This window comes from Meles meles, chromosome 13, assembly GCF_922984935.1.
Source record: "Meles meles chromosome 13, mMelMel3.1 paternal haplotype, whole genome shotgun sequence".
NCBI classification, from domain to species: Eukaryota; Metazoa; Chordata; class Mammalia; order Carnivora; family Mustelidae; genus Meles; species Meles meles.
In genome coordinates, this window is record NC_060078.1 from 75,056,892 (window position 1) to 75,128,980 (window position 72,089).

A 72,089-nucleotide genomic window follows, 5' to 3' on the forward strand; every position below is an offset into this window, starting at 1 on the left:
GGAATTTGTTAACTTGAACAAAATTACAAAGCTCACCGCTGACTCGGTCAGGGTCAGCATTCACTTTTTCAGATGCTCCAACTGTCTTGATCAGTCTCCTTTCTCAAATGTTGGAAACTTGGAGGAGGAATACCCAGAGTCAAGAGAAGAAGGCAGTGCCGATACCACCTGGCTACCTGTACTTTGTGTCTCGTGCTAATTTGTTGGAGTATTTAAGGTTAAATCTATACTGTAGATAGCATGTTCTAGCCTGAAGCATGACTGTCCCTTGGTTCCCACACTTTTCCTGTTTTCATTTCTCTTCTCTGTAGATTTTCATACTATAATCACTATCCTAATAATCTGACCCATTGGCCAGATCACAGCTCAGATCTGGGAAATCCAGGTTAGAAATTATCCATGGCTTCTTTCCTTGCTTGGGTTTCATGATTTATCCATGACTTATTTCCATACCCAGTATGAAAATCATTAAATTGGCCTCAACTGTTTAAGATTTATTTGCTTTTGGCATTATTTGGGAGGTCTCAGGGATTCAGGAGAATGATAGGAAAGGTTTTGGCATTAAGTTTCAAAGTGTGAAAATTAAAAGGTCAAACAAGGGCGAGAAGGGGTGGGAGGGCCCCCAGGAAGAAGCAATGGAAACTTTCTCGCCACACAGGCTACCAGCAAGTGGGAACATGAACCCAGACAGGCCCCAGCTAGATAAAACGGATGCTGATGGTTAAGAACACGTACCGGGGCACCCATGTTGGGAACCTGCGTCTGGAAAGGATGGGGCAGTCTCAACTGGGCCTTCCTGGTTTGGGAAATGGCCAACAGCAATTTACATCACAGCTATGAATGGGACACCTGGGGATGCCCCAGCCCCAGCGAAGGGGAAGGGAGGGCAGGAAAGGCCAGTGATGCTGACAAGAAATTCATGACAGCCCCAGAGGGGAAAAAGGAAAAAAAAGAAAAACCATCCGAAGAGGCCCAGGAAGGAAGACTTTGCCAGGTGACACCACTTCAGTTTAATTAGACAAAGGCTTAAGGGGTGGCGTGAGGTCTGAAAGCAGAGACACCTGGGAGTGAGACAGAAGGGGGGCTGGTCAGGGCAAAGGGTGAGAAAAACAGCCACCTGGGCCCCTGATGGAAACACTCCCTCCGGGAGTTGTAAGGAGGCAGGTTCAGGAGGCTGGCCGGAATGGAGGCCGCAGAGAGGGCACGTGCTGCCCATGAGTTGGCCTGCTGCTAGTCAAAAGAGGTCAGATGGACCGGGAAGAACGGACCTGACCAAGAGAATGTCCTGCCCTCAGAGGAACCGGGGTATCTGTCGAAGCAGGAGACAGAAAGTAAAGGAGTCTAACCTAAAAACTCTTTGTTCTTTTTTTAAATTTTATTTTCATTACTATTTGCTACTACTAGAATGCTAGGATTGCTATTTAATGCCACTTAATACTTCTAAAATAGTAATTTTATTACAATTTAACTACCATAATATTATTATTTTTGCTGTATTTGTGTATTAACAGTATGATTTTATGAGTCAAATCAGATTTTTTTTTCCTCTCCATGCTTTGATTTGAAAATTTTAAACTTTCTTGAAAGAGTTGAAAGAAATATACGCTCTCCGCCCATCTACCCTCCCCCTCCATTTACAAATTGTTGCCGTTTTGTTACATTTGCTTTAGCTTTCTAACTGTACGCTTTTGCCCGAGCCATTTTTAAATAAGTTGCAAACAGCGAAATGCTTCCATCCTAAACACTTTAGCAAGCCCCTTCCCTCATAAGAAGGTCATTCTATTACATAACCATCCCCATACCTGAGAAAATTAATATTAAGTTTACCTAACAAGAGTTCAGAGGGGTGCCTGTGTGGCTCAGTCGGTTAAGCCACTGCCTTCAGATCGCAGAGTTCTGGGATCGAGTCCCACATTGGGATCCTTGCTCAGCAGGGAGCCTGCTTCTCTCTTTGCCTTTGGCTGCTTGTGCTTGCACTCTGTCTCTTTCTGACTAAATAAATAAAATCTTAAAAAAAATTCTCTAAAAAAAAAAGAGTTCATATTCAATTTTCTCAATTGCCCCCCCCCCCAAATTTCTTCTTTCCTTTTTTGTTTCTTATCCGGATCCATTATTTGAGCAATACATTCGGTGATGTCTCGTTAAACTATTTTACTTTGGAGCAATCCATGTTTGTTTATTGTCTTTCATGACATTGAAGATTTAACAGACAACTGACTAGAATGTAGTACTTCTGGATGTATCTGATTAATTTCTCATAATTAAATTAAAATTAAATCTCTTTGGCAAGAATACTGCATAGGAGGCAACTGTTTTTTCCTAGGAGGAGATCATGCCTTAATTATACTCACCTGGAGGACAGAAAAGGTTCTCATCAGAGTGACATTAAGCCTGATCATTTCTTTACAGTTTACTCTGCTGGCCTGGTTCCCCCCATAAAAGATTCACAGTAAATGTCTTGGTCCCAGACCAGATCCGTAGTCATTAAGCATCCAGTTATGTACTGAACTCTGACTTTGGGGCTAGGATTCCATGCAAAAAAAAAAAAAAAAAAGGCAGCATTCTGGTAAAGAAACTGAATTTGAGAACTTCATGGTCCAACTCATACAGAAATTTTAAACAGAAATTCCTGGACTGATTTCTGCTGGAAATTTATCCTAAGAAACACAATGGGCAGCACCTTCCCTCTGGTTCTCCAGCAGAGAAGGATCAGTCCTCATGAAGGGCCTGGGTCCCAGGGATTCTGTGCTCTAATGAGAGGGGCCCCACGTGTTCTGGATGCCAGATGTGACAGTGGGAAAGCTGACAGTTTTGAAAATGGTGGAGCCTGACTCCTATTCTTGGCCAGATGGTGAACCCCTCACCTCAGCAGGCCAGTGGTTTAACTGAGGTTCTCTCTGTGTTATTTTCCAAATACCCCCAAATTAAATAAAGAGTGGCTTACATCTATCATCAGATAATAGTCAAATATTCCTGAAATGGCACAAAAGCTGTATCTTATTTCATTCTGAAAATAGCACATGGGTATGATGAAAAATTAAAACAGGACAAAAAGGGCCTATGAAAAATTAATCTGTCTCCTAGGCACGTACCCAGTCTTATGCTTCGTAAATCACCACCATCTCATATATTCTTCCGGGAATGTTCCTGCAAGTACACATAGCCGTACCACACATAGTTTAACAAAAAAATTATTGGGGCTTGGTATTTTTCTGTTGCCTTTTCCTTCTCCCTCTCCAATGTACCTTGGATATTTTGTGGTATCAGCTTATGTACAGATGTCCTGCTTTTTAATTGCTGCATAGTACTCCATTAGAGACAAAAATATTTGACTAGTGGCCCATTTCCAGTTTTCCATTTTCATCAACAATGTTACAGTCAGCATCCTGGCAAGCATGTGTTTGTATATGTTCCAGAATATTCGTAAGATAAATTCTTAGAAAAAAAAATCACTGGATCAGTAAGAGATGCATTGAAGATATAATGGGTCTTGTGAAATTGCCCTTAATGGGTCTCGTGAAATTGCCTTCCAAAGAGCCTGCCTCCAGTTACACTGCAAATGACCTGAGCACCCACATCCCCTTCTGGTCAGCCGGTGTGTTGATACGGCCAAGCAGTCTGCTAGGTGAAACATGGCATCTTCGTTTTTTCTATTTGTAGGTGTTTATAAGGATCTTGGGCTTTCTTCTGCCTGTTCATCTACTGAATATTTTCCTGCTGGTTTGCCTTTCTCTTACAGGTGTGTGGCGGCAAAAGTGAGACCACGTTTGTCATGTGTGGGGTAGTCTTTTGCCATTTTACCGTTTGCCTGTTGACTTTATGGTACTTTGTTGTTCAGATGTTTCAAAAGGTTTATGTAGTCAAATATATCTATGTTTTCCTTCATAGAATTCAGGTTTTGTGACTGAACAGAAAGGTCTTTTCTGCTCTCACATTATTAAGAAACAAGACAAAAGCAGAACAGAGATTCCCATGCTTTTTTGGTGCTTCTCATATTGTATGTTTAAATTTTTAAAACAGATAGAATTTATTTTGATACAAAGAGTGGGTTTTGATTTGAATTTCTATTTTTTCCAGATGGCATTCAGTTGCCATAAATCTATTTATTGATTGGCCCATCTTTTTCCCATTGCTTTGATGTTCGGTTTTCATCTTTTGAAGGTAATTATTCTCAATAAAAAGACTAAATCAGACATCATTAGATCCTGGGTATGAAAATTTTTCAGTTAGTTCATTCAGTTTAGAAGCTACTGAAAAAAATTCCTTCTATATACAACTCTTAATCCATTCAGCAGTTTCTTATTTTTTTCCAAACCAAAGAAATTATGTGTCCTAAATGTTGATGAAGTTTTTTTCTTTCCTTTTCTTTTCCTTTCTTCTTTCTTTCTTTTTTTAAGAGAGAGAGAGAGAGCAGGGGGTGGGAGACAGGGAGGGACAGAGTGAGACAGAGAGAGAATCTTAAGCAGGTTCCTCACCCAGTGCAGAGCCTGATGCAGGGCTGGATCTCACAACCCTGAGATCATGACCTGAGCCAAAATTGAGATTTGGACACTTAACCAACTGAGCCACTTAGGCAACCATTAATGAAGTTTTCTCAAATAAAATATACTTTCTTCATCTTTTATTTCTAAATGATAGGGTCTAGGAGAATGAGTTTTCTGCAGTGCAGAAAAGGATAACAATTGGGACGCCTTGGTAGCTTAGTTAGTTAAGGATCCGGGTCTTGATTTTGGCTCAGGTCATGGTCTCAGGGTGATGGATTGAGCCCCACATGGTGCTCTGCACTCAGTGGGGAGTCTACTTGTGGACTGTCTTTCTCCCTCTGCCCCTCTCACCCCCTCCCCTGCTCTCTCTCTCAAACAAATAAACAAATTTAAAAAAAATGAAAGAAAAGGCTCACAATAGTCCATTTACATCATTACCCTTAATCATTCAAGAATTGTCTCTATACTGGAGACATTTCAGTGTTTCCTTTTTTTTCTTCAATCTTGTTTGGAAACATCTCTCAGGTTTCAACTAAGTTTCGTCAAAATTAAACTTGAGAATTAACTAAGAGAGTCATGGAAGAATTGCACGTGAGCTCGTCATTACTTCTTTGTCAACCTGGATACATCTGTCATTAGCTGTTGGCTAGTCCCAGCATCACCAGATGACATAAATGTCTACGCTCATAAGAAGATAACACCTAACTGGTTACTCCAACTCGAGTAGACTTTAAAAGACTCAAAAAAAAAAAAAAAAAAAAAAGAATGTCTCTTAAAACAGGGTGGGGAAGAGAGATCATGAACTTCCTGAGCCCTTGGTAGACATCACTGATTCTTATGGCTCTATTTTTGTTTGTCCGTCTTGTTCAACTCTGTATCATTCATGTTTAAGACAGTACTTCACACACTAACTTGTTGGGGGGGGTGGGCTCTGGGGTTCAATCAGCGGATGGGTGGGAGGCTTTGCCCATGTCCACGACATAGCAGTAACTGTTTATTGATCAGTTAACACGGGAGGGGAAATCTATTTACCTTGTGGCACTGAGGTTTTATTCTCGACTCGTTTTCCCTGACTATGCAATGAAGATAGGTGCATTAAATAAAGCACTTCCGTCAGAAACGCCCACCTAGCTTAGTGTCCTCATCCAGTTGACATGTTTTTGCATCATGATGTGATTATAAATAAACTGTTTTTATATCTAGAATCTCCATAAGATTCCTAAGTATATGTGCTGCCGAAGCGAGCACAGTAAGATTCCTAAGTAAAAGTGGATCAGAGTACTCTCCGTTTCAGTTAGGGACCACTCAAGATTTCTTTCCTTCTCGTTAATTACAAATAGAAACCATATTAGAATGGGAGCTCCTCCCTTCATCAAGGACAAGGAGTGTCTTTCTAATAACCATGGTTGCAATATTTTAAAGTGCAGATAATTAAAATCTCAGCATGCTGCCATCCAAACCACGTTCGACACAAAAAGTCAGACCTTATATCGTATTTCAAAGAAGGAGCTACAGAACCCCTCCCTCCCTCTCCTTTCTGCAGCGCGCATCCAGTGAGGGCCTGGAGCGCGATGCGTGGCCCACGAGTGGTGGAGAAGCAAAGGTGAGCAGCTCCTCCGTTCTGTTGGGCTTGTGCACAGACGCGCAGGACATGCAGACAAGTGAACGAACACCTTGCAGCAGGACACGGCAGGCCCTCACTAAAATATGGAGTGAAGAAGTTGATTAAACGTGCTTATTAAATTTTTTTTTGTAAGATTTTATTTATTTATTTGACAGAGAGACCACAAGTAGACAGAGAGGCAGGCAGAGAGAGAGGAGGAAAGCAGGCTCCCCGCCGAGCAGAGAGCCCGATCCGGGACTCGATCCCAGGACCCTGAGATCATGACCTGGGCCGTAGGCAGCGGCTTAACCCACTGAGCCACCCAGGCGCCCTGCTTATTAAATTTTGATAGGCTGCCTATAATTTGAGATGAATTTATTTCTGCCTGCTTCCGGGTTCCCCTAAGCAATGTTTCGGTAGCTGTCATTCCTCCTCTAGACCCAATTCCAACCACCTATCCCACACCCTTACTCTCATTCATTTCAAAGAAGGCTGCCTTATAAGACAAAATCCCTCTTTATAATACATATTAGTAATAACAATATGGATCTTGGTAAAAAATAATTTGATCACTCGTTCCACAAATATTTATTGAGTTCCAGCCTATATACCAGGCACCGTGCTCGCTGTCAATGCCGGGGCTCCGATGACTAGAGGCTCAACTCCTCACCGGGAACTCTTGGTGTATTTTTATAATATTTAAAAAAATAACTATTAGGGGCGCCTGGGTGGCTCAGTGGGTTAAAGCCTCTGCCTTCAGCTCAAGTCATGATCCCAGAGTCCTGGGATCGAGCCCCACATCGGGCTCTCTGCTCAGCAGGAGGCCTGCTTCCTCCTCTCTCTCTGCCTGCCTCTCTGCCTGCTTGTGTTCTCTGTCAAATAAATAAATAAATCTTAAAAAAAAAACAGATTTTAAAAAAATAACTATTAGACTCAAAGACAAGGACAAATTAATGTGTAGGTTGGGGGTTTGCTGGAGGTCGGGAGAGATCAGATGTGGCCATTTGTGTGGAGTGAAACCAGCGGGATTGGAAGAAATGTACTTAACTGATGTAAATGTGTTCATGATAACTCATTCCACAGAAGAGCTGAGGGGATTGGCAAAGATACGTACGATTCAAAAATGATGAAACAAACTGAGTTGGGACAAAGAAATAAGGATATAAAAATAATAAAGATTGGAGTAAGTTTACCATTGAAAAATGCATACTGAAATTCATGTAGTTACTAGGATATGCCGAACTAGTGATTGCCAATCTGAAGGGTAAGTTTGGGGAAGTCTGTTCAACTTGAAAATTCCCTACAGATATAGGAAGAACTCAGTGGGGAGACAACGGAGAGGCCTGTATAAAGTGGCCCGTTTGTGGGAACCCACAGACAAGAGAATCCCAAACTATTTGAGGTGCCTAATAATAAATACCTAGGGAGTCTGTAAAAACATTGAGAGAGTAAGGATCAGACAAATTGTTGAAGCATTCTGCTGGTATCCTAAAACAGAGAACTATTTGCAACAGAGTATCGGAAATTGAGGTGTGGTTCATTGCTGTGGTCTTAGTCCGGCTTTTGACAGGAGACATGCTTTGGGAGTCTGAGGGACACCCGTGAGTGAGGTCACTCCTGTCGTTGTGAGGCCACTAAATAATAGGCACTAAAAATAGGTTTAATTCCAAGGGAGTCTGGTTTCGGCCACAAAACACAAGAGTCGAACGCAGTCAGAGAAGACACCGCTGGCAGGTGAATCCCAGGTTGAAGACTTACTAACATTACCTGGACATTCCCTAGGTCTGGTTGGGGCTAAATTTTGTCTCATGTATATTCTATTCTGGCACATTCTTAGGCACATTCTGGCACATTCCTGATAGGTGTGTCTGCCCTAGCTCCTCTAGTGGTGTGACCCCAAAGTCACGATGAGCCTCCCAGGAATGGGCAAGTCCCCTTCGGAATCCCTTCTGGCTAAAAGGAAAGGTGGGTGGTGTAAGAGACCAGGGGTCTCCATGCAGCTGCGTGACTTAGGACACCTCTGTTTTCAATCTTTCACACAAGGTCCCTTGCTCTGAGGGCCCCGTCCATGGTGCCAACCTGACCCTGCCCACCCCCACCCTCCGCCATCCAGAGAAAAGAAAGAGCCTCAACCTGCAACGGAACGAAAGGATCCTGCACGACCTAGGGCGCCACCCTGCCAGCCCCGTGTTTCCAAGCCCACCCAATTAAACCTAATGCTCCCCGCAAACCCTTCGTCAAGGCATTGGCCCCGCTCCTGGCCCCACTGCACAAAGCAGTGCGCTTAGCACGGATCCTCCTCTTTCTGCGAGCCCTCCTCGCGCCTAATGAAGAGCTCATATAAGCGCCATTCCAATTAGTACGAATTCCAATGTTTTCATTTAAAATCTATTCACTTAAAGTCAAAATGACATCTTAATGCCACTCAGCAGAGCAATTTGCCCAGAATAAGAAGTGAGCTGCATTTTTGGAAAGACTTACTGCTAGATTTCAGTCCACTTTTTTTTTTTTTAATTAAAATACACGGATTGTCTTCACAAACTCTTCCTGAATATTTCATGTGTTTTGTGCTTTACTAGCTGCACAGATCTTCACAGCACGCGTATTATTCAAATATTTCCAACAGATGGTCGCAAGTGCTACATATTATATAGCATTAAGTGAATAGCTTGGTAAACAAATGAGTCAAGGATTAAAATATTTTACAGCTTATAAATCATGAAAGATGTTCAATAACAGTACATTAATAAAAAAATCTTTAAATGTAAACATAAAAACATTAAATGCCGCTCTTGGATCAGTCAACTGTTTATGACAAATGAATTTTTTCTTAGAACAGGCGGTCGTCTTGTACGGTCTGAGATTAGAACCTAAATTAATCTGAGGCTGGCAGCCAGCTCACCTGCAGGCCTGGTCTCACCCCTCGCCTCCTGCACCCACCTTCCCTGGTTTCCTCTGCCACCTTCCCCTCATTAATACCTCCCTCATAACTAGGAAAGGAAAGGAAATGCATGAACCAATTCTGGTAGTCTTTGGACAAACTTGAGCAGAGTTATCCTGTAAGAGGTTCAAACTACAAGTTCAAGTTGAGGATTCTGAACTGGCTGTGACTTTCATGCCCTGAGCTCGTGGTTCCCCATCCACAATCGGCTAAGCAGGTGTTTGGCACTGATGTCTCCACGGAGAAAACAAACAAAAACGAACGAAAAAACCCTCCAGTCCTTCAACGTTTGCCATCTTTCAGATGGCTCTGAATCCATTTTACGTAATCATTCTTCTAGCCCTTATTCCACTGAGGAATTAAAAACCAATAAAATGCTCTCCTGCTGGATTCTCTCTGTCCTGCCTCCTTATTTTCAATGATGTTACGTAAACCTAAGGCATAACGGCCTTTTCTAACTCATTGGCATTTCTAATTTCTAATTTAGAAATTCGAAATTTCTCATTTCTAATCTGATGCAGGATTTTGTAAGACTTTTAAATTTCATTTTAGATTTCCCTGGAAATGAGAACTCAACCCAGTTTTGACTGTGAAAACAATACAAGCTTTCGTGACTATTGGTGCCCGTTAAATAGATCTTCTCACCTACAGTTATAAGCTGCCTGCATTTGTCCTATTAAGGCTCATTACCTGATTTCATATACAGAGTCAGACTTTATTCTACTACATTCCTAATGCTGCTGTATTCTCTAGTTCTTTATCTCTTATCTTCGACTTCAGATAAAGGCCTCTGTGAGGAGGAGAATGTTGTCCTCCTTAACCAAACATGGAATAGCCACGTCACCACAAAAGAAACACTCTGGTGTTTTTGCAGGGAGGCCTATAGTCTCAATCAGAATCCCAAATCTTACTGCACAAACCAAAATATGGCATCAATAAATCCATAGTATTTATTATGTATCTACTTTGCATAATGCAAAGTATTATGCTTATCTTACAACATTCTATTATATGACATTTCATTGTATTTGAAGTTTAAAATACAAAATGCTCATTTCACAAAAAAAAAAAACACAAAAAACCAAAAACCAAACAAAACTAAAACCAAACTAATAAAAACAAACGAACAAAGAAAAAACTCTCCCCGATTCATAAATTCAGGACTGGCAAGGAAAGTTACGTTAACTCAAAAAAAAAAAAAAGGATTCTCTATGATAAGTTACCCAAAAAAGGCCAGGGGCTTTAGTTCAATGGTTCTCAAATTTGAAAGCCCATTTGGAATACCTGGAGGGCTTATTAAAAGAACAGTGTGGGGGTGCCTGGGTGGCTCAGTGGGTTAAAGCCTCTGCCTTCGGCTCAGGTCATGATCTCAGGGTCCTGGGATCGAGCCCCGCATCAGGCTCTCTGCTCACCAGGGAGCCTGCTTCCCTTCCTCTCTCTCTGCCTGCCTCTCTGCCTACTTGTGATCACTGTCTGTCAAAAAAGTAAATAAAATCTTTAAAAAACAAAACAAAACAAAAAAACCCAGTCTGGGTCCTGCCCCCAGACTGGGATTTAGTCCCGTCTGGAAAAGGGCCTGAGGACATGCATTCTAACAAATTCCCAGGTGACAGTGACGTTGCAGATTTGGGGACAACACAAGAACCAACGATCTACACTATTCACCTTTTCTCATCTGGCTGGAGTCAAATACGGAAGAATTTTTTATTATTCTTTTTTATTATAGTAGAGATTTAAAAGACTAATGTATAAAATCAAGCAAACTACGGAATTGACAGCCCTTATATTTTCACTGAAATATACATGTATTTTAGATCCTAAAAAAACCACATGAAAACTCATCAACTCAATACAAATTAAGTACGACTGGCAATTGTCATACGCCTTATGACCTTCACATACGCCTTATGACCTTCACATAGCACAATATTAGGTGCGTAACTGATCTTTGGGACACTGAGCTTTTTGGTTTCTGGGTTTTGTTTGTTTTTCTGGGGGTTGTTGGTTGATTTTTGAAGATAATTTTAAATGCCATATAGTTTTGCTATTTTTTTTTTTAAGATTTTTGTTTCTCTCACACACACACACACAGAGTAGCACAGTGAGAGCAGCAGGTAGAGGGAGAAGCAGGCTCCCAGCTGAGCAAAGCCTAACACGAGGCTCGATCCCAGGACCCGGGGATCATGACCTGAGCTGAAGGCAGACGCCTAACCAACTGAGCCACCCAGGTGTCCCATGTTTTTGTTTTTTTTAAAAAGATTTTTAAAAATTTATTTGAAAGAGAGAGAGAGAGAGAGCACGAATAGGAAGAGGGGCAGAGGGAGAGAGAGGAGCAGACTTCCCATTGAGCAGGGTGCCTGACACAGCTTGATCCCAGGACCTTGAGTTCGGGACATGAGCCAAAGTCAGACATTTAAGTGATGAGCCACCCCGTTGCCCTGTTTTTTGGGGGACACTACGGGTTTTAATACAATTTTTGCCAAAAGCAAGACCATCATATATATTGAAAAATCTTAATTGCCACAAGAAGGGCATGTAGCAGATCCTGAGCTAGCATTCTAAAAGGCTTTGAACATAAGAGCAGAGGCCCTTCTACTGTAACTTGGATTTACCTGCACCATTTTCCTTCTTAAAAGCAATGGCAGGTGAGGCTCAGGGACAGGCTAATCAGGGGAAAGTCTTTGTTCTTTCGCGTAGTAAGAAAATGTAATGAGACCCAGCCTCTTAACCTTTTAAGTGTACAAAACAGTGCTGATGGCGACAGACACCAGTTTGTACAGCAGAGCTCTAGAATGTAGTCATCTACCAGAAGGGAAACTTCTTACCCATTCATTCTTTCTCAACCCCTGCCAGGGTCCTGAGCTGGGACTCTTACATCCCGCACATAGCCCACACACCCCTTGGCCAACGCAGTTTATAATTAAACTGGGATTCATTTGTGGGGGAACTAAAACATCCGTAGCTGAATTGCTCTGACGAAGGCTTAGATGGTACATTAGAAATAGTGACTCAAGATGTCGCACACTGGCAGCCCTTGGTTTTGTTTAAGAAAAGTGAATTAATCACCAACATTTGGAAATCGTATTTCATACAGAAATCTGTATTTCCATTTTCTTTGGGAAGATCAGGCTTAGCAACCCTGGACTTATCTTCATTTCCGTGTGGCCACATGAGCCTGAGCCGAACAGCTGCTGTCCCCTTTTAGAGGAAGAATTGGGCTGTCCAGATCGCCGGCCACACCCCCCCACCCCCACACCACCACTGCCCCGTTAAGTCCTGCTCTGCTATACCTGGCCTGCCTGGTTATCCATCGTACTTACCTGGCTCTGTTGACTCTGGAGTTTGCAATCCCTGCACTAAGGCTGTTGCACAAATAAGGAGGTTGGCTGGAAACTGCAAAGGACCTGTGGACTTGGTCTCCTGCACTCCCGCCCCTTGCCAGAGCCTAACAGGGTGCAAGTAATGCTCTAATGGCGAAATCTTGATTTTGTTCTAATTTGTTAGAAAAAAAAACTCGCTTGCAAATTTCGGTACTAATGTTAGTAACAAACCGGACCACAGCTTCCACTGGCCACAACACATTATCCCTGAAAACCTCTGATAGAGAAATTTGAGTCTGTGTTTCCCAGCATCAATTCTGGCTTTTGGGTATGCATACCAAATGATGAAATCGTTGAACGTCGAACAAATTTTAGGGTGTGAAGAGTAAAATAATAGAATCAAGACTTTCTAGTTCATGTAATTACGAATGTTTCTAAAAATGTTGCTTCTAGGGGCGCCTGGGTGGCTCAGTGGGTTTAAAGCCTCTGCCTTCGGCTCAGGTCACGATCCCACGGTCCTGGGATCGAGCCCCGCATCGGGCTCTCTGCTCACCGGGGAGCCTGCTTCCCTCTCTGCCTGCCTCTCTGCCTACTTGTGATCTCTGCCTGTCAAATAAATAAAATCTTAAAAAAAAATGTTGCTTCTAAGTAAAAATGTGAAAGCATGACATTTGCGTTACCATGTAAAATTATTTGGAGAAAAAAAATGCAGAATGCTAGGCAGCCAGGTCACAAGGCCATGACCTTGAAAAACTGACATTTCTGAGACAGGCATTGCGTTACAACAAATCCTACAGGGGAAATGGCCACTTTAATATGCCTCTATTCTCAAATTACCCCAAATATCTTTGTCTCGGTAGACTAAGGAATTACAAACCTAGGGAGAGGCAGAAAGGGGAACAATCTAGAGATACAATGGGGGAAGCGCAGGGTTGTGTTAAATGGGCCCCCCAAAACAGACAGCAGTTCAAAACAGGAAGACGTTCTGGCCTGCCAAGAAAGCTCTTGCTCCAAAAACCTAGTGCATCGGATCGCGTCTCCCAGTCTGCAGTAACATGGCGTCCTGAGACACTGCCGTCCTTGCAGAGCAATGCCGCCGTGCTCCAGGCCCCTTCCGTGCCTGCCTCCCGCAGCCAACATGGGACGGACAGGTGCACCCCTGGACTGCTGAGCTGGGAGGGTGGGAGGGGTGTTCGACGAGTCACTTCTGCGTGAACTGGACAATGAGAAGTGGTGAGAAATGCTGTGGGTTTGCCAACTTGATTCTTGAGCTTCACCAATAGATTTTTCATTCATTGTCTCACATTTCCTCAGAACCCCTAAATGGTCCTTACCTTACAGGGTTGCTGCAAGGAATAAAGGAAATAGTGCATAAATAGGAAGCATTCGGGCTCTGCCTTAGCCTCCACCGAAATACTCAAATGTCATCTTCTACCCAAACCACGAGCTCCAGCCCTCTGAAGGAGGGCATCCACACCTGTCGAGGAATGTCCAGTCTCGGGTGCTTGGAAACCACTCTCTGACTTTTCAGAAGTACTTTCACAGTGAAGTGAGTTTGTAGGTCTTACAATACGTTTGCTGTGATACACCAAGAGGCATCCTAAGTATTGTTCAAAGACAAGGAGGGCTCATGTACGAATGTGTGCGTCGTACAGTTTTCTCTGCATTAAGAACGTACAACTGAATTAAGATTAAACACTTTAATCAACTAGAATAAATTGATAATTATATATTATATAAAAATTCTGGTTCATGCATCAGATTACATAAATTATACAACTGTCACATTATGCAATGCTTACAGACTTTTGGGTTTGTACCTGTAAAAAGGTACACAAGTTACCAGAGCATTTTACTTAATAGGATGTAATACTCTTCAGTTATAAATAATGCTTGTGTCTTTCAAGTACCTGCTAAATATATACATTTCTAGATCTGCAGCATTTTTCTTTTAGTACCTCAAAATACAAACCGCCTGGAAGCTTCAAAGATTAATAGGTCCAACGTATCGTTTTTTACAGACCTCAATTCCATTGTAAGAGTGGAAATTTTTGACGCAGAAAATAAATGAAATAAAACGTCAACTCTAGTTTAATGCTTGAAAGCTTCTACACTTCTTATTAAATACATCAGAAAACCCTTCATATGCAGATTAATTAGTTAAGGTGCTACCTATTGCATATTAAATACTTCCAATGATTGCATCTGGATTATTAAAGTTATAAATCTGTGAAAATGGGGGCTTTCGATGTGTGCTGACAGACCCTTACATCTCCGTGAACCAGCGGCACTGTGGTCCTTTACCTCTTACTTCAAAGAGATCGAGTGAATGAACATGCTTTATACTTCACTTACACACACACACACACACACACACACACGACACCCACCATATCTATAAGACATATGAGTACATGGACATCAAAAAGTTTCAGCTTGAATTACAAATCCAAAGTAGGTTGCTTCTCCTAAAAAGCTACAGGGGAAAATAAAAGCTCTAGTCTAACAATTACTAGATACATTAAAGACAGCAGTTTTTTGTTTTAAGATTCTCCTTGCTAAAGAATAAGCACCCTTATGGGGGTGGAAGGCGGGAGGGGGGGAGGGGGGTGCGAGGATGGAGAAGTAGGTGAAGGAAGGATGTGAGGAAAGCAAGTCTGTCACTAATGAGCGGAGTTTTACTTAGGTTTCCATTCATGAAATCCTTTTAAATACAAGGCAACATTTTCACAGCTGGAAAATTACAACAAAATCTTCATTGCCAAAAGCAATAGATGTAGTTATGCATAATCTATGGATACTACTACGTTCATGGGGGGTGGGTGGCAAAACGAGGTTCAATGCACAATGTAGCAGCAAAAAGCAATACTTGGACGTTTTTCATGAATGGGTGACATGTCACTTTATGTACAATTCTAAGCTATAACCCTGGGATTTGGTAAATGCAGTTTGAAGCCTAAGTGGTAAGACCGTAGGTTCAATACTGTCAAAGCCAAATTTTAGAACCGGAAGGGGAACTGGTTGGAAAACAATACTGCTTTGAAAATAACAGCAGAAATACTTTAGTCAGTAACAGAAATATGTTAGCTCAAGACAGGATTGGGACAAATATCGGTTCTGTGATTTAAAAAAAATTCTCTTACGGTGGGAATATTCTTCAGCATGCATTGTTTACGCCTAAAGCAAAATCTGTCTGTAAGACTACTGTGCTGTGCATTATTTAACGAGTGCGTATCTTTTATTTCTATGTCTAAACTACTAACAAAATATACCATTAGAATACTTAAAAGTTACATTTTGGAGAAATTAACTGAAGGTGAACTTCTTGGCCTTTTTTCTCCACAATACTAGAAACTAAAACTACTCTGTTTGCTCTTCTGCCCAAACACAGGAAACACTGACATGTTTGTTTGGGAATTCATTTTTACTTTTTTAGTGTTTCATATTGACCAAATTATGAAAACACGTAAGAAGTCTGACTCCAGGTCACGAGCGGAAGTTCATAAACATTGGGACAGCACATTTTCAGGCAGTGACAAGTGCGGATTCGTTTTCAGCACAATTCTTGTGTCAGGTTGAAAGATAAAAATATTGATTTAGTTATAACCAGATCATTCGCGTCTGGTAAGTCTAATCCTAAACAGTTCCGTCCTGGCAGAGAACCTCTCCTTAGAAATGAACTTCCTCATAAAAAGAATAGTAGTATTTGAACAACACTTTTTAACGAATTCTATGTACATAAAACAAATCCCCAATACAAAACTGGCATTTTGGTTCATTTTATAAAGAACAAATTTGGCCAAAGCATATTAAAATATCTGCAGATAATCTGGCATAATACTGAAAACACATGGATTTTAGTATTTTAAAAAGTGTAAGAAGAGGTTCAGTTACACTAACAGAGAAAAATGCTAAAAATTTTGTATTGAATAAAACACTAACTAAAAATGGCACTGTGTTAAAAAATGATAAGTACTAAGACCTCAATGAGAAAATAGAATTCTAAACCAGATTTTGAGGTTTAGTACAAAAATTTAGAAGTGGAAAAAAAAAAGTTGGTAAAAGCTACTTTTCCTTCTCCATTTCTCCATTTTAAAAAATTATTTAGTTTTTTTGTGTTTAGGAAAACTTCCTAGAATTTCAAAACGTATGTTCCCATAGGAAAACTAAGGAAACTCAGAAAATACAAATGAGCAATTTTAGCTCACGAATATATACTTGGCCAAGATATCTGACTCAGAATATTAAAATAAGCAAAACTATTCTATCTGCTTTGTACCGAATTTTCAGTAAAGTCTTTGTGGAGAGAAATATTCGACAACAGTGCAGTTCATTAAAAGCCTGGAGAATACAGGTCTCCACATATAGGTGAAGTTTTTTCTTTTAAAACCAGAAACACAGATTCAGTGTTTCATAGTAAACGTATTTCAGATTTTTAAGGGAAAAAATAAGCAGATGTCTAGCAATATTCTCATACCATTGTTTTCCACTTTACATTTCAGGCTTATTTTGTACAAATCTATGAAGATAATTCATGGAAGTAATCGATATTTTGGGGGAGAGACTTAAAAGAGCGGACATAGAATTTTGCAATAAACCAATTCTTAAGGGTCCATATAGAACAGTGTGTACGGTGCCACGCTAGTGAAGGGCGGTTCCAACAACTCACTCCTCCTTTAGTGACTCTTATTTTGGTTCAAGACCCAAATGCAACCATCTGTTCTATTATTTACGTAACCTGAAACCATGCCGAATTCTTCATCCCCAGAATTTGCCCATTGCTCTGGGTTATCAGGCATCAGAGGATCACCTACTTTTTCCCCCCTCAGAATTCTTTTCAGATCTAACTTCCTAATAATGTCTTTGCCAGTGATTTAAAGGCATTCAGAATCTCAACAGAACAGACTACATTAGCTCCCCTTCTACTTGAACGAAACGCAAATGTTAAAAGATTAACTCAAGAAATTTGTACTATTGTGATGCTAGTAAATTTTCCTTAAATATGTCATGCTTAAAAAAAAAACCAAAAACCTTGGAATCATTCTTTTTAGAAAAAGAGCAAACATCTGATGCTGGAATACTACATAGGAGCGGCTCTCACTGTGAAACCAAGATTTGCAAAGTCAAGAGTGATCTGAAGCAGCTTCCTTACAACAAAATGTCCTAGTAGCAGTGATGACTTGTTTTTGCATCGATAGAGCACACACGGATTTCCAAGTTAAGAAACTGGTATCCTGATTTTAGAGGCAATCAGCTGTTTTTAAATGTTCTAACAACACATGTATATGTGAGGTATATGCATGTCTATTTTACATACAAAGATATATGGACATATATTCATGTACATATATATGCATATAAAATGTGAACTTTTTTTTAGTGTTTCTAGTGAACAGTATTCCCGCAGCTAAGTCAGTCCACAAATTGACTTCTAAGAAATCAGCCCCAGCATCGATTCTGCTTTATGAGCTCTAGTCCTGAGGAATAAGAAGTCGCGTACTTCTGAAGCCGTCCCTAGGCCCACGGCAGGTTAGGAGACTGGCGCCGGAGCCTCAATGAAAATCCTAAGGAACTGCTTATTCATTGAGAATCTGGCCCATTTTCACTTTAAATGTTTAAATTACTTAGCTCACTTCAAAGGTCACTCTTGATGGTCCCTGCTAATATTTACAGGTAAAGTAATTTTTCGCAACGAAGTAGAGTATATAACGAAGCCTGATAATGTGGTTTCTTGCAGTACCGAGATTTTCTTCTTTTTCTCTTTCTTCTTTCCTTTTTGCCCCAATCACAAACGCAGTACTCCGGGCTGATTAACTGTTGGCGAATTTGCCAGCTTTCCGGGACGGTTCGTACGGCACTCTGAGGATACTGGGTGTCTCCTCCATGACCCTCACGAGGAGGTTGTCGATGTAGTCCTCGAGTTCCCGGATGTGGGTGTCTTTCCTCCGAAGGAGCTCTTTGTGCTTCACTAGCTCCTGGAGGACCTCCTCGTAGGTCAGACCACGATACCCTGCAGTGGCATCAAAAGGGTTGCTGTCCTGGAACAGAAAAGATGGGTCACTTTAGGAGACAGAACGTGGGGGCCAAATTCAGAATTATTTTGAACAACTTTTGATTTTTCAAACCCTGATCAAGTTTTTTCTGTGTCTCTGGTTAGAACCAATGCGACCGTTCATACTGCAGCTACTGAGTCCTGAGGCAAGAACTAGTGCAGATGCGCCAAAGCATTGACTGTAATTCTAAATCCTGCTAGAACCATTTTTTTTAAAAACACTGTGGACAATGTCCTAATATACGGAATTGGCTATATAATTTAGGATTAAGAGGTAAAATGTTCTATACCAGATATAACTAAAATAAATTAAAACTAAAGATCTCTAAGAGTTTACTTGGAAAAACTCTTGAGAAGCTACTGGGAACTATTCCTTTGGACAATGGCATCGTCCTCTTGGAATTGCTTCCAATAAACTGTGGTTTAATGTTATGACTTTGGCTTTTTATTGAAGAGGGCTTCAAGGAGCAGCAGTATCAAGTGCGCTTCTCCGCTTTGCTCTGAACTGTTCAAGGCCTCCAGCATTGAATCAATGAGCAGCCTTGGGGGAAGCCCCATTGGGGTAACTTCTGTTTTAATTTAGAGGCAAAGGAAGCTTTTTCCCCCTGAGGAACCAGTCTATTTCCTCCTCCTAGCGTTAATCCCAACATAACTTATTTCCCTTTTTGCCTTGGTTACTGGGAAACTCAGAATTCAACTACGATCATGTGAAAGAGCACTGAGGATCAGGGTATCTGTGTCCCTGTCTTTCACTTACTTACTTATTTTGCTAACCTTATTCTATCGGTATTCCTTTTTATACAAAAATAATATAAACAAAACAGAAAAAGATGCTGATTTAATTCATTTTTACTACAAGGCACTCTAATAGTAAAAGAAAAATATTTGTCAGAAATTTCATCAAAACAGCACTGGAACATCATCTACAGTGTCTATGATTGAGATTTCTCGTCATATAAACACCCAAATACAAAGCAGCAACCTTTATGCCTTTTTATACATCGTTCTAGCCTTAAAACTCAACAGCTTAGAAATGGTTTTTATCACTTTCTTTCAAAACATTTCCATTCAGCTTTAAGGAAAATAAACTAACACTGTGGGCACAGGCCTTGCTCTTGAGGACTACCTGTTTCTAATCGATTCTGTGGAGGATGGAGAACAGCGATTGGAAGGTAAATGCGAAAAGGCCTTTCTCCCTTTTTTTATTTCATTGGATTAAATTTGTCTTTACTCATTTTCAGGATCTACTTTAATTTGATGTATGTCTCGCGCTCATTAGGAAAGCGAAAGTGTAACTTTTAGCCTCTCCCCCTCCAGACACCCCGACTCTGCCATCCAGAGAAACACCTGAAGAGCAGGTGGCAGTTGGATGCTTCTGTCCCCAAAACACTCCCTTCTCAAGCAAAAAGGGAAAAATTCAGGATCGAAAACTGCTCCAACCTCATGGACTCTGTCACCTTTTATAGAGAAGAGAGAGCTCACGCCAGACCTTCAGAGACTCAGCCAAGCAGAGATGGTAACAGGCAAGCAGTGGGCTCTGCTGTTTAAAGGAGGAAACCAGGCTGAAGGCACAGTGGGCTGGACAACAGGTGATCAGGGGAGGATGGGCGCCGGGAAACAAGGTTCAGGGCAGGCAGAGAGGCTGAGACGGGAGGTTCCGACAGACTGTCAAGGATGCTGGATTCTTGCAAGGGAAAACGGGAAGCCACTGAAGGTTTCTCAACAGGGGCAGGATACGACTGAAGCGACGTTCTAGGAAAACTAAAATGGCAGCAGTGGGGAGGATCCTTTGGAGGGGCCGAGATTCACTGTAAAGCCGCTGAAATGTTCAAGACAAGTGAATAAGAGCCTCCACTAGATTAACAGACTGAACAGAGGGGATGCCAATGGAAAGTGAGCTTCATTTCTGTAAGACTGTATTTAAAACAACTTACTTTAGCATTAGAAACTGGGGACAGGTAAAACTTTAGCAGCTGTGTTACCTTTGTCCCTAAAAGACATTTAAAAATATTGCTTTACCACAACTCTGGAGACAAGTGTTGGTTTACTCTTCTTCTCTCTCTCAATCTTTTGTAATAAGAGTATACACCACACACACACACACACACACACACTCATGTATTTACTATTTTTTTTAATTGGTCATGAGCAGTTTAGAGATACCAACCTTACAATTTCCTAACCACACTCTTACTAAACATTTATTATATTCGGCAGATTTCTATAGAAAACATAAGACACAGTATTGAGGTAAGTATATTTTTTTAATTTATTAAAAATAAGCTAACTTTCTTACTGTAACCCAAGTAATTCTGCCTAGATTTGAGAGCGATACCGGCCTAGGCCTCACTTCCCTTATCTGATAAATGAGATGTTCTCCACGGTTCCTTTCAACTCTAAAATTTCCTAGTCTATAAAGTAATTTGTTTTCTGAACTGCATTTTAGAAAAGTAATAACATCCAACTAATGTGATTTTATTTATCTAATAAAACAGATACTGAAAAATAGGTGTTCTTGTGCGAATTGCATGGGTTAATGAAATCGACTAAATGGGTTTCATTACTGACTAGCTGACTGTTATATATTTTCTTGGTTTGACAAAATAACAGCGTCTCTCTAATCTTAATCAAATTATACACATATGAACTCATTTTTCCAAACTAATTAAGTGATGATATTCAGTTAGAAAATCATTTATATTGTTATATTTAACCACATCAGCCTACCAGATAATGTGATTAAGTTTTTTTTAAACATTTCTCTAAAGACAATGATGAAAGACGTGTTGAAAAATTCTTATTCTGACATACGTAGTTTTACATTAATGCCATGATATGAATCAATCTAACAATTTAATCTCTCAAAATAATTAATCGTCATCCCGAGATACTGTTCAATACTTTAAAGTCATAATCTAGATTAGAAAAGCCATTATTTGGCTTATTCCCCACCCCCACCATGACCATCTAATACTTATGTGCAAACAGATTTCCTGGAAATACATTTTTGACCTTTTCAATACATTTTCCATTTATCCTTTTATGTGAAAAATTTCCCCCAAATTTCTGCATCAAGTTTCTAGGCAGGAAAACATCTTAGAAACACATGTACTATAAACTATATTCTGGAAAAGAATATAAAATAATTAAAAACAGTTTTGTGCTTAGTTCCAGGTTTTATCCCATATTTGAAAAGCATTTAACCCTTCTAATTTCAGGCATAAGATTCTCAAACTGACGGATATATTCAATACATATGTATAGATCTGTGTCTCCTTTTGTTGTTGACATAGTTCCCCCCCAAATAATAAGGATTAATATTAATCCATATAATAGGATATTAAATAATTTTCTGGTCACAAAAATTATTTTGCTTGAAAAGGAAAACTCTCAGGCAAATACAAAAATAGGTTGTTTTTCCAAAAGATAGTTCTAATACTGTCCTTGGAAAAACTTCTAAAACTGAGAAACTTCGGAACGGGTAGAGACTTGCGTAACCCACAGTGGGACTCCGGACTACTTAATATTTACTCCCAGGGCTCCACACAGATAGCACATGTGTTCTTAAGATGTCTTCTTATATTGCAATTTAATGTAAATTTGTCTTTTCTCTTCCCCTTTCACAACCAATCCTTTTGTCATTCCCACCCAACCTCTGTTCAAAATTTCCATATGCAGATATCAGCAAATAGGGAGTGGGTGAGAGATCCGCAGAATTATTACACGAAGTTTCCCGATCGGAATTTTAAATAGCAGACTTGTACAAAAGACTTCGGAGAATTCCTAGTGATCTATTTTTACTTCACAGAGAGCCTCGCCTTTTAAACTAGGAAATGTATATTTTTTGCAATATTTAAATTTCAACAAAAGCAAATGATCAGGACTCAAAATAACTGGAGATTTAAAGAAAGGTTGTCCTGGTAACCAAATATTGGTGGGGCACTAACTGACACCCGAGGCAGCTCGAGGAGAGAGAGAGAGATAAGAGGAAGGCTTGGCATTCTCTGATCATCTCATTATTGTTCTAATGAGGAACTTTGCTCTGGGAATATCATCTCAGCTACTTTCACATCTTTTGTCCTACTGCCTTCATCTCCCTTTCAGTTCTTAATTAGGCCTTAAAGAGCTCGCACTGCCCTTTCAACTGGCTACTGGTCCTGTTTAAACACTGCGCTTTCACAGACAGGTGTTGGCAACAGCATGGAAGACATACAAACTTAATTACAAAATACTACGTCCAGAAGGGGGAAAAAATAACTTGGTGGATGGCTATTATCGGAGAACTTAATGTAAATTACTTCAAACATCTTCTAATCTTCAACACAAAAATCGTTCAATACTTTCCCTCAAGAAGGCTCGCTAGAAGGATGAGCTGTCTCCTCTTAATTGTATCCTGCAGTAAATTAACAACACCTAGTAATCCTTTCACTGTCATTTAGAATAGTTAGTATTCCGGAGAAAAATAATCACACATCAAGGATTCTTTTATCACCTTTAAATCCTTTAACTAAAACAATTTTCACATTTTATTTCTTTAAAGAATTCTAAGGATGCTTTTACAGCAATAAATTACAAGATTGGGAAAAGTACATTTACAAGCACAGAGAAATTGTAATTAAGGTTACTTAATACACAATAGCTGCACATTCGATCGATTTTTTGATGTTGCATTTTGTTTGAGATTAAGTAACTGCCTGATAGAATTCATTTTACTATCTGATCAAAGGCTGGCTTCATATATTCTGACATTTCTCACCAGACTGCCATATTCTAAAGACTTGAGTATTTATGAAACATCAAAACTTATAAATCATTTACATAAAACAGCAAAAATGCAGTACAAAGTCCTCGGCTTCTACAATGTTTTCTACACTTCTAAGTACAAATGACTACATTTAGAATGGTTGACACGCCACGCCACACTGTCTTCTAGGCATATCACGTCACAGAAAATTGTGATATGTTATTGCTTTAAAAAATTCTTATTATACATCTGGATCACACACATTAAGGACAGATGGTTCAAACAGCAACCACCAGCCTTTTGGAATAAAGACTCTATTTCTGTTATTCAGCGAGAATTCGGTTTTCTACCAAGAACATGTGCCCATATTTTTGTAAAGTAACTTACTCTCTAGGTCTGATGCATTTAGAATTAATTGACTGAAGATGCAGTGGAACTCGGAACAGAGAGTCAAATCGGGACTTCAAATAATAACAAAATGAAGTTAAGATATCTGAACGGTCCTTGCAAAATCTGTGAGTTAATCCGGCTGGTCGCTTCCAAGCCTGTTAATGTATTTGGTTTTGTTTGGACTAAGAAAGTAAGTGTCCTAAAGGTCCCTTCAAAGCCTCTCCCAGTTAACTCGACCTCTTGCCAGGATGCTTTCCTTACTGTTAATAAGGCAGTTTTATTCTTTCTTTGATTTTTGCCACCACAACAACAAAACTTGTTTATTTTCTCCACGTGCTCTTATTTCCTAACTATAATGTTGACCTTGACATACAGCTTTCACATCCATTTTAAAACAATCTGTAAACAAAATATGTGGATTCTAAATTGGCTTCAATGAGGACGATCATATTTGCTTGAATTTCTACAGATCATAAAGTCACACCCTAATCGTATATTAAAGACAAAGCTGGAATTTTGCTTTTCTTCTTTCTTTCCAGATTGCCACATTAAACTGAGGGATTCAGAATGAAGCTCTTTTTAAAAATGTGCACCAGACCGAAGGCTGGCCTGTGGCTTCTTTTCCCGTAATGCACTAACCCCTCTATAACTTACCGGGATTTTCCTGAGCTCCTCATTACTTGTCGGATTCATATGAAAACTAAGGAACAAAAGACAAACACAAATGTTAAAAGTGTATTGCACAGTCCACGTGGTTGAGGAAACATAAAACAGAACCTTTCTAACCAACACTGCAACATCCTCAATGACGTGGATGAACGAAACTGAACCCAGGATGCAGGAGAAAAACAGTATTTACTCAACATTGAAAAGCAGCTACAATTTTAAACCTTAAAGGAAAACCCTTCAGTTATTATCAGAACTGAAGAACTGTACCTCGAAATGTAATAAATATATATATTTATCTATCTAATCTAAATAAAGAAATATAGTTTCTAAAAATCTTCAAACTTGAGTGATTTTGTCACTTACTACTCACTTTATACACACACACTCACCTGAGGCCCTTCTGATATAAACTGTGGAGAATTCAATAAATTTTAGTCGGAAAGACTGGATAATGCCAGAGTTAAAGCCATCTTTAAAAAAAAATTATATAGGCATTAGAAATATTAACTTTTAAACATTATCCTATCAATGAGAATGAGTTCAGAGCTGTATGAACTATTTCTGTCATTAATGTGATTTCTAAGTAACTGGTCTTCAAAATTTCAATACCCAAATGGACCAAAACAAGACGGATTTCTTCCAGGTGGAGAGTAAGAGAACATCACAGCTGAATGCTGTAATCACTTTCTTCTTTGAAACGTGTCCATTAAGAAGGGACTGCAACCAAAAAGAGGCTAAACTTCAAAGCCATCTGATGAGTAAATATTTCATCATTGCTATTCAAGTTTAACTTTTACCCAGCACTTAAGAGTATTGGACATTAGAGCCTCTACAAAGCCTTACTGTCCTAGGAACCTTTTTATCCCCCTCCTGCCTCCAAAAATACTTAACTGTAAAATAGACTTTTTCATTATCTGTGTTTTATCAGCCAAATAATTGGGATCCTCTGAAGAAATTCACTCCTACAACTTCTGGTGGTGCGCATGGAAAGTCTGAACACTGGCTATAACATCTGGACAAACTCTATTCCTACAGGCACATGTCCCAAGCTATAAACCCATGGGGCACACTTGTGTTTCTGGCATGAGAGAAGGCCTCATACGTCCAACATTTCATTTGTATGACTAAGATACATAGTATGAGCTTCTCCAACTGATGACTGACCTTTTCTAGCAGAACTCCTGTGGATAAATTTGAGTACTTCAGTAGAGCTGGGTGACATGGTGAAGAAAATTAAAACATATTTTATGAACACCCCAGCAACAGGCTAATGCAGCTGATCCACTTTCTCATCCATGGTCTTTATGGAGTTCTGGATGGTTCCAGACTAGCATCAGTGGACCAGCAAAACCCTCAAGAGCCTGACCAAAGAGTAGCTTAAAAGAAATTAACAAAAATAAAATCCAAAAGCCATGATCATATGGCACACACAGGCCTGGAGAGCTGCGGGAGCGGCTGCTAACACACGGGGTCCCCGTCCTCCCTGATTTGCAGTCCAAGGCAGTTAACGTGAGGTTAGTCCTGGAGGACTAAGTCAAAGGAAAGGCCAAAGTCAAGGAAAAAGGAGGATTTAAAATTACATAGGTTTGGCAGAGAGAGAGAGAGAGCAAGCGTGCGTGCTCTTAAGACAGACGTGTGGCCTGGGGCTGCGAGACGGCAGGGCCATTGCAGGACATGAAGAGACCAAAACACAAGGCTGTGTGGAAGAAGTAGCCCTGAGGGCTCTTGATGCAAAAGGTGGGGCTCTCGGACCTGATCCCTTAGAGCAGCGGGCAAGTTTTTGACAATTTCAATCTTTCATAAATGCTTAATTTAGACAGTTCGTGTCCGGTAGCATTACCCATAGCATTACGGTTGACAGCAACGATGACTGTATGAATATCACAAGCAATATTGTGACTGTACAAATGTCATCCTGTGTCTCAGGAAGAAAGCAGTGAACTGAGAAACAACTGCCGGCATTATATTTATTGTAATAAAGATTTTTTTTCAAAAACAGACATGGAGGACACAGATTTTACCCGAATCACAAAACTATCAGTATGAAATATCCAGGAACTTTGGCCTGTGGAGCCAAAGTGAGACTGAGTGGCGGCGGGGAAAAATGTCCGCGATTCTTAAGAATGCTGAAATCACAAAGGTCGCCTCCGGGAAGGGGCAAGGGCGTCGTGCCTAGCCCGCCCAGCTGCCCCCTCCCCCGCACGGCTGCCAGCAGTGTGCAGAGCAGAGCCGAGGGACAGGGCCCTCGCCCGGGGCATTGTCTGCAATCCAAAGGCACGGCCCCTCCCTTGTGGTCGGCTTTATTTTCACACACTGACGTGTCAAACACATGACACACTCAGTCATTCATGGCTGCCTTTTTTGATCGGTCCTTAAGGGGGGGAAAAAGAGTTAACTGAACTGGACTGAATTAGCTTGGTGAAAAATAAAATGTCTCTGTTTATCGAAGTGTGGCACCAATTTGTGTTATCTTTCTCTCTGGACTGCTGTCCTCCTGTCAGACAAGATACTGGACAATGCAGTCTGACTGCTCAATGAACTGCTGACAGGTTAAGGGAAATGGTGTTTTTAATCAGGTGTAAGAGAGACGTGCTCTACCGAAGAAGTCTATACAAATTTCAACTTCATGATTAAAGAAAATTAATTTTTGAAGTCAAAACTGCAAGGAGTTTGGGGGTGACGAAGAACTTTAAAGCAAATTTTAAGCTGATGAAAATATTTTAAATTGTATTTTCCAAAATATTTTAAGAAGGTGTTTTACCTGAACATTCTGAAGTTTTTATGTCAAAGTTTATTTTTTACCTCCTGATTATTTCTCAAATTTTAAAGACTTTCCCAAGTAAACTCTATTTTACAAGTTTAAATGAATATACTGTTCAAATATATTTCAAGAAATCATTAGTGTCTCTTCTCAGTTTATTGTGAAGAGTAAGGAAATAATTGGTGAGAACTTGAAACTGTCCTAAAATAGCTGCTATGGACCAGCCTTCCACAGAGAGGCCACAAAGGCCAACCAACCTTTACAAAGTGATAAAACTAACCACTGCACGAATCACTAAGGCAGCTGGCTGCCTTCATTTTCTTCTTTGTCCTTCCTTTTCTCTACCAAATATACTCTTTGAGAGCAAGAGTACCTAAGAAAGAGTAAAGAGTATTGAGAGTAAAAACGTATAAAGTCCTTGTCAAGAAAAAAACCCCAAAAGCCCCACCGAAGAACAAAGCTGAGTAACGGTCTTGTTAGCATCAGACAATGCAAACTGTGCAAATTCCTGGCTCTAGGACCTTCGATCTTTGAGTGAGAAGTCACTTAACCACACTTGAAGCTCTTCTGAAGGCATTTAAAAACAAGTATGATTACATCTTCCATAATATCTCTTTCCAAGCCCCATTACTGCTGAAATTATAAAGCTAAATGCATTTTTGGCCTATACCTTGGCCCATTTTGTGTTGAATAAGGGAATGCAAGCTATTCGCAAAATCCAGGAGGTGACCCACCTGGCTGGAAGGGGGCGGAGAAGGAGGGAGGAGTCGCAGAGGAGTTACTTTTTCAGACACAAGTCAGTTCCTCATTGTGTAGGGGAAATTAGTATAACTTTGAACTATCACAGGAGAACTTCTAAGATCATTTGCAAGGACACTATCCTATTGCTCGTTTACCTAGAGACCCAGGGCTTCCTCTGGTGATAAATGTAGCTGGGAGCGGAGAACTCTAATGTAACGGAAAACTTTTAAAGAATCGGAAAAGAGGAAAAGGAGAACTACCGCAGTGACAGTGAAGCAGGGGCAACGACGGACAGTAAGCCCTGCGACACCTGGTACTCCACTGACTGTAAGTGTGCCGACAGACCCCTTTCGGAGCATCTCACCTGCTAACTCACTTAATCCTGGTAACGTGCAGTTTCTATTTCCGTTTATGGCAGCAGAAAGAGGCACAGAGAAGTTAAGAAGCTTGCTCAAGGTAACACAGGTATCAAGGGGCAGAGTCAGGATGCCAAGAAAGGCAGGCGGATTCCACAGTCCAAGCTCCTTAGCCAGGGGCTGGGCTTCTTGCCCTCACGTGTTCTAAACCCTCAGTCCTGCTGTGAGCTCAGAGAGGGTTCGCTTCGGAGAGCGCAGGATAATTTCCTGAGGTTTCTCCCAATCAGAAGTGACTAAGAAAAGTCCAAGACGATCTTAAAAGAGGTAGAACACAGGCTGCAAAGCAACAGGTTCAGAAAGAACTGTGCCCGCCGTCTCTGTTTGCCCTTGCTGCTCCATCTTCTGCCCCTGTCCGTACCCCGGGAGGCTGACGTCTGCAGAGTGCAGTCCTCTGGGCCACCTTCCCCAGTGGCTTCCAGTTACTCTGTGGCCCTGGGAGGCACCTGCAAGACAGTGGGGACGGCAACGGGGGGAGGAAGGGGCAGGGCATGTATTACCCCCAAGACCCCTGCTCCAGCCCCCGCCCACTGCTGCCTCAGGCCCTCCCAGCTGTGCTACAGGTTTAAGCAGTAGCTTAGGTCCCTTCGCACCTAACACAGCAGTCCCTTCTAGACACTGCTGGCTCCTGGGGCTATACTTTCCATCCTCTTTCCCTTAATCCCAGGCAGCTCTCTGTAAATGGCCTCTTATTAAACGTTCTTGAGTTATCCATTTTGAGTATGTCATCTGGTTCTAGGTGAGACTCTGTAACTGATACAGGAATATGCAGTAAATACCATAAACTATTAACTTCATAATAAAAAGGAGTTAAGGCCAAAGGTTGTCCTATTTATCTACTGAAAAGAAGAGAGGGCCAAAGAAAAACAATATCCCACAATTATTTGTATGAATTATCTACACTTCTCTTCTCCCTTCAACTTCTGGCTTTTGCTCTCCAACTGCTTATTTTAATACTCTTTTCTTTCTTCCCAGGATATACACCGGCTTCTACCTTGTAAATGATAATTCACATTTACATGCTGGCCACAGAAAAAGTTCCCAGCCTTCATTTAAGAACACTTTCCACATTCACAGAGCTAGAGCACTTTATGTTCAAAATTATTTTTGATTTCAAATTACATTATGAAAGACTGCTCTTGCGGTTTTGAAATGGTGTAATTGCTTAAAGTGACTTGAATTTGAATAATACCACCTCATATTTATATACTACTGTACAATTTATAACACATTTCTCCAAACTGAATTTCTCTAGACACATTTCCAAAGGAAAAGTAACCAAGGTGGGAATATGGCTAATCATGGTCAGGTCCATTCAATCAAAATCGCCTTTGATCCATTTCGTCTTCTGATTCCCCCACTCGCTCCCTCTGAGGGACCTCCTTTGTGGACCCACTACCATCCCAATTGTTCCCTCATCCACTGCGTTTACACACTTCTCCCCCCAGAGCAGGCTGACAACATGTTACCCCTCCTACGCTGCCCCATTTTATACTTTGCCAATTTCTAATCCCTCCTGAGTAACCCCTGCTGACTTTGTTACTCAGGCACCTTCTGTAATCTGCAACACATCCCCCACCACCAACACTCACTGCTGCTTTTATAAAGGTCACCAACCAACTATTTTTATCAAAGGCAACAGCCTCATTCTCTTTAATCTCTCAGCTCCATCTGATTCCAATGACTCTCTCTCTCTTTTTGAGACTCTCTTCTGTGATATCTGGTAGCTGAGATTTTCTCCTACGTTTCCAATTACTCCTTTTCTTTGTCATCTTTGTCTTCTCACCCCTGCAAGAGAGACACTGGGTATTTCTTAAGGTTCTGCCTTCAGACTTCTTTGTACTCTACCTGGGTCATTTCACATTCTTCCCCCCACTTCCCCTACCAAAGCGATATGGGCCAGTGACTGCTCAATCTTCTGTTTTCCACTACAGTTGTGGAATACCTTTGAATACCACCTTTACAAATTGTTTTAAGTCTCAGACTGGATATCCTACCTGTACCTCAACGTTAACATGTCCCAAACTAACCATCACCTTGACTTTGGTAACAGTTCGGTCTGATTTTCCAGTTTCTGGCATAACCAAGTCTCCTGGTCACCCAAGGCGAAGCCTTCAGGGATGTACTGGACTCCAGCCTGCATTCAGTTGAAAGCTTTTGTCTCATCAGAAAGCTGCCGGATTCTCCCCATTCAGCTTCTGGACATGGATCTCTCACGTTTCCTTGCTACTCAGGGTCACTGCTACTTTTCTGATCACAAGACCACATTACCCGCAGCCCAGACTACTGCCAACGGCTTCTTACCAGTCTCTGCCAGTCCTTCCTTGTCCAATCCAGCCTAAGCAACAGGGCTGGGCAGGCACTCTGAAGCTCAAGTCTAACCTTGCATTCATCTGTCAAAAAATTTCTGGCCTTCAACTTCCTCCTGAATAACCAATTTCTTAGCCTGGCTTTCAAAGTCAATTGGCTTTGACTCAAATTATCTTTCCAAACTTAGTGCTCATCATCTAGTACCCAGGCAAAACCTACTTGCTCCAAATTTTAAATTTTTAATGAAGAAATAAGAGACACCACCTATTTCAAAAAGTTAGGATCGAAAGAAGGTTAAAAGAAATGAGTATGAATTTTTTTTTTATGACCAAGTGCTCTTCTAATGTAAGGTAAGTAAACCTAGACACAGACCTTACTTCTATCCTTCATAAAAATTAACTCAAGATTGACTACAGGCTTAAATGTAAAACAGAAAGCGTGAAACTCCTAGAAGATAACACAGGAGGGACTCCAGATGACCTTGGGGATGGTTATAACTTTGTAGCTAGAAAACCAAAGGCATGATCCATGAGAGAACAAACTGATAAGCTGAACTTCATGAAAAATTTCTGCTCTGTGAAAGGCATTAAGAGAATGAAATACAAGCCACAGACTGGGAGACAATGTTTACGAAAGCCATCTGATAAGGAACTGTTATCCAAAATATACAAACAACTCTTAAAACTCAACAATAAGAAAACAAGCAACCCCATGGAAAAATGGGCCTCAAATCTCAACAGACAACTTCACAGAGGAAGTGACACAGATGACAAGAAGCACGGGAAGAGATGCTCCACGTCATATGTCGTCAGGGAAATGCAAATGAAACAGTAACAAGGTACCATTACCACACCCATTAAAATGGCCAAAATCTGGAACACTAACAACACCAAACGCCGATGAAGATGTGGAGCTCTCGCTCACTGCTGGTGGAACTGGAAAATGGTACGGCCACTTTGGAAGGTAGTTTGCAGTTTCTTACAGACCTAACCTACTTTTTTTTTTTTTTAAGATTTATTTATTTATTTATTTGTTTGAGAGAGAGAATGTGCAAAGGGAGAGGGAGAAAGAGAAAGTCTTAAGCAGACCCCGTGCTGAGTGAGGAGCCCAATGAGGGGCTCAATCTCGACCTTGAGATCATGACCTGAGCCAAAACCAAGAGTCGGGCACTTAACTGACTGTGCCACCCACGCTCCCCACTAAACATAAACTCTTAGAATACAATCCATGCACAATGACAATGGCACTCCATAGTATTAACCAAAGGTTTTGAAAATTATGTCCACCCAAAAACCTACACAGAGCTTTATTCATAACTGCCCAAACTTGGAAGCAACCAAGACGTTCTTCAGCAGGTGAACGGATAAACTGTAGTACATACCAACAATGGAATGTTAGTGCTGAAAGAGATGAGCTATAAAGACAAGGAGGAACTTCGATACATATTACTACATGAAAGAAGCCAATCTGATAACACAGACTGTCTATGAGCCCAACTATACGACATTCTGGAAAAGGCAGAAACTATGGAGACAGTAAAAAGATCAGTGGTTTTCAGGGTCTGGGGGAAGGGAATGATTAACAGGCAGTGCACATGGGACTTTGAGGGCAGTAAAAATACTCTGTATGATACTGTACAAGTGGACATTTGTCCAAACCCACAGAATAATGTAAACCATGGACTCTGTATAATTACGATGTGTCATTACAGTCCATCAACTGTTACAAATGTACCACCCTTGTGGAGTGTTGATAATGGCAGAGGCTACGCATGTGTTGGCGGTGGGACACTTACAGGAACTCTCTGTACTTTCTACTCAATTTGCTATGATGTAAAATGGCTCTAAAAATAAATTTTATATAAAGTTTGCCTTTTGTGCCTCTATCTTCATTCCTGGGTTCCCCACCCCTTCTGCTATAAATTACTTGAAGAATGATATTTCATTAATCTTTTCAGTCCCAGCATCTGACCTAAGTATGGCAGATGCCTGACAAATATATATTGAATGAGTCAATAGCCAGTGCTTAATAAGAGTCTCTAAGAACTGGGCTAATAGTTGACTGAGTAAATCGATGGTAGGTCAATATCAGTTTTTAACAACAAGATACCACGTCCTCAAAGAATAAAGGAAATTGTTGTCGCTGAGTAACAAAGATTAATTATATCTAGACCAGACAGTATATGAATGGAATGTTTTTCAGTTCTTTTTAAGATAGGAAGAATTATTCTGATACCTACAACTGCTAATACAAATCGAAGTAAGTTTTAAACTGGTGACCTACAATAAAATCAATTCAACTGGCCAGTTCATGTACTTTACCAACCAGGCCTACCAGTTTAGCGATTTCACCACAATGCAGATTAATTTTGAGATTTTTCTGGTAAATCATGAAAACATTTATTCCACAAAAGCTCAATGGGAAAGGAGTTTAAAGAAATGTTCTTTAATGATCCTCTTTCTAAAAGCCCTAAAAAATAAGGTGTCCAAAGAGAGATCCCACTAACAAACACAACCCATAACATATTTCAGTTTTATTACACAGGAAAAAGGGCTTAAGAGTCACGGTACAACCCAGCATTGCTTCTTCCTTCTTTTTAGGGAAAGAAAAGAAGTTAACACAAATCAAATTAATGACATTATAGATTAAAATATTACATTATCTCTCCTGGGACTGGGCACACACACTGAATACCTGAATAGCAAAACAAAACCTAATACATAAATGTCTATAGGGATTAACTGTAATTTACTTATTAATATTCTCATAGGATGTCTTTCATGAGATCTCATAGGCAAGACAATTAAAAATTGTGGTCAGTGACACGAGAGATCATGGACAGCAAATTCAGAGCAAGCTGCTTTTCAATCATGAATAGTAATGAATATGTCACTAAAGAAGTCCTAAAACTTGATGACTTAAAGAGATCTATGAAGTGAAGGCCTATTTCATCAAGAGTATCATATTCAATCCAGTTGAAGTTACCATTTTCTCCTGGTGAAGAAATGAAATAATTATTTTAAATACATTCCTAAGTTTCCAAACATCAGCCCTATGGCTTGTGTGATCAAGGCCAACCCAAGTACACCCTCATCAGCCCTTTCCTGTAAAGAGCTGCGGGCTGAGGACAACCTGGGCACAGGGAGCTCCTCCGTGAGGGGTGGGCAAGGCAAGTTGGCCCTGGGTCCCTTTGGCCAAGGTGAAGAAGGCCAGAGAACCCACAACCTCCTGGACCAAGGGCACTGCAAGCTGGAACCTGGGACAAAGCCAAGTTCTGGAAACGAAGCCATAGTGTCCTCTCATCACCAGGAAGGCCTCCGATGTTCCAGAGTAGCCTGCAACAAGGCCGCTGGCCAGAAAGCATCCGCTTCCCCAGCGCGTCATCTCTGCTGAGTCTTCAATGAGGGGCTCCCAAGGCAGCCAGACCAACTGAGGCCCCTCCGTTAGGTGACACGAACCCCAGACTCCCATGCATACTCCTTGGAGGCAGGGCTGCTGGGATGACTGGGAGATTTCTGGCCACTCAACACCCTCATCTGAGAACCCCAGCCTTAAAAACCATTCTTGGTGATCAAGAGCCAGTTTCACGGAGCTAAGAAGTTATAAAATTTTCCTAGAATATATTGTTTCATATAAAAATACACTCTCTAACCCCTCCGGAAGTTGATGAATATAATAATTTTATTGGAAATTACACATTATACTGTATGCCTCAGCCAGTTTTTTCTGAATGGTTCTTCATTTAAAAAAAAAAAAACAACAAAAAACTAAGAACACTTTAAACACAGGCACCCACTGATTTTTTGAGTGTACCTTGTCACACTTGCAAATTTCTGCTGCCACAAAAACTTCCCCATTGTCCTGCTCCTACAAGCTATGTAAATAAAATTACTTTTCACTGCAAACAGTTTTTATTCTGAATCTAAAAATCACACTTAGAAACAAGGTCTCACTGGCATCTTTGATTTCTTGAGTGTCCCTTCCTATTCAGGGCCCATATTATATATGTATTACTCATATCACTATTCTCTGGGTGTCCCCAAAATTGGTTTTCCATCACATCACTCATAGGCCAAACTATCTCTACCCTTACTATAGAATTAGGTGCAAATTCTTCATTCTGATATGCTACGTTCCCCTTAACAAGGTACAATCTCCACTGCTACCTCCGACCTTAACAATTTCAGGTAGGCTGGGTCCCTGATAGCCACTTAAAACACACATTTCTAACGCATGCCTAGTCTCGTTTTAATCTCCATTCATAAAAGCACTTTGCTCTCTCTCTTCATAGATCCATCTTTTGAGACTCTGCCAATTCTACCGTTTTCCGTGATGCCTAGACTGCCTGACCTTACCCATTTAATCTCCTGTCATTTGTAGCTCTCTGAGCATTTACTAACTGCATCACCAATTAGGACAATTAATTATATATTTTCTATCTACCTGCCTGGGATCTAAAGACAGATACATCGCCTGATGCATCTCTGTTAACAATTCTTATACAAGACAGGAGAGCAAGGTCCATATCTTATTATCAAGTTCTAAAACTAATATCATTTTTCAGAATGTTACCCTAATACATATTGCCTCCTTGTAGTCTAAAGGTAAAAGGCACGAAAGGTGACATTTTAAGACCCTAGCCATCCCTATTGTTCCATAAAAGAAACTGATGGCAATACAAAAATATCTTACATTTAAATTCTGGTTATAAGTATATTTTCTCTTAAGTGAGGAATATTTTTTAAAACAGGAATGACAGAATATTAAAAATGAAATTAATATTATTTCAGGCATATTAAAGAACCTTGAGTTCAGAATTACCTCAAGCAGGATCTTATATTCTTAGGGAAAACCTGAGAGAAAAGAAGGCACTCTCCCTATCAAAGAAAGACTCTACTTTCAAATCTTGGTTAGAAGGATACACTGGTGTCTATGTGAATTTCCTAAGGCAGAAACCCTTTTCCCAAAGACGACTCTGGAATATTCTTAAGGAGTTTTCCATAAGTAGCATTTATCCTTCTTATGATGATAGTTTGAATTGTCTTCTTAAACAATTTAATCTAAGCTCAGCCACGTGAGTTTAGAAAAATTTCATCATGACATAAGGAAAAGCCAAAACTTTGCTGTCTACCCTGCACTGTCCTTACTAGCACTAGGCAAGAATTTCTTAACACAGGATTTTATAGAAATATTGATTATAATACCTTTCCCTTGTAAAGCAATGAAACAAATTTTCTACTTAATACAGGGAATATTTTACTTAATCTCAATGTGTTCAGTTTATCAAAGATTATTACTGAGCACACATCTCGAAAGAAACTAGAAAAACTACCAGGTTTATTATTTTCTGCCAAATGTATATGTCCTCTACCGGTCAGTGAGAAACATGAGTTCCTAAATTCTACTTCAAGTTGAGAATACATTATTACTCAGAAATAATTTAACTTATTTAAAGCATTTATTACATCATCTGGAGACACGGTGCCATAAGGTCATAGCGAGAGCTACCATTTCCAGGCTCATCCTGTGCCAAACCACCCTCAGTGCTCTATGCGCGTGACACTATTTAATCCCTCCTAGGACATCAAGGTTACCAAGGTCACCAAGGTTGTTATCCCATTTTACAGCTGAAAAGAAAACAAAAAAAAAAACCAAAAAAACAAAAAAACGAGGCTTAGAAAGGTTAAATAAGGTCATACAGCTGGCTATTCAGACTCAAATCCAGACCCGAGTCCAAAATTTGAACTCAATACCTATCCTATACTTCCTTTAGAACATTCTACTATTACTCTATTTGTATTTTCACGTTGTATTATAACATCTTTAAGGGGAAGAATGTAATCAAATATATTTTCTGGATCAAGTATTAAATTATGTTCAGTATGATTCTCATTTTTCATTTATTTGGGGCATTTAATTTTTTGAAAATGAAAAGATCTGTATGAAACAAAATATATTGTAGACCTCTAGTCAACAAAATATGTGAAGAACCTGAATACCCCCAATCCCACTCCAGGATCCGAACAAAGAGGTCATTATACCCAAGGCAGAGGCCCACTGCAGGGCACTCACTAATTGGCTCCTTGGTAGCCTAAAGTAGCAAACACACTTCCTCGGGAACCTACCAGGCACGGAGTACAGCTCCATGACTCCAACTAAGAAAGAAATGGTAGAATTACCAAACAGCGAGTGAGAAGCTAATGATACAAGAGTACTTAGTCATTATTTATAAAATATACCTTCAAAATGCATCTTGCCATTTTTTAAAACAAGCTTTCTGGTTATTTACTGAAATAACTGTCTCTCCACTCATTCTCCAACTTACAAAATCATCTTCGATGGTCAAGAACAAGCTCAAAGGCCTCTTCCTTGAAGAAGCATTTCTGAATTTCTAGCAAAGTGTTCCTTTACCTTTTCTACAGTAAATTCTAACTGACAATTCCTTCTGCCTGGAATATGGGTCACTGCTTACACGTTCCTGTCCCTAGCTTGTGTAGTTACTAGGACGTCGGTCCTCTATGAATTCTGTCTTCAAGCCACCACCCCAAGCCCTGGCAGGGCTCCACGTTCATGTCTGTTAGAACAATTTTTAAAAACTGGCAACTTGAATTAAGCTTTACTCTAGGCTGAGCTGATTCATGTAACTGCTATTTAAGTGGTATTAGCACTTTTGTCAAAAAGATTTCTAAGGTTAAAACGAATACATAAAAAACATACACTGTTACCTGACGTAAGATCATACATTATATTTAATATAACACATATTTATAGATCACATTTTAATATTTGTATTACAGTTATGTCATATATTAAGACTAGAATATATTTAACACATTGAATCAAAGAGCAATAATTTATTCTTAAAATACAAGTTTGAGGAGACAAATGTCAAACATCTGCATTCCAATATTTGTAGAAACTAGCTAAATGTGTTAAAAGAAAATCATTTCATAATCAAATTAGTTGCTTTATTTTCTACCTCCACTGCTATTCAGGACACCCCTTCCACAGGTACCACTGCTACCTACCACTGATTAAAATATAGGAACAGTACATGTATTTCAAAAGTTAAAGCTTTATTGTTATGGCAAAAAGTAACTGCAGGCGATGTGGTCACAGTGGCCCAAAAGGAAGGGTTCTAAACACAGAAGCAGGGCCTGGAAAAGTAGAGTTCACAGAAGTAAGGCTAAATATAAAAGAAACAGAAGTTATTCTCTTGTGAGAAACTAACAAAAGGGGTCCAACAGGGACAAGATTTAGAAAAGCCAAAACTGCTGGAGAGAAATACACGTAGTAATTACAGTTCTAAGGTGAGCACACTTTAAATACATTAAATCCATAAGCAATTACTGAAATTTGCACTGTTGTGTTCAAAGAAGCCAAGTGTGTTTCAGTATTCAAAAACAAATGCTCAAGAACTGTATTTAGTGTGCTGATTCTAACTTGCTTGTCTTCAACAACTCAAAATACATAATTTCTATCTGTAAAACAAAGTTCTAAAATAAACAAGACAGGACCTCATCAAAAAAAGAAAAGAAAAAAACCTCAAACCTCTCCCATCACGATGAAAATGCCAACTTTGATTCAAAGACAACGGACTTGACATTGTTGCTAATATAGATCTTCTCTGACTCACAATGGGGGTTACATCTCAATAAACCCACTGTAAACTGAAAATACTGTAAAATGAAAATGCATTTAATACCTCTACCAAACATCATTGCTAACCCAGCCTATTTTAAATGTGCTCAGAACACTTACATTAGGCTACAATTGGGCAAAATCACCCAACGCAAAGCCTATTTTATAATAAAGTGGTGGGTATCTCATGCAGTTCATCGATACTGTATTGAAAGTGGAAAACAAGATAGATGGCTGGATGAGTGGAGAATAGTTTTAAGTTGTCTGCCCTCGAGATCGCGGGGCGGACTACAAGCTGCGGTTGCTGCGGCTGCCCAGCCTCACCAGGGAGAATCCTATGGCATATCCCAGGCCTGGGAAAAGATCAAAATTCAAAATTCTTAAGTATGGTTTCTACCGAATGCATATCACTTTATCACCATCGTTAAAACTGAAAATTTGTTAAGTTGAACCATTGTAAGTGGGGGGACCGTCTGTCCATTTACAATGCGATTTCATCAAATTTAAGACACTAATCAAAGACACATCATCGGAATACTCATTGTTCCTTCTCCTTTACCAATCCCCCACCATCCCAACCTCCGCATACAAAAGAAACACATCTCCAAGATGTTCCCTTCTTTTCTGTCCTCACTGCCAAGTAACCTCCATCAACTCTCACCTTCACAGCCCTGCTAACTTTCTAACTAGCTCTCCTACCCCAAGTCCTCCCCCTTCCCATTCCTGTCCCCACCAGACTCTCACATGGTACAGGGCTATCTAAGATGTTACCCTGATCACATCACAGCCTAACTTAAAAATCTTCATGGTTCCCCACTGCCTCTACAACGTCCAGTCCTTAGCATGGAATGGAGACCTAATATTTACATGCCCATTTCTATGAGGTCTTAGAGCAGGAATTTATATTCTACGAACCTCTGATTTTCTTATACAGTAAATAATCCAAAATAACACAAATGAAAGTGTCATTTGATTATCAGACCTGAAATTCAGAAAAAAATCATCTAGAAGGACTGGAGTAGTCACATGGAGGAGGCAAGGGAATGAATCAGGAGACCTGCAAGGGCTTTCTTTTTGTTCTTAATCTTCAAAATAGAACATATTTATGATAATAAAGGTCTACTGACTGTTGGAGTTTTCTGAAACAAAACTCAATTCATACCCAACAATTTCAAATTTATGGAGGAAATAACTATGCCAAATGTCTGAAATTGGGAATATCAAGTCTCAACTAGAGACAGGATAGGAGCTGTGCATATCACGTAAAAACTATGCTGGTGAAGAAGAGCCTCCTCTCTGGCCTAGATCCCAACAACTTTAAAGGGGATAAGGAAAGTAAGGCCGGTTTAGAATAGACAGTTTTAGCCACAGGCCACCAGTGAAAAAGAAGCAGAACAACAGATATCTAAAATAATTTGGAATCATATAATTTTATGTCTTTCCAATGTATTATTCTCAAAATATACATGTTCATTCATGGCAATTAATGAAGATTATTAATCTACATGTAACAAGCTTGTTGGTTTGACAAAGAAATAATCCTCTCAAATTCTACCTTAAAAGTTAAAATCTACATATTGATTTGCACTGGGGTCACTAGAATATAATCTTAATACTTTCCTATCAGAAACCTCAGGAGGACTTATATACTGTATCTTGTATTTGATCATATCATAACAACCTGTTCTCTTTAACTATTGGACTCGTCGTGTTATCCTGTGTCCAGTGCCTAAGAGCTCGTTAATTACCTAAACTATATCTCCATAGGTCTTGTTAATTACCCGTCTCCTGTCTCAGAGGACCTTGTTAATAACTTGTACAGTCTCTCTAAAGAGGTCCTAACAACACATTAAAATTAAAGATGCTTTTCTTTTAGCACCTGTCAAGTGCTGTAAATTGAGAAATTTTCACATCAGTTTATTAGCCTACAGTAGTTTTTGTGGATTATTTTGGCTGGTTTTCTTCTTTCACAAAATCTCTCTGTATCTCAATCTCTCAACTCAAAATAATAATAATAACGACTCAGCAAAGTTTTGTCTTTTTTTGTTACAGAGCTTTTTTTGTTTTCAATTTTGAAGTCTATAAATATCAATTTGCATTAGTGAGTTAGCAAAAGGATGGCATGGTTGGTATCTGCAAATTAACCCAATGGGAGATGTACCAATTAATGAGAGCTATTATAATGAGTATTAGGATGACAAAGGGTAAAAAAGTTTCAAGTAGTATCTGGGGAGTTTAGCATAAAAGTTCTAGTTAGTGTTAAGGGAACTAATCATACTGCATATTTCATGTTCCTAGTCACTGTTTCATTGGATACATTCTGCAAATCCCTGGACACTAATGGATTAATGGCTCTAAAAATCATCTCAAAAGTTTTTGTTTTCTGTCTTGTAAATGAGGCCACATATTTTCAGCTGTGTAAAAGATTTATGGCCTGTCATGAATGAGAGGCAAAATTATCTTTACTATTAGACAAATATGAACAAAAAATAAATACTGTTATTAAAATAAACCTTATACATGTTAAGGTTTATTATATTTATTATACCAGAGACTGAGCTTTAAACTCACACAGGGGAAAAAAAAGAAAAGGCCCATAAGGACCATTATAAAAATGAAAGTTTTAAAACTATGAATAGGATCATTTCCTTTGGAACATTTGTTTGCTCTAACTTTTTAAAATCAAAATGTAGGCCTATAGTAAACAGTCTCTTTTTTTCATGGACATGTTATATAACTTCATAATAATGACTATATGCTTATATGCCTATGGTGATTTGTAAAAATTAGAAACACATTTAAATATACATTCTGGGTAACTGATTTTTTTGTAGTTTCTAAGAAAGGTACGATACAACCATAGACAGGAATTGATGAGTTAAGGAAAGAAAGAAAGGACGAAGGGAAAAAGAGAAATAGGTCAACCTGATCCCAAAAGTAAAAGGCATACTGTCATGCAAAATTATAAAATATTAATGATAGACAGGAGTTCTTGATCTTAGACACTATTTCTGTACTGTGCTAAAAAATAACTGTTTCACCAGCTAAGCAATAAGCAGGTTTTTTTCACAGTAAATACTATAAATGTAAATATATGCATATATGCCCTAATAAAATCAATAACACCAGGAATGATATTATAAGACATACAATTAAGTTAACATAGAACTAGGAGTTTGCTACATTGTATTCACAACAACAATAAGACAGAAAATAATGAAAGGAAAGCATGTTCTTTGTATGAGTCACATACAGAATATTCACCAATCAAAATTCTCTGGTAAAAATACCTCCCACAAGTTCTTGCTCTCCAGTGAGCTTCCTTTCTAAAATCAAACATCAGCTCTTCATACAGAGCATGCTTATATTTTTGAAAAAAAAATTTATATATATAAATATATATATAATTTATATAAATATATAAATTTATATATAATATAATTTATATAAATATATAAATTTATATATATATATAAATTTTTTTTTAAACATTTCAGAATGAGACATACACAATCAAGTCTCTTGACTGGGGGCAATTCTTCAATCCTGAACCTTCTCATGGAGCCTCGGAAGAACACACCACAGATCTTCTTTTCAAGTTATGATAGGGAGCGTATAAACACAGGCATATTTTCTAACTGTTGTTCATCACTACTGATGTCTAGGTTTTACCTGAACTCTGAGAAACTCTTCATCCACAGATGCCACAAGTATTAAACACTCATACATTTCTGCCTGGTCTACAATGCCTACCATAATTTACATGTTTCTTAGCTATTCAGCCAAATTTCATACTCCTCTCCATGTCCCTGTTTTAGTCTGGCTGACCTCCACCTTACTTAGGGCCCAGTGACTATTCAACCATGAGTTCACCAAAACAACTCCAGATTTCTATTCATCAGTTAGAACTTACTGAAGTCTTATGAAATAAAGGATATAAGTTAGATCAGTCATTTTTAAACCTGACTGAGAATCAGTGGGAAGTTTTAGAAATGCTGACTTTCATTTCAGGGCCCATTCACCCTAAAGATTCTAATTTAGTCTAGAGATAGGACCCAACAAATTGTAGTTGAAGAGAAATCCCCAGGAGCCGCTGATGATCAGCACAAACAAGGACATGTACTCATCTAGGTGGTATGGGGCACCCACAAAAGAAGATTCAGCATAGCTATAAGAAGCTTAGATAGCTTAGTAAGGAAGACTAAGACCCAGACACAATAGATATCCTAGAGCAGTTATGTTCTGTATCAGCAGAAATTCAAAAGGAAACACCATGCTATTAACCAGGAATGAATTAAAGAGTTCTTAGCCTAAAGGACAGGTTGAGCACACTCAGATGAGTTAAGAGGACATTCCAGGACTGAGCCTAGGAATGGGCACAGTAAGGCTTACGAGGGCCTCAGAGGAGAGAGGTAAGGAAATTAACTTACCTAGAACAGAGAGATAAGGAATAGTAAAAGAAAAGTAGGCAAATCAAGAAAAGCCTAAAATATAGTAAGTCTTGAAAGTTAGAAGAGTTTGGATTTGGTGTTACAAATCAGTGCTTCTTAAACTTTCTTGAACTAGGCTTTTCCAACAGACTAAAGTTACCATGGCTCCCATGCCCTTAATACTAAGTAGTAATATTGCTAAGTGTTGTGATAAACAAAATGCAAAAACTGCAGTTCACTTAATACTTTCAGAATGTCTCATTCAGGTAAGGTTTAATTAGTTATGCTTGGTGAGGTGGCCTTCCACATTCAGGGACCCAGGCTACCACTGTCTTATGGCTCTGCCTTTTACAAAGATCCCCATTCAGTCAGCCTGGGACACCATGTCCACTTTCCACTAGAAGACCAGCCTGGTGTTAAATTAGACATGGCTGTGAACAAATGATTAAAAATGGCATAACACACACTTGGCTTTTTTGTTCTTGGAAAATTATCTAACTGCCGATGCAAACAAGCATTACTTTACAAATTGCGGGGTTAGCCACATAACACCATAGTTGATCCTGATGACGCCAAACTACCTGCGATTATAATTAAAAAGAGTAGCTGCCATTTGAAAACACAAACTCTGTACCAGTCATAAACTGATGAAACATCTTCCTGAAAATGCCAAGAATTCCAACAACACTTTGCAGTGCATGAGCAGTACGGGCCGCGCGGCATGCCCAGTGTTAGACAGCATCCAGACTGCTCAGAACCGCACAGACCACATACACAATGTGGCGCCCTCACCGCACCCGACTCAGCTTCTTCTGGGTCCACGGCAGAACGGAACCGGCTTTCCTCACTGGCTGCCCTGGGGTTGGGACATGATGGGCTCTGGCCAAGGGGACATCTGTGGAGGTGATGCACACGGCGGCCAGGCCTGACACAGAGACGTGCCACACGGGACCCTCGGCTTTCCACCCCTGCTGCACGACCCTGCCGGCTGGGTGGTAAATGATGGCACCACAAGAAGGAAGGAGCCTGGCTCCTGAAGAACACTGTGCAGCTGAATGACCGCAGGAGCAAAACACCACTTCCCTCCTCCCCGCCATCGTGAATCAGGTGGTGACAGCGAATGACACGCTTTGACTGTGATCAGCCACGGAGATCTGGGGTTGTCTATGACAGCTGATAACCTACTTAACATGGAGTTCCTAAGAAACTCCAGAAACGTGCTACAGTAGGGTCTGAATATTAAATTTCAAGAGCCCTTTGATACTTACTGAGATGCTAAATAACGCTTAGTTTTACATAAAAATGCACCTATCTGCCTTTGTGGGTCTATTTTTGGTGTGCCAGAAGGTCTTCCCAGCCCACACTGGGCTGGAAGAGGAGCCTAAAGGAATAAAAGCTCATTTTAGGAAATGGGTCTGCTATCCTGTGTTCATTGATTCAAAAATGATTTGCTCTAACCTCTACTACCTACCAAGAATCAGGCTGGAGATTAAGGGCAGAAAGATGAATGAAACGCCCTCAAGTTGTTCCTGGTGGTGGAAGGGAGATCAGTGACTGGTTCATTAGTGAACAATGGGATGCCCATAAAAAGTAAGACTTACATAAGAAAAGGTTGTCCCACAGGGATCAACTACCTCCCCCTATGAGAGCAGGAAGGCTTCAAAGAAGAGGGGCAGGTAAGAGGAAAGAAGCTGTGAATTAGTAAACATGGGGATGCAAAGGGTTTCAAAGAACCCAGTTTTCCCATTCCTTGTTGGGAGTAACCTTACAAAGAACTGATTTCATTTCTTCTATTGGTTTTACGCAAGACTATTATCAGACCTATTCCAAGAACGGAAGCACAAGGTGATTTTGTCAGGTGCATTTTACTTTTTCTTTTCTGAGAAATAATAACTCTGACTTCAAAGAAAGCGTTCCTCAGTGCTTTCAGGTTTTCTGGAATAAAGAAAATTCTCCAGGCTCAATCACACCCTGTGCCCTCACAGGGCAGCAGCATGGTTCCCCTGCACCTCTGATCGCAGGTGAGCCGCTCACTCAGAGAACGCCACCCGGGTCCCCAGCCTTGTGGTCCGCCTTCACTCTGGTCAGTGCTCTCACAGACGTCAGTCACAAGAGTCCAAGAGACTCTAAACAGATTTAGCACTACTGGAAAAAATAATCCACAGGCCATGTCCTAGTGATGGCAGTCTGTAGCTTCCAAAATGCATGTGGTTAAGATGCGAACCTGGGGAATCTAAAATGTCTCCTCTCACTGAGGGCTGATGTCAGCAGGAGAAACAGGAACACACGGTTACGGTCACGGGCAGACGAAACTCCCTCGACTGTATCCTCCCAAATTCCACTCAGGATCAAGCTGCTTTCCAGAACTTTGAACTGCACTCTCTTCCTTGATCTACTTAAGAGTCAATCCTTCTTTTTTACACTGTAAATTAGAGCGACCCTTTAATTGCAAATGTATTTACCAAGAACATGGTTTGCAACACACAGGGAAAGAGTACAATGTTGTCCTCATACCTAGCATCCCAAAGAACACGAAGAAGAGAAAGACTTGAAATTTAAAAATCTTGTTTTTTTTTACACATTTGCAAGCATTTTACGCATTTATCAAGAAATAGCTCTAATTTTGAAAGAATCAGCATTTGTCCTGAAGTCACCCAAACAAAGCCTAAATCTGGCAAGATGCCACACTCACTTTTAAAACCCGCAGCAATCCACGTGAACAGCCCAAGTAGAGGGCAATTAAAGATTTGAGGATACTTATTTTTCCACATGCCTCCATGATGTAAAAACATTATTTTCTTACCAGTTCCCATTTTTCTTGCTTTTCTTTGACTTTAAAATTATTTAACTTACGCAATCTCCAAGTTATCTCAGACAGTTATTTTTGATTATCTTCTTCAAAAAAAAAGTTTAGCAAAGGGAGAAAAATACATTTCTATTTACCTCTGTAATTGAGGACTTAAGACAATATGTAGACTACGCAATATAAAACCAAAATAAAATATGTGAGTAGCATAACAAAACTATGGACCCTTCCATTAAAACATTAATACTGCAAGATAAAAATGCATTTTTTAGAGTACAGTTTATAAAGAAAACTGAACAATACTTTTTAAAGCCATAGCAAATATTTACTGCTAAAAGAAAATGAAAGAAATACATGTTTCCCTTGAAAATGTTAAATGCATATTTTAACCCATCTTTAGAAAATCAGAAGACAGGTGGGAGAGCACCGTCTAACAGGGTGCTTGTTAATACTATATTTTTTGTGAGTGGTGGGACGAAACGAGGCACTGTTTTGGAATAAAAGATGACATGACAGTATATAAAACACAGTAACAGCCACCATCCACTGGCTGTACACCATGTACTTGATTTGTAATTTATCATCACCCAATCCTACCGCGCAGGTATTCCTTTCCTTGTTTCAAAGATGGAGACGATGAGGTTCACAGAGGTCCCAGAGCTACTGAGCCAGCATTCCCACTCAGGTCAGTATCCTATACGGTACTGCTTTGGGGAAAAACGTCTACACTGAACAGCAAACACTCTATCCTGCTTAGGATTCCAATAAATTCATCTTATTCTTTGATTAGGTTTTCTTTAATCAGTTATTCCACCGTTCACTTCTGCAAAATCCATAATCTCAGTCAAAGGTATATAGTTCCAACTTGCACTAAGGAAGAAGAAAAGTACTGTTATACGTGTAACTGCGAACTACAATTTTGAAAATCGAATCTTTATCATGATAGTGATTATTCCTATCACCACAAGTCATCATATAGAAAACTCTTTGATATATTTATAGTACCCACAAGGGTCACAAAATTCCAGTAAACATTCACAAATAAAAGCTACTTCTAAATAGACATTTGATAAGGGTAATTAACACCTAGTATGAAAACCATTAATACTTAACCTAAGACAGTATTTCTTAAAGAACAGCCCATGGACTGCTATTGGTCCACTAATCCTCTCCAAAGAGCCCCTGAACTAATCCCTGGAAAACAATATCTAGAAACATAACATATCACCTAATTTCAGGCCTGAATTAACACTCAGTGGTGATTGACTCTCACCATGTGTCACCAAAAGCTACGTGGTTCTCTTCCTAAGTTTCAGTACGTTTCTGGCTCACTTAAGTAGAGATGACTAGGGTGGGGATTAAGAATCTTTTATCCTTCTAAGATAAAAAGTTCAATTCCAAAGATGTATGCAATGTTGCCTGGTTCTTTAATTAATTATAAAAATAATATGAGAATTTTGTTCAAGTCAAATAAAAGGAATTTAAAACATTCAAGTATTTAAAAGGGATACTTGATACTTTCAAGTACAGTATTTTTCAAAATAGCACAACTTCCCCCATGTTAGGCTTACCTTGAAGATGGCATTATATTTGAAGCCCTGAATTTTGTTGTAAACGGATTAGTTGACTCGTAATCAAAATAGTCCTGACGATTTTCACTAAACGCGTTAGGTGATTTCAAGTCACAAGGGCTATCAGATCCCCCATTGCTAAGTTTATCAGATCTTCGGCTATCTTTTTTTCCAGTCACTCTCTCAAACAGGCTAACTTTCTCCCTTTTCTCTCTTTTATTTTCTTTTCTTACTTCAACTGATTTTGAAAATAAATTCATGCCGCTGTCCCATGATTCACTGCTTTCTTCAAATGGATTTTTCTTCCTTGGCAGTGTTGCAAATTTTTGGGGTAATGAAGCAGTCACATTTGTAAATGGGTCATTTTGTCTTCCGAAAGACGATTCCCCTTCATCCACACTGCTGTCAGGTTGGTTCATTTTAGAAGTATCAAAGCTTAATGTTCTTCTGTGTGGAGATTTGAGACTTCCTGCAAAACAATTCTGTAGTTAGTACATAATCAGTGATACATTACATCACACTAGTTGACACATTCTGTGTGCACACTGCTGCTTTTAGAATGAGAGCAATTAGCTATTTAAAGATATTAACCTTTAAAATAATCAAGGAAAACAATCTTAAAATGGTAAAGCATAGCAGTCTCAAGTAGGTAGGCTAATAATAATTAGCATATTGCTAGACGGTCAGGAATGGACTCAGCTCAGAAAAAAACAATCACATACACAAACTATAATGTCAAAACTAGAGGTTCTGGTGGGCACAATGGTGCTATAAATCCCCAAAGACTTTTTTCATCATTAGCATTCAATATACTTTGCTACTTTTGAACATACAATATTTTTTTATAGGAACTTTCTGATTAAATGGAATATTTATTTATGCTTCAGGCTTTCAAGACCAAAGAAACAGCAGTCAAAAAAAGACGCCAGGCCATGAAAAGCAACTGGGACTCATTTTTGTTATCATTTAATAATATAAAACAATGCGAATACAGACAAATTCTGCCTTTAATAAACTTACCAATTTTGAGGGTACTCTGCACTCAATAAAGAGTTGACAACTGAACTCAGAAACTACCAAGATATTGCAATTTTCATTTTCTAACCTCCTAAGTTTGACTTTAAAAATGAAAATGGTAGTTCGGATCGCTAAGGATACAAGTAGATAGTGTCACTTACCACTTTCTGGAACCGCTCCAAAGGCATCTATCTGCTGCCCGAGGAGATGCGTCTGACCAATGGTGCCGGACTTCAGTTTCTCAGAAGATACGTGGGTCCCGGTTAAATCAGACATTGAATGTGCTGAAGAGAGTCGCTGAGGACCCAAAAGGAAAGGCTTTTTTGGTTTGGATTTCATCTGTATTTCACCACTTGAAAATTCAGTACTGGCATCGGGTATGTGAGAACTTGGAATGATTGCAGAAGACGTATCCGAAAATGTCCCATCATTTTTTCTACCTTTCATCTTATCTTTTAATTTTGCAAAAGGAGATCTTGTTTTGTCCTTCATGGATAAGTCAAACATACTTGCTGTCATATTGTTCCTCATGAATTGAATATTGACTTTGATCTCACCCCTGTTTTTGGCTCTTTTTCCTTGTTTGGATTCTAATCTAAACCACCTTAAAGAGAAGGAAAAAAAACTGGGTTGTAAGACGTAAAGAAGAAAGGATATGAGCTTGGTATAACCAAACGGCTTTTTAGGTTAAGCTATTCCACATGGAGGCAAACTAAGCACAGGAGCTATTATGTATCCATCTGACATAAGTGGTGCTCACGGCCTAAGAATATTTGTTCATGTTAAAAGACACTGAACTAAAGGCCAGGAAAGAATTCATCAACACACTACTCCTGAGCATTACACAATAATGACCACATTCTTAATAATTAAATATTTAGCCCGTTTTTCTTCTCGTCAAGTCTATTGAAGGAATCTTGTTAACATCAGAGACCACTGCATTATAGTCTGCTAACTGTGAAAATTACATAAGATGTAATTTAGATTCATATAAAGTGGGTCAAAGCCTTCTCCTGAATAAAATATGAAAAATGAGTAAAATGTAGGAAGTGACAAATAGTCACAAATCCTGTGAAGTTTTTGAAAAAGCAAGCTTAAATGCTTCCTGCTAGAATCTATTTGCTTCGCTTACTATTGCTACTGTAACAACACCAAAGAAAAATTATTTTAATTGGAGCCAAATCTTGTGCTTTCATTCAGTTCGCTGAACCGCACTGCCCATTGTCAATGATCTTACAGCACTGCCCCTTACCCACGGTTTCGCTTTCCCCGGCTTGTTACCAGCGGTCAACCGTGTTCTGGAAGCAGAAGATCCTCGGTCTGACATACCCTCAGAAGGTCAGTAGTAGCCTAATGCTATGTCCCAAAGCCTACGTTATTCACCCCACTTCGTCTCAATACAGAGGCATTTTATCAGCTCACGTCACCACACGAACGGTGAGTAGGGGACAGTTAGGTAGAGAGACCACATCCGCATTCTTTTTATTACAGTATATAACTGTTCTATTGTACTCCCGATCTCTTGTTGTGCCTAACTTATAAATTAAACTTTATCATAGGTATGTACATGCAGGGAAAAACACAGTATATTTAGGACTGGGCGCTAGCCATGGCTTCTGCCCCCCCTGGGGGTCTTGGGATGTATCCCTGTGGGTATAAGGGGGCTACTATATAAGCCAAATTTATTTTGGTTTTGTTCATAGTATTCTTATTCATGAGAAAGCCTCTGGCGGGTCAGTGTTACAAGCGGTTATTCCACAGGGAAAGAGCCCCCCCCCCGCCAAAAAAAGGCAAAATCAAGCCTAGGAGAGAGTTTCTACAGTGTTTTCACATTACTTAACAATGAAGCATAACCTGCAGACAGGTTATTACTTAAATACGGCTCTAATCGAGTGTAACAAATTTTCTTAGCTACAAACGAACTCTGATCTAATTTTACGTTAGTACTTTCTCTCCTTGTTACCAGGAAGATAGGCCAGAAGCTTATGTTTACTATCCATCAGGTGGAAGACTAGTTCATGGGTCTTTCCAGGCAGGAGAGAAAACTGGCACACGACATCCATACCAGTTCCATCTCGGCAAGTAACACACAAGAGAAATATTTTCCTCATTAATTTGAAGCAATTCAGTCAATTAAGTTCTAGGTGCATCAAAACAAGCAGTTTTTTAAAAATAAAATATTTCCTAGAAGGAAGCATTATTCCCAAGACCCTAAACTGAGAAAAGCCCTTGAAGCAAACAGTGAAATCTGAAGACACAGGGACTAGAAATGAGAAATGACAGCAACAAACTCTGTGGAGTAGAGAACCTTGAACAAGATACATTCAGCGCTCGAAAAGCAAGGTTATACCCCCACTTATTAATTCCCAGTTCTGGAAAATAAAGCCATTTTCAGTGGGAGAACAATGCTTCTGATGGATGGTACATGGGTACTACTCGGTAACATCTAGGCTTTACACAAAATAAAGACTGCGCTGTGGAAGAAGTGCACCAAAACCAAAAAACCCAAGCATGTTCTCTTCCACGTGTGTAACAAATCAAAGCAAACCTGAGAAAAAAATAAACCAATAACCCAATAGATGGAAGGAGGAGTAATCAAAACCCATTGAATTTCAGAAATAAGACCAAATCAATCATCTACTTTTAACATCCATTTTTCATAGATGAGTGACTTGAAGCACAAAGGCTACGTAACATCCTAATGTCAGATTGAAGTCAATACGGAAAATTTCCAAGTTGATGAATAACATCTGCATGAAAATAGACGTTCTTTACTATTTGATGAACCACATATGTTAATAAGGTTAAAGGCAGGGCTGGCCATGTGTTACAGGACTCTGTTCCATCAGGAGGCAGTGACAACCAAGGAGGAAGGCAATGCAGGTTTTCTACTGCCAAAGGGTAAGCTCACCGAAGGCAGTTTGCCTTGCGCTCGATAAATATTTATCGAATATTTTTTGCTAAAACTATACTCTTAACACAACCAGGCTACAACTCTGTGTGTGTGTTGTGTCGTTTTGTTTTATGGTAGGGAACACAACTCAAGTAAGCTTTAGAGAATCAAGCAAGTCAGTATTTGAATACAAACTCTAAATACAGTATCTTTTCCAGCCTCCCCCACACTTCAAGCCCCCCCCCAAAAAAACAAACCTGCAAAGAACTTTTAACAAATATATAAAACTCAGAATTTAGGCATGACAAACTACTTTAGCTGCTTTGTTTTGCAAGTGATATAATAGGGAAGTCTTAGTGAGGCCGTCCAGAACCATTCTGGAGACAGCACTTAACTTTCCCAGGCTTCAAAAAGATAGAATGAAGACACAGCATTTGGGGCTTAGTGGATTAATGCTGATTTTTTTCACCTCTGGAGTGCTGTTTTTAAAGTGTATATGGCCTCTGTTCAATTTTTAGTGGGCACAGGTCCATGTTCAAAAACCACCACACATGTGGGAACTATTCCCAAGCAATTGGTGCTGTGTGGTCAGGAACGGGACAAGATTGGCAGGAAGGGTGCCAGAGGCCAGGACACAGGTGCACTGCAGAGACTCACACAAAAGTCCTAAAAATCTGCATGTGTTTGAGTCATACCTAACTCTAGGGACTCTGATTGTTATTACTTTTCATGAGCATTTAAAAAAAAAAAAAAAACCCAAAACACAACATCACCCATTCCTGTTGTAAAAAAAAAAATCAATAGATATTACATAACAGCATGAACGATTTTACCATTCTATTAAATATTGTATTATTTCCTTAAATCTCATGCCAGAACCAACCCAGACACTCATGAAAGTGGGAGATACAGAAGTTCTCTGTCCATGCCCCATTCAAAATGTTCTGGCTCAGGCCCTTCCCCTCGCCTTAAAAGAGAAAAAAAAAAAGGAAAGAAAGAAAGAAAGGCATTTAATTTCAAATTATAAAAATAAGTAAAGTAATAGTTTTAGCCATCACACTTCTTTGCCTATCATGACACAACAGGAAGACAAGCTGTAAATACTTGTCTTCAGTGTCAAGAGTATCAAGTGTCACACCCGGCAGCTTCATGGGACTTCTAAATCAGCTGGTAGCCTTCATCACTCATACCAGTTTTCTAAAAAGCACTTGGGGATATGCCGACAAGGCTCAGCACTGCAGAATATTAAATATCTTTCTTGCAATACACCGGTGGCTCAAGTTCATCTCGTACTGTGCCGCATGCACAGCTGTGCTGGAAAAGGAAGCTATTAAATATATTAAAAAACTAGAAATATTACCAATAAAGACATCTCATCAAATATGTGGTCCTCATTTATCCCCAACGAAAATGGGGTTTGGTAACATCTGAAAATCACTTTGCATGCAATAACATCACAAGCCCTGTTAAGAACATTTTAAAGCATTTTCCCTCTGAAAGTTCTAATCAATTTTATATAGTAGCCAATAGAGATTTTCTTTAGGGGGACCACGACAAGAGAATTGCTTACGGCCAAATATACTGTTATTCGGATGCTGCCAAAGATAAGAAGTAAAACAAGATGGAATTTTAAAAGCTCATTTCATCCTCTGAATCTCTGGATTCACAGTTGGGCCTACTTTCACTCAGAAAATTTAGATTTTAGAGAAGGCCTGTAATAAGTCATTTATAAACATAAAAAGTTTCAAAAAATGCAGATAAAACTTGCAGTCACAATATACTTAAAAGTTTACATTCAAAACACTTTAAATACTAGAGAGTAAGTGTCATCCAAAATTGGTGATTTGAAGCAAATTATTTAGTGATTATCCACTTTTCAGTTTCAATTTGATGAAAAAGTCCTCAGAGGAAACAATGCCATTTTGGAGGTAACAAACAGTTATCAAAAATCATCGGAATACATTTAACTTTACATTTTTTGAAACTTTTCTCTCCTTTTTCTTAAAATATTGTAATATCCTAATTAAATATTTACCATTTTTCCTCCTGCATTCCTAGTACTTATCTCTCTACCTTTTTACCCTCCCTGTATTAAATCTTACATGAAGTCCTGAATTTTAAAAAAATCTACTAAAAACTCTAATCGAAGGAAGGCGTACAGAAAATATTAAGTGACACTTGTTCTAAAATATAAGAAATTAACATGAACTTCAAGAAAGTTACCATTATCAAAAGTTTTTAAAAGCCAAATAAATCTCAATTATGATTGAAAGAAACACCAAAGCTGCTTTGGAAACTTCATGTCCTCTTATAAATTCAACCTGTATTTTTCTCTCATTAATTCTGTTAATCTTAAGGTTCTCTCAGATCAGAATAATTATAGGTTTAAGGAAGGGTGAGTATAACAATCTCTAAAAACATATTATTTTTCAACTTAAGACCTAATATCTAAGTGCTAATTTATATTATCCTTTTTTAAATGAGAATATATCTATCCTAAGTTTTAAAGTCGTAGGTTAAAGGTCATGTTTGCAGTGAAGATGTCATTAAAATCACTTCATCACAAGAACTGAATCACTGTCTCCAATCTGAGAGCACTGAACATAGTCTTAACACGCCGGCTTTACAAAACTAATTCTGAATACACTAACTCCAGTACGTTGTAAATTCACAGAAAAATGGTATTCAAGGTTAAGATTGTTTGTACACATTTTAAAATTTTTCTTTTAACAGCATTAGACTCCATCGAGATGTAGTGACCCCGAAAGATGGCTAAGCTAAAATAAAGACCAACTTGTGTTTATAAAGCTGCAATGAAATACTAAGCTCTAAATTTGGTAATTTATCTTTTGACAGCTTCAGAGTTCAATATGAGACCTTACACTGGTAGATTTAATTTTCTGATGTTCCATTTCCTGGAAAATTGTAATGTTTAATGATCACAACAATTTGAACACACGTTAAGTTTTGGTTGATCAACAATGTGAACCAGTCCTCTTATAAGTAGTGAAACAATGTCAGTTTACTTAAAATTCAGTGCAAAATATTCAATTATTTAAGATGTTTGCCTTAAACAAAAATCAGAGAGTAATGGATCATTAACGCCTCCATTTAAAAAATATTTCTTCGCGAGGGCTATTTTCACTTCAGATTCGTGCAGATAGGGTGCTTAAAACTAGGTCATATTTCAGTGCAAAAACCAATGCCCCAGCTATGCAAATAATTTCCAAGAACACAATATCCATAAATAAGACAGAGTTAATCTCCCCCAATTCAAAATAAATTACATAACTTACTCTGTTTTCCTTCTTTGTTTGTCCTCAAAGATGTCATTGAGATTGATTGCCACCTGCCCTAAAAACTTATCCAGACCCACCAGGGACCTGTGCATAACTATGAGGAAAAGAATGTATTTCTCTGGATTCCCCTGCATGAGCAATCCAGGTAGCTCAAAAGAGGCCTCCTCCTTCCACACTGGCTCAAGGGTTTTCTCAGCTACAGAGGTGGAGTACTTTTCCTTGCCCAGCTGAATTATAGTGTATGTGTCATTGGTGCCACTTTTGCCTTTTGGCTTAAGATCTTTGGCTTGGAGCACTGTGACCTGCACGTGGGTAGGAAACCACTTTTGGGCTTGCTCGGACAGCATCATTCCGTCCTTTTTCTCTGCACGGAGTTCTCAAGCGCAGGCAGTGCCCCTCCCGGAGGGAGAGCCTAATTCCTTAATCACTGCATCCTAAGGGCACTTAACGGCGACAGGCAAACTCAAGGCTGCCCAACTTCCCCAGGGTTCACTGTCAAGCGCCTCGCTGGGGCAGCCCGGGGGCACGGCTGTTCTGGGGGTGCCCTCTCCGCTGCAGAAGCCCAGGGGCCCACCATCCCCTGGCCACGCCGCCCAGGCCTCCGCGCGGACCCCCGCGCCTGGCGTCCGCACCTTCACGCGCCGCCGGCCGCGGGGACGGGCCCTGGGCGGCGGCGGGCGGCTCCTGGGCCTGCCGGCAGGTGAGGCCTGGCCGCCAGAGCCCCACGGAGGGCTGCGGGGGAGGGAGGGCGCCCCCCGCCCCGCCGCCTACAGCTCTCCCGCCCAAACCCGCAGCCCCCCGGCCCCACGCCCGTCTCCTCGCGGCTGGGCCGCCCCGCCTCCTCCGCGCCTCCCACCCGCCCGCGGCTGTCGGCGGGCCCTGCCCGGCTCCTCCTTCCGACCCCGGTAATACGAACCGCCGGCAGCTCGCGCGGCCTGGCTCCCTCTCGCAAACCTCTCCCTCTCCCTCCTCCTCCTCCACCTCCCCCTCCTCCCCCTCGCCTCGGCTCCTCCTCTCGGGCGGGGGCGGGGGTGGGTCGCCTGGCCGTGGAGCGGGACGGGGGGCAGGAGACACGGCCGCCCCAGCGCCGGCGGGCCGCGGGCTGCAGGGCGGCGGGTACGGGGCTCGGCCTCGCCGGCCGGTTGCTCCTAACACCCGACGGGCGGCGGCGGCGGCGGCGGCACTTCCGGGTTGGCCTTCTCCATGTTGATCTCGGGAACGCGACGGGGCGGGGCCGGGCGGGGCCGCAGGGTCAGGGGTCAGCGCCTCCCTGGTTGCCGTGACGACCGGGGGGCGCGCTGCGCGAGCTCCGCTCCCAAGGCTGGGTGCCCCTCCTAGGTTTCGCGGGCGCTGCTGGGTCCTGGCACGGCGCTGGGCCCCCGGGACGTGGGGCCTGCACAGGCCAGCCGGGGGGCTCCAGGAGGAGCGGCGGCGTGCTCGTGAGTGGTGGCAAGCAGGGCCGGGCCTGCCCGGTCTAGGGAGAGACCGGATTTCAGTCTTTGGCTGTACCCCGATGCCTGGAGCCTGGTACGGAGCGGGCGTTAGATCAATGGTGGCGGGGTGCGTCAGCCTTCTTCCCGGACCGAAAACACGCTTTTCCCCAGCTCCTTACCCACTGTTCGCTAATTCGCTGGAAACACATCCCCCACCCCCAATGGAAGAAGAAAGGCAAGAAGATAAAAGATTCAAAAAAAAAAAAAAAAACCAAAAACACAGGAATTTAAAAAGATCGGGAGAGACGCTGGCTAGAATCAAAAGACCTGGTTCCTACCCCATGTCTGCCGCCATCCTCGGTCTGTGTGACCTTGGACACGTCATTTCCCTTCCCGACACTCAGTTTCTTCAAGGCCAAGAAGACTGTGTCCAGGACACCCTCTGAGCGCTCACTCTCCACTGGGCTCCTGGGCCTCTGGTAGACCATCCAGCTTCCGAAGCCAAAGCCAGAGATGATTCTCCTTCACCAAGGGCTACAGCCTGTTGCCTTACCTGCACCTGAGGGCACAACCTGATGGACACCAGTGCTGGTGGAAAGGAGGGGGTTTTTTTAAGAGAAGGACGTGGAGATGTGTTAATCCCGAGCTTTTCCTGCACTAGCCAGATCTAGTGGGGAAAGTACGGGTTATAGCTGATGAGTCAGGAGATTTGCTGGGGTGTCTGCCTCTGCTGGAAATTCAATACGTAGCCTGTGGTGGGCACTTCGCTTCCTGAGGCAAGAAATGGAGATTCTGGAAACCTCCATGTCTTGTCCATGCATTGTAGATAAAATGGCTATTGGACTGTAGATAGCTTTTTATTTTATTTTATTGTGACTAAGATAGTTTGGAGGAGTATTCTGGGCTAATGTCCATTTCCTAGCATCGTGTGGCACTGAGTCTCCTTTTGCCCCTGTTTCTCAATTACAAGGGACATTTATATGACTACGTTTTTTAATTTATTTCTGTTCATGTCTTATCTTCCCAATGAAATTCTAAATCTTTTGGACTGTCTTGTCTTTCTTCGATCATCCTTTCACAGGGCTAGCGCTCAGTAGGTATTCAGTTTCTTTTTCTTTTTCTTTTTTTTTTTTTTTGTACTCAGTTTCTTGAATGACTTAATGCCTCTTCTCCCTTTATAGGATAAACTTGGAGAGTAAAACAATTTGATAGATATGCATATACTTTTCCAACTAACAATGGCCATAAAAATAAGATAGGGTGTTTATTATTTTTAGGCAAGTTTCAAAACGTTTCCATTTAAAGACATTATATTCTCCATGTTCCTCAGTGTCCCATGCTTAAAAGGTACTAGCTGCAGCCCTTAAAACTGACGAATAAGGGCCTGTTCATTAAAAATTTTTTGAGTGGAGGTATGTGAGGCCCCAACATATTTGTGTCAGAAGATCAGTCATTGAAGAACCTCAGTGAGGGAGGGGATGACCGTCTATATTATTTTAGTCTTGTGGAAGGAAAGTACTTTACTAACACTAAATGGCAACAACACAAACCTCAAAGAGCACCCAGATTCTAGCATATTCTTTCCGGGACCCACTGATACTTGCTAGTGTCTATAGGTTTCCTTTCATGTTGGAAACTCCCAGTTTTTTAGTGCTGCTTGCCCACGGTGGCTGGTGTGAGTTCTGCACGAAGTAGGTGCTCCAAAAAGGACACTGGATTAGTTTACCACCAGAATCTTCAGGGAAATGAACTACAGATGAATCGTAAATAATCCTGAGCTAGACTCCATCTAGAATGAAAAGACCTGGTTTTACGTCATCTAGGGAAAGCATACTATCAAAATTGAAAAAAAAAAAAAAAAAAAGGCAGAATTTTCCATCTCCAAGACATAGTGCATGAAAAGGGCATGTGTGGAAAATAAAACAAAACCATCATCATACTGTGAGTATAGCATCTGGATCCCAGAGTGGGCAGTTGTCAACTTTAAAGAAAAATATTCTTAGGAATTTTTAAAGAGTGTACTGAGTAGACAATGGTGGAATTTCAACCAGCATCTCCAGAGAGAAATGATTTGACACCTGAAATGTACAAAAACAAAAAAAACATCATGAAAACAAATTTCAGTTTAGAATTTTCACAAATTGCATTTTTAAAAGTCTTCCTGTCTCTATTAAAGGTTGTAATTAAATAAACAATACACAATTATAATAGTGGATGTGTGTTTCTGAAGAGCTTAAATTGTTTGGTAAGCTTTATTAACGATTATAAACTTGTTTACAAGTATCATTTCACTCATCTCTGAAATATAGTTATCTCTAGGGTGGAAGTTGGCAGCAACAGTTCACAGCAACACAATAACATACTCCTCCAACACAATTCAGGGAGTACTCTAAAGGCAAGAGCTAAACAACTAGAGTTAATAACATCTCCTGTAGCACCTATTTCTTTTGAGTTTTCCCCGAAACCCAGCTGAAGCCAAAATTCTTTAGATTTACTCTCTGGCAAGATCAGAAGTTATGACCTAATGTTTGTAAGCCAGAATAAGAAAATAGCATATTTTTGCTCCAGGGAAGAAAATAAACAACAGCAACAAAAATGAGCTAAGTAGAAGCCAGAATTGCATTGTAAAAGTGAAGTCATTTCCTATAAGAGCGTGTTTTTTTCTTTTTTGATTGTTTATTAAGAGTAAAAACATGTCAGTTGCATGAAATAGGTGGTTGGTTCAGAGAGAGAAATAATGGCAGTTATATCAGATCTGAGATGAAAGTGGTTCTGCAAAATGTTTATTGTCTTACAGTTTGAAAAATCCTACTTACTAATTAATACAGGGACAGTAGTTTAAAAGGGGGAGAAGGATTCCATACATAAAGACAATATACCAGAGTTGAAGAGAGTCACTTATTTTAACCTGCTCATATCCTATGCCTAATGACATGTGCAGCGATGTTTGGTATTGGGAAACCAAATACCAGGGCTTGGGAAGATAACACATCTTAAAGGAGTAAAATTCTGAAATTTCTAATTTTAGACCCTTATAAGGCCTGTTGCAATGAGTAAGAACAATTTGACCAGAAAGTAAAAATAGTCAACATTTATTCTCCAATAGTAGAAGATTTCACCAGTTGAAAATATTTACTAAGTGATGCACCTTTAAGTCAAGTCCCATAAGGAGACTTGTTCCAAACACTGTGAAAGATTTCTCCCTTTGGGCATCAGCATCTCTAAAATTGCACCTTGTGAATCGATTGTAGGACAATTATAGTGTTCTTAGTGTTTAAATAACCCCCTAGGTCACTCCCATGTACGCTACATAACAGATACTGATTATATTCCAGTTGGAGGTTTAGAGACATGAGAGCAACAAGAAGCTTTCCTGAAATATCATCACGATCTTCAGACTTCAAATACACACACACAGACACACACACATTTCAACCCAAATATATGCAAAACTTACATACATACAGCAAAACTCCAGAGTTATGTTAAAGATACATACACGGATAGATTAATCTTCACATAACCAGTCAAAAAAAAAAAAAAAAGGTATTTGGCATGTTGATTTGAAACTACAATCACAATAGGCTAGTAATTGGGGGTTTTGATGATCATTTTGCTTTCATGAATGAATTGATTGATTTGTCTTCTGGGATCGTGCGATGTATGGACACAGTTTGTGGTGCATGAGAAGCGGTGTGATGTATAATAATCCTTTTAATGTACTGTTGAATCCTATTGGCTAGTATTTTGGCGAGAATTTTTGCGTCTGTGTTCATCAAGGATATTGGTCTGTAGTTCTCTTTTTTGGTGGGATCCTTGTCTGGTTTTGGGATCAAAGTGTGATGTATAATATAAAGAACTCCGGTCAGCAACCTGGGTCTTAATCCCAAGTCTGCCTATTACTAGCTCCATCTCTTTAGGGAAGTAATTTTCCTCCCTTGGACCTTGTTTCTTCACTGTAAAATAAGAGACCACAATAGGAACCACTAAAGCATTCTGTAATATTTAATAATTCTAAGTAGTACATCTACAACATGAAGAAGAAAATGGCATTTTAATTTAATTGAATTTGGTCAATATACTAAAGCAGTTTCCCTTCCTATGTAACTTATTAATAAAGGATCTTCTAATTCAAGAGAAAAAATCTTTCATATGTCTTGAGAGTTCTTTCTCCCAAGTGAAAATGATCATCGCAGAAAGGAAGTAAATATAACTTTTATTAATGGACTTTGCGTGAGGAAATTGACACTAACAGCTCAAGATTTGGAAGAAATTACACATAAGTATAAGTGGTTTTGGAAAGACTTTAACTTTTCACTTGTAATAAACATAATTGCTATTCATATTAGTTGTAGCTTTTTCAAGCTGTGAAGACATGCTAACTGAGGAGGGTAAAAATTTATGGAAGAGAATAGGTATTTGCACATCAGAATACTTTGTGTGGCTGCCTTTTAATTTCCTCTTCAGGCTCTCGTACTATTATGTCGTGCAATTTTTGTGCCCTCAAAAAAATTTATGTTAATGCACAGAGCATGAATTGATTTACTTTAACTGTTCCATGGTCTTGGACCAGACAAATAAGCCCCATTTGCTCTTTTACTTTCCAAAGGATGTTTAAATTGTTTGCAATTTTTCACTATCATAAAGAATGCTTCAGAGATACCTGTAAATGTCTCCTATGCACATGTGCAGGGAATTTTTTTTTTCATAATCCTGCCTTTTTTTGACAACTGGCAGTGAAATTATTAGGAATCTGTGAATGGTAGGTAGTGGAATAACCCACGGATCTACGCTTTATTCCTGGGTCTGCAACTGAGGAGTTGTAATCCTGACAAGTCATCATCTTTCTGTGCCACTGGGTTCCCTTCTATCTTCAGAATTCTCGAAGTTTTTTATATGTATTATATATATTTGTCTATTATATAATGTATATTATTGCATATATAAAAATATGTACTATTTATATATAATGTGTATGACATGTAATATGTATTATGTAATAGATATGACATACAATGTAATATGTATTTTAAATTATGCATATTATATATGCCATATAATACCCATTAACTCATAACAACATATATACTATTTGCTATCTCTTTATACTATATATACTATTAACATATAATATGTATGATTTACAATATATTTTAAGTATATCATAGGTATTAATTCATATAGTTATATTTACATATAAAATCAAATAAATTTACATATATATTAAAGTACTGAGGAGCAAAGATTATCGTTATGGAAGAAAATTTTGTGCAACTTAGATACTTCACGTTTCAGTTGTCTTATCATGATGAGCCTTTCTGAAATCTCCTAGAACATTGCAACCTGTATAGGCAGACATTTGTAGAGGTTAACAGAGACGGGGTAATTCTGAATAATGTTCCATTATTCAGAATATATATATAAGTAATATAATATATAAGTAATGTTTACCACAGTTATGTAAACTTATCACCTTTACACTTTGTAAACATGCTAGCATTTTTTCATTTTCAGTTAAAACCCAAGATGAAGGATTTTTAAACAAATAATAAGGGATTAGAATTGTAATATTTCTGGAACTAACATATATGTTCATTTGGAGCACATTAAACTAGTGGGCAGTTGGCAAAACATTTCGTGGTTATGTTTATTTTCCCCCTACATCGGATCTAATAATCTAGTAGTCTCTCCTTTTCTACTTGTTTAATCTATGCTAAACAAAGCAAAGGGCTTTAGAATTATTTAAGATATCTATCTATCTCTCTATCTATCTATATATGGTGTGTGTGTGTGTGTATTACACAAAGCCTGGCTGGGTAGCGTGGGGGGTTGCATTTTGAGGGATAAATCCAACTCTTCTTGTTCAGAAGATTTTATACCATTTCTACTAAGCAGTTTTCAACCAGCCAGAACAATGTTTTAGTTCATCTGAATATCTGATCATAAAGATAGTTTTGGCTTGGAACTGGGTGCTTATCTTTTACCCAGCCCGAATTAGGTCACCTTCAGAGCACTTACAGGTTAGGATATAGAGAAGACCTGTTATAAGACTGTATTATAATCACTTTCTAATTATCAGAATCATCATTTATGATACAAAATTAAGTATAGGACTTAGCTTGGCAATGCAGACCTAAAGAAACACCTGCTTCCAGGAAGTTAAGTAGTATAATGGAAGGAACATTGAACTGAGAGAAGTTGTTTGACTTAAACAGCTAATGGCTTATATGACCTTGAGCAACTTAAATTCTTCCTTAATAAAATAGCGGCTGTAAATTTCTTTTATCGCCAGACTTGGACCTCAGATTACCCAGAACATCTTTCAAATAGTCTGACATCCATGAGCCACTGTGTTTTATGGTGGTTGCTTATCACGCTTATGCAGAAGGACAAAGAATTTACATTGTGTAATTTGTGCCTATAACTGTGCTCTTATAACCTGAGGTCTTAAAAAAATTGAAGTTAAAAAAAAACAAAACACTCCCATTCAAGTATGAAGTGCATCGTGTGAATTTCTAAGTTAAAGTTTTGCCAAAACATCTTTGTAATTTTGAGGGGTTTTGTTTTCCTTTTCTATATGCACTTGGACATTAGAAAGGAGCAGAGCAAACTGGCTTCGTGAAGTCTTGTGCATTAGGCACTTCAAGAATCAAGGCAACACTTTCTAAGACGAGATTTTTCTCCAAAGTACCCTGGATACATTCACTCAACTTTCCTTGAGTGCCTGGCCCAGGATAGGTATCATCCCTTGGGCACTAACTACCTGTGTGACTTTGGGCAAATCATGTCAACTCTCTAAATTTAGGTTTGTTTGCCTACAAAATGGATTGTTGGGAGGATTAAATGAAGGATTGGGTACAGCTCAGGGAGGGCCTGGTACATAGGAAGGGCTCAAAAGATGTTTGTTGCTGTTGTGTTGGTTGATGGTACAACTCCACTTCTCTTTGCAACTGCTTTCCTCATATCTGAAGGCAGAGACTGGACAGCACAGTTGTTCTGGGCTGTTCTTCACCATGTAATTAAGGATCTGGGGTTGCAGCAGGTGCCCAGCAGGCGATAGCAGTGAAGGGAGACCCTGAATTACTTTTGTCTGAAGCCAAACCCAATGTTGTTAGATATTTTTTCCAAACAAAAATAGAAATAAAATAACACCTTAATATTATTCAAACCTTCATTTTAAATTTAATAATGATTTGCTAAACTATCATTTGAACATCTTCATAGGAATTAATCTGATTTCTGAGTTACAGAAAAACAAGGACTCCCTAAATCGCACAGCTTCCATCTCTACAAGTACCTGAATTAGAAACCGAATAGATCATAGATCAGATAATATTTTAATATACAGATTTTCACATTGAATTATGAAAACAATGAATTTTTTAAAAAAAGGTATGCCATCCTTTGCTACACTTAGTAACAAACGTTCCGCAACTAATCAGTGTTTTCTGACTCTTATGTACTCCTCTTATTTTAAGCATGTTCTCTCTTTTAATAAAAACAATAGCTAACATTCACTGATTGCTCACCTTACACTGAATTCTTTAACATCTCGACTTGTTTCATTTCCAAGAGGTAACACTACAGTTCACACAAACATTTCCACTGTGTTTTCCTAACCCATCACGAAGAATGATGGGAGTCTGTGTGGTGAGCTCTCCTTCTGAGGCATTGCTCTCATCAGGACGAGGCAGAAAACTTGGGAACCAAATCCTTCATATCCTTTGAACAACTCTCATACTTCAGTTGGCTTTAAGCATTATCATAATACCCTTGACACAATCCCAGAGCCTAGCGCTGCTTTAGTGAAATCACAGACAAGCAAAAGACAATTGATCTATCTTGCAACTCAGATCATCTTCTGTCAAGCAGCAGCTGGACATCCAAATGAACTGCAGAGGCATTGAAATGTATTAGTGAGCACACTGAGGAAAAAAAATCACTGTTTACAATACCAAATTCTTACACTTTAATCATCAAAAGACAAAATGCTAGTATGTAGTCTCTTGTGGACAAATACTGGGTTCTCATTCAGTAGTAGAAAACCCACACACCACCTCAACCTACCAATTACATTTATTGGACATTTGCTGCTGACTAAAACACAATACTGTATGTAAAAGCATTTCATTAAACTTTTTATAAATATAAGAATTTTATAAATACAAGATTTTATCATAAGAATTTTATACAGTTAAGATTTTTTAATAAATTGAGAATTTTATAAATATAAGATTTTATTATAATTTTAGGTGTATATCTACTAAATATATCTCTCTTAACAGTCACACATTCTCCTAGCATCAACAGTTGCTTAAAATGATTAAGACTTGAACAGATTTAAAGGCAAGAAATTTCTAGTTTGCCATCATTCAAACTGTGTTAAATCCAATCAACTTTATAAGGCAATGAATAAATGAGAACTTGATAGCTGAGTGAATAAATATATGTGATAGATCAAAACTGGCTGACCATTGCAGAAAAGATAGATTACATTGTATTGACAGATTAAATTCAAATTTATTGTGAAAGGAGAAGCCTAGTGCCTTCTTGGAAAAACACACTTTCACAAGCTCATGTGGCTGTAAGGCTGATAATATGTTGATAATAACTGATGTGTTTTTCATTCCCAGTAGTACCCAGTCCCCTTGTGACTTTCCTCCCAGTTTCAGGCAATATTAGGCAGAGCCAAACTCACTGCTGCTCCAGAATCCATTCTCAACTTTTCTATTTCAAAGTACCCAGGAGGGGAAGAGGTATACAAACCAAAGTTCATGCAGTAAATGAAGAATTTTGGAAGGAAGGCAATTGATGAAAAATGTCACTGGCAGAGGGGGAGGGGGAAGGAGACTGGGAGAGAAGATCAAGTTTGTCGCATATTTTTTAGAATATCTCCAAGACTCTTCCCTTTTCCCCTTGTTGGCATGGAAATTGGACAATTGTTCATAGAGCCTCCAGACCAATTTGAGCACACCAGAAGCCGTTAGTTGTATCTTGTTTTCTAGGATGGTCTTTGAAGATGAGCAAGGTCCAAGAGCACACCCTCCCCACTGCCCCCAGGGCCTTGCACCGTGCTGACTTGGAGCAGTGACAGTGGTAGTAGATTCGCAGGGCAGTGAGACTCTAGGGAGAGAAGATTGGAGACAACCCTATGAGGTCCCTGTTTAAAATGAAGAACCAGAAAAACTCTGAGAATTTTATCTTCCCCAGAAAGTGTGAAAATTACTAAGAAAGTTCGAACTGGTAGACCTCAGTGATGCTCCAAGTCTGGATCTGGAAGATCTGGAGTGTATTCCAGAATCAAGGACCAGGGACCAACCAGGATGGGACCTACACACATGTCTGTACACAAGGATAGGCTAGTGGGAGTAGGTGCCTACAGCTATGGACGCACCCTGGCTTTTCCCCTGGGACCTCCACTTCTGTTCAGCCCTAAGAATTTCAGTTCTGGGGCGCCTTGGTGGCTCCGTCATTAAGTGGCTGCCTTCAGCTCAGGTCACGATCCCAGGGTCCTAGGATGGACACCCACATCGGTCTCCCTGCTCATCAGGAAGCCTGCTTCTCCCTCTCCCACTCCCCCTGCTTGTGTTCCCTCTCTCTCTGTGTCTCTCTGTCAAATAAATAAATAAAATCTTTAAAAAAAAAAAAAAGAATTTCAGTTCTGTCCTAGGGAGGAAAATAGGCAGAAATTCTTACCTTACTGAGTGTAAAACCTGAAATGACTGAGCATATCCAGTCAGGATGTTTTCTGGATGAATTTTGACAGAAGCAGAAATGGGAGAATCCAAATAGAGATTAAGTTGAGTGACAGGGACATGGAGTTACCGATCTTGCCTATCACCTGAGTATGTGGCCTGAAATCCTACACTTGCAAGAAGGTATAATACATTGGAAGAAAAGTGAGGGAATTGCCCATGGATATGAGGAGCCACTCCATGATGTTATGAGATGGTGTTGGATCTCCTTTTCTATCAGCTATGGTTGTACATTAGAACTAAATACTAAAATGTATTAATATATATAAACTGAATTACAAATGTATTATCCTGAAGTGATATCTCTAATGAACTTGGTCTTAAAAGAATCACCTGCGGATGGACTGGACAGTCTTTCAGCAGCATATAGGGAAAAGATGGAAGGCCACCGTTGATCCTAACAGCCTCTGAAATTGATAGCGTGGTTTAGCTTCTTGCAAAGCTAACGTAAATTTGGAGTGCATTAATGGAAATATCATCCATGAAGATGCTCCATGCACTCTTTCCCTCTCCTGTCCTGTAACAGTGATCGTCCATCTGTTCTTTCATCTGAGGACGGTTCCTGAGCACCAGGAATTGAACTCATTCCTTCTTGTGTTCTTAACATTTTGTATCTGCCGTTATCCCTTCTCTCTCTGCTTCCTCAACTGGTTTCTTCCCTGCTGGACCAAATCTCATCTACATATATTGTCTCAAATACTTCTCACATTAAAACAATGATTCATTTGACCCTACATCCCCTTCACCTACCACCCCACTTATCTGTTTCTTTTCAGAGAAGAATTTCCTGAAAGACTTGTCTATACTTGCTCTCTTTTTCTCCCATTTTCTCTTGAATATGCTCTAATCAAATTTTTGCCTTGGCCATTCTACACCTACATACTGCCTGGGTCAATTTTCAGTCGTCTTCCTTGGTTGATCAGCAGCACCTGGTATAGTTAATCGCCTATATCTTTCATCCATTGGGTACTATTACTGTTCAAGTTTCTAAGGCAAAAACGTCCTAGAAGAACACCAAGTTCAGAGGGTTGCCTACCCTGTTGTAGCATCTGGTGTTTTGTAGCATAACATCACTGTGACATATGATGGTGAATGAATGAAACCATAAACCAGTTTACTGTACTCATTTGGTGTATTTTTTAAATTATGCTTAAAGTACATTTTATATTCATTCACTGCTCTGACCACAAAGTCTGCTAAATAACTTGAATCAACTGATTCTCTAAAAAACCTGATCACTAAAGAGAACTCTAATTTGATAGCTCTGACAAAGAACTTGGGACTCGGACTTCAGGCATATATATTTGAGTCTTGGGCATATATATATATATATATATATATATATGTGTATATATATATGTGTGTGTGTGTGTGTGTGTATATGCACCTACAGTGTTACATATGTAATATATAGTAATAGATATGTGATTACTAATATATTTAATATTGTATATTATTATAACTATATATAAATATTATATATTCTGAACATTACACTATACTATATTAAAATATAAAATATGCAATCACATACTATACACCAATTATTATATTATTTATAAGCTATGTATGGGATATATGTAATTAGTATGCTTCGTTTTATACTATGTATATAGTTTATACTATGTATAAAATTGGGCTGTGCAAACCTGAGATTCCTACTAGTTAATTTGCTTAGGATGGCTTTACTACATGATAAATGTGGAGGAAAATTAGAGATAGGGAATAGAGATATGGATGTTGAAGTCTAGGAACCAGTTCTGGGCTTGGTGTCCCAGAGATCAGAGCTGGAGCAGGGGATGTCTGGGATTCTCAGCGGCCGCGTTTCCAGCTTGCAACTTTTCTAGAGGCAGGCCACATCACAGCAGCCCAGGCTCCATCACCTGTGCGTGGGGAGGGTGGAAGGAGAGAGCTGGGGACCTGCGGGCTGCACGGGGTTTCCTCTTCGTTAGGGACGTGGGCGGGGCCGTGACCAGTACTGGGCAGTTGGGAGGCAGATACAATTGTTGACATACAAAACATACTAAAACATAGACACTGAAGACTTTCAGTGTGTTTCAAATTTCAGAGTCAAGCTTCATTTAGGAACAAATACATTCTACTTCTTAGCTTAAATGAAATAAAGTGTTCAAAATCACTAAGTGTAAGCTCTTGGAACATAGATGTTGTATGATAGAAGCATATATTACTCCAAGTATTTCTTTCTATTTCTATTAATGTTTGTAGATTTTTTTCTTTCAATTGTTGGCCTAATAATGACTGCAAATTATAATTGCTAATATTCTCTAGAGTAGAAGGCTTTCAAATCACCTTTTAGCATTAATACCTATTTAAAAAAAAAAGTTGCTTTTGGAATTTCCTGGATTCTTCTGTTTGTCATGCAAATATTCAGTTCTGCTCTTTTTATGATAATATGAAATAAAGTAGTTTCTCATAGTAACATTGTAAATCACTTGCTTTCTATTACTTGCAGCTGGTTTTGTTACTGTAATGATTTTCTATGAGTGCATATTGCAGAACACGGAAGATGCAATGTGATATTCCTTTATTCAGAATTTATATGCAATTATTGTTTGCCTAGAAATAATGAGACAATTTGGAAATATAGTAATTTATTGTAATACATTTCTTTTCAATAGGAATCTATATTGAGGGGGGAAAATCCTAATTTCTAAAAATGACATGCCATCTCTTTTTGTTATATAGACTAGAGTTTTCATCTCCCTGAAAATTCAATATCAAAATTAAAAACAGCTGAGGTAGTTACTCGGGTGCCTTCCTTCAGCTTATTCAAAAGAATATGGGATGAACGGTAAGAATTAAGTAAACCACAAATTGTTTTGGAGTGTCTGGTTTGTATTATAAATAAATTTTTCACTGCTGGTTGTTTTTTCAAAAATATTGACTGTATTTTTGGTATTCATTCCTGTGATCTAATGTAAACTATGTCCTACCAATTTAATGTATTGTTTGTTCATGATTACATTTTTTATTACACTCATATGCTATGAATATTTCTCACTCTGCTCTTTTGGATCTCCCCCAAATAGCCATAATGTTTAAGACATGTCATGGAAAATGTTATTAAGAGAACTATCCCCCTTTCATGTTGGCACATACTAATTTCACACCTTGAATAGAGACTAACCACATCAACAATGAAATATCTATTTTTAAGAAACCGAATTGAAGAACATTTATTAAAGGGCAACAACAAAAAAGTCAAAACAAAATATCACTCTGGCATCAAAATTTTCTTCTTTCTGGATCTGAACTAGAATTTTAAAATACTTGTTGGTAAATTTGCATTAGTGTGCATTTCGATGACACAGAAGTTGGTTAGTTTTTGGTTTTGAAGTATAAATGCTTGTGAACCTTTTCTTATATTCTTAAAATTGGTAAATTAATACAATATCCTCTCATTTCATTCTTAATTATAAATAATAAATTATATAATATAAATTCTTAATTATAAATTCTTAATTATAAATTATTATTATTACCAACACAATCCATTGTGTAAAATAGGAAAGAAAGATTACCAGTTACATTCTATGGGCCACATATTTTGAAAGTGTGTTTAATTCTCAGAACACTTCCATTTTATTCTCATTTTCTCAGTGGTTCCTGTGTCTCCTTACAAAGGAACACAAAGTTGGTAAGAGGGAGAAGGACAGGGAGAAAATACAACAAAATGTTTTAGAGCTAGGAGACTGATAAGAACGATTCTCTTTCCGTGGACCATCAGTGATAGAGGGGACAGTGTGACAAAGACTCCACTCAAAGAAACCCATGTGCACTATCTACACTGGGGCCACCATATTACTGGGCATACAAACACATGGAACCAGCCAGAGCAGCAGAATGACAATGAACTTCTCTATGCTGCTGACTAATGACCATTCATCCATAAAGATCCTTCCTCTTCCCAGAGCTGACATCTTCAAACGGGGTAAGGTCATCACCAGACCGCATGTCCCCTCCTGTCTTGCCCCACTCCCACCAAAAGAGAAAGCCAAGCTGCCTCCCCATCTTAAGTCCCTTGAGCCATTCACCTGGGGGTAAGGTAAGGCTTAGTTTAAGGATTTTGAAGAGGATATAAATTGAAGTTTAAAAGCCAGAACTTAGTTCCAGAATGGCCTATTATGAAACCTGATGCAGATACTGAGGAATGTGCTGACCATTAACATCTTTAAAAACCACCAAAAAAAGCAGACCAAGAGTAGTTTATTAGATCTATTACAAGAGTGAACACCACCTTAACACGGTCCCAGGGGTGCCTCAAAGTGGGGAAATTGGGAAAGGGATTAGACCCTGAGCTGGTGATATTGAAGGGAGTGTTGCAAGGCCAGAGTAGAGGTCACCAGGGGAGAAGGGGCAGGCTGTGCCAGAATGGCTCTGAGAATGTAAAGCAAGGCTAGGGTTTTGAAAGGAATCTTGTTGAACAAGTCACCAGGCTTGATCAGTAAGCTATTTGCAGTTCTACAGTCTTCTCTTCCAGAATGGGTTTATAGTCTTACCTTCCAGAACAACTGCTTTCTGGATCAAGCAGACAAGTTATTTTGCACATCACTATTGCAAACAGATTTTTCACTGGAAAGTTTTTCTCTTATGTTCAAAATCTTAGACACACACACACACACACACACACACACACACACACACACACGGTGTCTCAGCTGTGTAAAACAAAGACCAATGGACATTTCAGCTCCAAAATCAAGGGTGGATTTTGTTCTCCATATGCTAATCAAAGATGGTTATTTCAGCCCAATGTCCTGGAGACTAAGACACCAACTCATGGAATGGTGGAGACAGTTCTCCATATGTGGAGAAAGAGAGAAAAGGAAAAAGAGAGAAAGAGGGAGGGAGGGAAGGAGGGAGAAAGAAAGAAAGAGAGATTCATCTCTTACATCACAGGGAGTGGAGTGGAGACAGAAAAGGGAGGGGGGTGTGTTTCCCTGAGAACATTGTTTGGAAAATATGGCCTTTTAATATTTCCTTATCTGCCCCTCATCACCTCCACATACCACCTTCGGGCTGACCTCCTTTCATTCTTTAGGGTTGCCGCAAAGACTCGTGTAACTTGATTTTTCACCTGGATTAAAATGTTAGTAATTGGAGACCTTATGAAAAAGTTATTTCCTGAGGGCCCCTCATTCATCCAGAGACAGCCAAAACTACAACCATTTTGATGAAAATTATGTGCTTTCCGTAAGATTTTGAATTGTTAAAAGATGGAGGAAACATGCACAAAGTGGCCAGTGGTCATTGAGTGCTTTTGGTGGTTTGTTTTGAAGCTGAGTGAAACAGACAGATTCTATTGTCAGCATTTGGATGGTGATCATGGACTGCTTTTTCTCTGAGGAGGTAGAGAAGTAGTTAGAGATGGCTTGTCACCACCATGGATGGGCGCATCTGCCCAGTTAAAAACTTCAAAACGAATCGAGTATGTGCATTTCACACTCTAAAAAACCATTTGTACTTTTTCTAGTGTGCACCAACTAGCAGAGGAGAATGGAAAGCTAGGTAATTATCTTGGATACAAATGCTTTGATTTGAAATTGTCTAGATGATGTATGTGTTGAATTTTTGTGGTGATGTTGGAGCGATTCTTTGAATGATTTAGGAAACAACTTTAATTTCCATTTTCCTAAGTGAGGGGTTTCGATGTCAAACATCCAGGGAGTTGAGAAAATATCCAGGCTCACGTGGCGATAATTTTCAAAGCTTTGAGGTGGCAGAGCGTGGCTCCTCTTATCTGACGGGTGAAATGCACCCCCTGCCCCCACTACCCCAGAGGGAATGCTTTCCTCTATAGTCTGGCTATCTCTTCCTTCTTCTCCCTTCCTTGGTCTTTACTTTCTCCATCTGCCTCTACTTCTTATACAAACTCACTGCTTTACTGTTCCGAGTTCAGCACGTTGTGAGTCGTGTAGACAAAACATTTCATTGTTTGATAAAGAAATGTCCATTTTTATGCAAGGTCACGTTCGAGTTCCTGCCTGCAGCCTTATTCAAGTTCCTTCCTTACATATTTACTGCCTCTGGAGCTTCTCGTGTTAAACCATAACCTTTTAACAAAAGATAAACTGCAATCCCTTGTTCTGGGTGGGCTTCGAGGGAGAGCTCGTTATTATTGTAAGACCCTCCACAAAGCCACCTGTACGTCCCAACTTCTTTTCAGGCTGAGACAGCCCAAATACAGAAGCTCTGCAGAGAGATTTTGCTGTAAGCACTTGACGGCTGGGGAGGAACAAATACCTCAGTTCTGAAGAATGTCACCTATTTGGTTATATCTCTGTTTGGTTTTCCGGGAGTTGGCTTCCATCTTGATAATGGCTCTTGCCCTTCCTTGTGACCTAACCTTCTGGTACTAGGCCCTTGTTTTCGTCTTCTCGGTGCCCACTCCCTTTGTCTTATTTTAACCTCCCTGACTCGGGCTACACAGACCTCTAGGGGAGGCCAGGAGGCCAGCTGTACCCCACCAGCAGGCGTCCGCCCCTCCTGATACCCACCGTGGCTAGCCAAGGCCCAGGTTAACCCAGAACAGACACTTTTACTCGCCTCGCATCTCCCCTCAGGGAGCCAGAGGTGAGTTCAAGTAGGTTAAAGCATTACATTTGTAAATTTGTAAAGGATCAAGTTGTGAAAAGAAAGGCAATCTTGTTCTTTGAGACTTTATTAGGCAGTAAATGCAATATGATACATTTATAGGAGCGAAGACCCAGATTTTCTAAACTTCACTGAGCCAGAGAGATGTGTTTTATTTCATGGAGTTTATGGAATGACTGCAGCATCGGTACGTTTTTACAA

General features: G+C 39.6%; 1 protein-coding gene across 2 annotated transcripts; it reads right to left on the reverse strand.

The window, feature by feature from the left end:
* Nucleotides 1-14,033: 14,033 nt before the first annotated feature.
* On the reverse strand, nt 14,034-55,208 carry RAB11FIP2 (RAB11 family interacting protein 2). 2 transcript variants are annotated; one of them, XM_046026859.1, is made up of 5 exons: nt 54,083-55,208; nt 48,055-48,497; nt 46,877-47,345; nt 24,189-24,234; nt 14,034-18,386 (listed from the first exon to the last, which is right to left on the reverse strand). In XM_046026859.1, the coding sequence occupies exons 1-5, from the start codon at nt 54,433-54,435 to the stop codon at nt 18,159-18,161; spliced, it is 1,539 nt and encodes a 512-aa protein (XP_045882815.1). In that variant the 5' UTR covers nt 54,436-55,208; the 3' UTR covers nt 14,034-18,158. The 2 variants fall into 2 exon arrangements, with proteins under 2 accessions (XP_045882815.1, XP_045882816.1); XM_046026860.1 differs by lacking the exons at nt 14,034-18,386; nt 24,189-24,234 and adding an exon at nt 44,315-46,175 and having other exon boundaries at nt 54,083-54,448.
* Nucleotides 55,209-72,089: the final 16,881 nt, after the last annotated feature.

Bases quoted from the DNA above. Each gene is read 5' to 3' on its own strand.
- RAB11FIP2 (XM_046026859.1), bottom strand. From the start codon at position 54,435: ATGATGCTGTCCGAGCAAGCCCAAAAGTGGTTTCCTACCCACGTGCAG. The intron at 48,498-54,082 runs GTAAGTTATGTA...CTTCTCTTTAAG, and splicing joins AAACAAAGAAGGAAAACAGA to GTGGTTTAGATTAGAATCCA. The intron at 24,235-46,876 runs GTAAGCCTAACA...TTTGTTCCTTAG, and splicing joins AATATAATGCCATCTTCAAG to TTTTCATATGAATCCGACAA.